Source organism: Leucopleurus acutus, assembly GCF_964270905.1.
Source record: "Leucopleurus acutus genome assembly, chromosome: 16".
NCBI classification, from domain to species: Eukaryota; Metazoa; Chordata; class Mammalia; order Artiodactyla; family Delphinidae; genus Leucopleurus; species Leucopleurus acutus.
In genome coordinates, this window is record NC_139158.1 from 64,208,571 (window position 1) to 64,271,919 (window position 63,349).

General features: G+C 48.5%; 1 protein-coding gene across 1 annotated transcript; it reads left to right on the top strand.

Annotated features, from left to right (window-relative positions):
- Positions 1-1,938: 1,938 nt before the first annotated feature.
- Positions 1,939-48,262, top strand: CEP250 (centrosomal protein 250). Its single transcript, XM_082857764.1, has 34 exons — positions 1,939-1,982; positions 8,096-8,153; positions 9,283-9,578; positions 10,041-10,097; positions 11,205-11,287; positions 11,513-11,678; positions 12,426-12,532; positions 12,794-13,048; positions 14,924-15,020; positions 17,335-17,436; positions 17,959-18,120; positions 18,661-18,839; positions 19,146-19,328; positions 21,288-21,432; positions 22,281-22,427; positions 23,127-23,357; positions 24,204-24,397; positions 24,622-24,749; positions 24,935-25,104; positions 30,908-31,075; positions 31,482-31,616; positions 32,896-33,039; positions 33,671-33,804; positions 34,729-34,867; positions 35,812-36,154; positions 37,000-37,121; positions 38,117-38,237; positions 39,275-39,396; positions 39,869-42,487; positions 44,105-44,218; positions 44,400-44,555; positions 45,000-45,101; positions 46,049-46,111; positions 47,667-48,262. The coding sequence occupies exons 3-34, from the start codon at positions 9,393-9,395 to the stop codon at positions 47,928-47,930; spliced, it is 7,338 nt and encodes a 2,445-aa protein (XP_082713890.1). The 5' UTR covers positions 1,939-1,982; positions 8,096-8,153; positions 9,283-9,392; the 3' UTR covers positions 47,931-48,262.
- The last annotated feature ends 15,087 nt before the right edge of the window (positions 48,263-63,349 follow it).

A 63,349-nucleotide genomic window follows, 5' to 3' on the forward strand; every position in this document is an offset into this window, starting at 1 on the left:
AGTTTGTTGATAGATTTTATGTCATTAACCTTTGTAACACTGAGGCTGACTCCATTCATTCATTTCATGGATGCTTATTTAGCACCTACCCTGTGTCAGGCTCTGTGTTAAATGCTAAGAATAAGTCAGAGATAGCCTCCTATTCTCATGAAGCTTAAATTTTCAAGGGGGAGAAAGATAATAGGTAAACCAAAATAAGTAAGTAAAAAGTACTACGAGGGCTTCCCTGGTGGCGCAGTGGTTGAGAGTCTGCCTGCCGATGCAGGGGACATAGGTTCGTGCCCCGGTCCGGGAAGATCCCACATGCCGCAGAGCGGCTGGGCCCGTGAGCCATGGCCTCTGAGCCTGCGCGTCCGGAGCCTGTGCTCCGCAACGGGAGAGGCCACAACAGTGAGAGGCCTGCGTACCGCAAAAAAAAAAAAAAAGTACTATGAAAAGAGTACTGCAATAGAAAATGATAGGGTATTACTTTACATAACATGATCAGGGAAGACCTAGCTGAGGAAGTACCATTTAAGTTGAGACCTGAAGGAGGGGAAGTTGTCAGGTAATCCAAGAGTTTGGGGTAAACTGGTTTAGGAGATGGCAAAGTATGCCATCTCCCTGAGGTTGCAAATGCCCTGAGGTTGGTGTAACATTCCAAACACTGTAGTGAACATTCTTGCACACAACCTGTTGGGAGAATATTTCCCTGGGGTAGACTCCCACACAACTGAGTCTTTGCATCCTTTTGTCTGTCCAATGTCTGGGATGTTTCTTCTTCCCTCTCAGCATAGTTTGCCTTTAAGAATCACTGTCCTCCCCCCACCCCTCACTTACTTTCTCTTTTTCTCAGTAACTATTAAGAACTTGTTTTGTTCTTATAGGAGAAAAATACAAAGATACTCTTATCAAAGTGTTCTTTTCTCCGGTTCCCTTTGGCTGTGAATTGCCTGTTTCACTCCTGCTATCCATTCATACATCCATCTATTCACTCAGCACTTACTTAGCTCCTATTTTGTACTAAGCCTTGTGCTGGGTGCTAGAGATACACAATCTTATACAGTGTTTCTCAAAATATGTTCCCAACGCATCGGGAATCACCCAAGGTATTTGCTTGAATGCAGAGTCCCGGGCTCCACGCCTGGTTTACTGACTCTCTAGTGGGGGAATCCGAGAGTCTGCACTTTAAGAAGTTCTCCAGTTTTGTTTTTTTTTAAATCCCAACTAAAACTTTAGACCCACTGAGTGGAGAAGGGAGGCAGGTGAATGAAAGTGCATTGATAATTTATGCACAAAACGCTATGGAAAAAACGCCTCTAGAGTCCTCTAGAGAAAATCAGGTTCACGCATAAAATTGGACAAACTGCGGTTCTCCGGACGGATGCAGGACATTCAGGCAAAGAAAACACCCTGTTCAAAGCCATGTGTGTTCAAATGACACTTAATAACTATGCTGTGAGTGTTGTGTTGCCTGAAGCCGTTTGGGGCTTCGGGGGTCTGAAGATAAAGCTGTATCCCGACGAAGCGCCCTTGTTAATTGTACTCGGGTTTGTAGGTGGAACAGTGCGCAGGCGCACCTAGAACCAGGTGACCACACACATGCGCAATGTGTAATCCCGAAGCCAAAAGAGGTATGATTGAGAGCAAGTTTTTTCCTGTTACTAAAACTTCCCTTACTCGAATCCAGCAAGCCTGTCTGTCCGCATTTCTGGCGAGGGAATCTTAATATCTCTTAATATCATCCCGTTTTTTCTTCTGGGCCACACTTTTAAGTCGGCTGCCAGTACTCAACATGGCGGAGGCCCCTAGGTGGCGCAGTCCGTCCTTAGGCTTGTTGCACGGAGGGGCGGGGGCCCTCCGAAAGGGCGGGAGTTTGAGGGGCGGGGCCTGCGCCCCAGCCCCTTGGTGGGCACCCGCCCCCGGCCGGGCCTTAGCTGCTACTTCAGGCGCTGCGGCGCTGAGGAGCACCCGAGGAATCTGCGGGAGCCGAGCGTGGTGAGGTGGGGCCTCAAGGGCAGGCGGGAGGTGCCCGGGTTAACGGTCTGAGGCCCAGAGGCCGGCCCTCTTAGAGCGCCTTAGGGAATTCCGTTCGGGCAGCGGCCGAGGCCCAGAGAGGGGCTGGGACCTGTCCTAGGCGGGTGTGTCCGCGTGCTGCTGCCGCCAACACTCTGCGCTCCAAGTCCGCGTAAAAAGGGATCTTCCCGAGCCCGGGGTTGTCCGATAAGGCGCTGCGCTCTCCTAAGCGTCCCGCTCCTGGCTCCCAGAATTTTGCGGCTCCCTCTGCCTTTGGGGCTTTGCATGTGATCTGTCCGAAAGTCCAGTCCTACTCGCCACCCTACTCTGGAACGCTCATTCTTCGGGACCCACCTTAAATAGCACTTCCTCGGAAACCTTTTCCAACCGCTTTCTGAAGGCGCAGTTAGCTCGCTGCTGGGGTTTTGCACTCATTGCACCGAGTTACTTTTCCTGCATCTCTTTTACAGCCGTGCACTTGTTGGGGCGTTATGCCTTGCCTTTTTCATCTGTATCCCAGGGTCTAGCACGTGATGATCATAATAATAGCTAATATTTATTGAACAGCCACAAAGGTGCTACGAAATGCATTACCTGTAAAGGCCCATTTAATCCTCAGAGCGATTCCATAAGGTGGGTTCTATATCTTCACATTTTATGCGTGAAGAAGCTAAGGCACTCTTAGATCAATTTGCGTAGAGTCCCACAACTAATAAGTGAGTGGAGCCGGGATACGAATTCTAGGCTATCCATCCCCAGAGCATGTAATAATTCCTGGATTGCCTTTGGGTTTGGTAAATGTCTGTTGAATTGGTGTTTACATTAGCTCCATGAGTTATGGAGGCCAAGATTGTGATGCACATGAGAAGGCTTAGAAAGGAGAATTGATGTTCCCAAATGTACAGAGTGAGTTCATGAGGAACTAGAACCTGGTGCTAGCCCTTGTTCCTTCAGTCACACTCTACCTTTCTTTGGTCCTTGTCCATCAGAGAGCCGAAGACTTAGACCTCATCATTTCACACCCTTTAGAAAGTGTCCCTCCCAGAGCTGTGATTTCATATTTCATGATTTAGGGGGCAGCATTTTGTAATGGAAGGGTGTAGAGTTTCGAAGCAGATTGGGGTTCAGTATTTGCTCTGCCGCTGACCAGTTATACCCCTTCCGTGTTTTGAGCCTTAGTTTTCTTGTCCATAAAATGAAGGCAATAATTTCTTCTCTAAGTTTTTTATGAAGATTGCAAATAATTGTGAGAGAGTAAAGTGCTGTACAAACTACATGATCTGTTTCTTTTGGGGTTTTTTGTTTGTTTTTACCTTTTAGAAGATTATAGAACTGTCAGCATTTTGTAAGACCTTCGATATGGATCATGTTGCCTAATGTTCTTATATCCATTCATTTAGTCAAATATCTAATGAGTACCTGCTATATACCAGGCACTGTTTTAGGAGCTGAGAATACGGCAGTCAACAAAACAATATTCTTGCACTTGGGAAATGTACATTGGGTTAGATATAGTACACATAATACTCAGATAGGGACAGATGAAGCATGGTAAAGTAAGTAGAAAAATACCAGGGACTTCTCTGGCAGCCCTGTAGTTAAGACTCCCCGCTTCCACTGCAGGGGACATGGGTTCAATGCCTGGTTGGGGAACTAAGAGATCCTGCGTGCCGCATGGTGCGGCCAAAAAAAAAAAGAAAGAAAGAAAAGAAAAATACCAGTTTGTGTGGAGGGGTGGTGGTATTTTATATTGGGTGGTTAAGGAACAACTTACTGAGAAGGGGACATTTGAACAGAGAGGGTGGCAAGGGAGCCAATCATGAGGATAACTAGAAGAAGAGGCCCTGGATGAGTGTGTGGCTTGGTGTGTGCCAAGCATGTACAGCAAGGAGGGCTGTGTGGCTGGAGAGATGTGAGCAAAGGGGAGAGGAGTAAGAAATGGAATTAAAACAATTGGAGGCTGGGATCAAATAATTAGGACCAGGTAAGCCAATATAGTGATTGTGGTTTCTACTCTTGATTAGCCACTGAAGGGTTCTGAGTGACTGAATCTGTCACTGTTTTAATATTTATTTATTTATTTATTGCTTTATTTACTTATTTATGCCATACCATGTGGGATGTGGGAATCTTAGTTCCCCAACCAGGGATGGAACCCATGCCCCCTACAGTGGAAGCTCGGAGTCTTAACCAATGGATGACCCAGGAAGTCCCTGTCACTGTTTTAAAAGGATCACTCTGACTATTCTGCTGAGAAAAAGCAAATTTTGAAAGCAAGGGTAGAAGCATTGCTACCACCTAGGAAGCTTTTGCAGTTATCCAGGTGTATTAGTTATCTACTGCTATGCAAGAAATTACCCCAAAACTTAGCAGCTTGAAACAGCAGTCATTTATTTTCTCATATAGTTGTGGGTCTGAAATCTGGGAGCAGCTCAGCTGGCTGTTTCTGGCTTAGGATCTCTCAGGAGATTGCAGTCAAACTGATGTCTGGTCTGCTCCCAAGATGTGGTTCCTTACCACTGGGCCTCTTCACAGGGCTGCCTGGGTGTCCTCAGGACACAGCCGAGAGAGTGGGAGGAGAGCAAGAGCTAGAGAGAGGGGAGGCCTTTTATGACCTTGTCTTGGAAGTCATTTCTACTTTATTCAGCTTCATTAACTTTATTCCAGGTCATGCTCAAGGGGAGAGAGTTTAGGCTCCACCTCTTGAAGGGAGGAGTATCAAAGAATTTGTGGGCATACCTTAAAGCCAAGAGTGGCTTTGCTCAGGATGATGGTGGGGGTGGGTCAGAAGCAATAGGAACTGGTAGAGCCAACAGGATTTGCTGATGGATTGGTTATAGGCTGTGGGAGAATGGAGTCAGTATAACTGTAAGGCCTTTGGGCTTGAGCAACCAGAAGGATGGAATTAGCACGTACTGAAATGGGGAAGATTGGAGGAACAGGAGTTCACTTTTGGATGAGTTAACTTTGAGATGCCTGTTAGACATCTATATGGAGAAGTTAAATAAATGTTTGGATTTAGTATAGGAGTGTGATGTGCCAGATGGGCTGGAGATGTAACACTGGGAGTCATGGGTGTATAGGTACAGTTTTAAGCCATGAAACTGGATGAGATTATCTAGAAAATGAATGTAGGTGGAGAAGAGGTCTGAAGCCTGAGCCCTAGGGCCTCCAACCTTGAGATGGTGGGGAGGAGCCAGCAGAGGAGACTAAAGGGAGAGAGGCCTTAGAGGTAGGAGGAGGATGGAGAGAGAGGCCCACATATGAGATTTATATAAGGAGCTGTGTGCTAATTTCTTTTTTTCTGGAATAAGAAACAAATTGTCTCTCCAGACATATATATATATATATATATATATATATATATATATAGTTTCTTTTCTCAGGAAATAAAATGTCTGTGCCCTCACGTGTTTTTTCTTTTTTGCTTTAAGTGACAAATTCTGTTTAATAATACCAGTTCTCCTCTTAGTCCTTGCAACATTTACACCTCTACTTCAAGTTTAGGTGGTGTTGCTGCTATTTTAAATTTATTTAAATACTCCTTTTGGAAGAATTTGGATGAGATGAGACAAAATATATAATTTATGTCACTCTTGTCTCACTCTTCACCCTAGGTTCAGAGGTCACTGCCCTTCCCAGTCTGGTTCCTAGCAAAAGTAGGAAGTCAGTCTTCCTCATTTCTGTATCACTGTGGCCAGTTACCTGATGCTAAGCTGGAATTCATGAGTGTTTACAGGATAAATTAACGTATAAAAGAAGTGAATCTTTTTCCTTTTCCTGTGGTAATGATAACATCTATTCAGTGGTTTACAGTTTACAGAGCACACTGACATCCATTATTCTCATTGAATGCAATTCAGTCTGTTACCATTTGCCAGCTACTGACCTTTTCCTTTCCTGAGGGCCATTGAAACCTACCTTTCTTTTGGAGCTATGCTAGTTTGTTTATTCTCTGGCTGATCTGACAGTGTGTTAATGAAAGGTGCTGAACTGTGTCTTGAGGAAGCTCAGAACTGAATCTCAATTTCAGAAAAATTCCTGGTGTAATTTTTCTCTGTTCCCTCCATCTTTTTAGTCCTGTTTTTTTTTTTTTTTTTTTTGGCGGGGGGGGGGGGGTGCGTTAATCATAAAACAATTCAAGTCATTTTTTAAATAAACTTTATTTTTTAGAACAATTTTAGATTTACAGAACTTGCATAGTACAGCAAGCTCCTATATACCCTGCACCCAGTTTCCCCTGTTAGTAACATCTTACATTAGTATGGTACATTTGCTACAATTTCGCATCATTTTTGAAGTAAATGGGGCATACCAATAAAATACGAACAAAATGAAGTTACTTCATCTCTGTAAGCCTCAATTTCCTTATCTGTAAAATGAGAGGGTTGGACTAAATTTTTAAATAGCTCTAAAATTTTTAAATTATCTGCTAAAGTAAAATAATCATATAATTCTAATATAATTCCATTTTTTTACTGAGGTGTTACTATCATTTTCTCAAATAATGTATACACATTAACAACAGCCTTATTCTAAAAGAGGATTTAGAGAATTCCCTGCCGGTCCAGTGGTTAGGACTCTTGAGCTTCCACTGCAGGGGGCGCAGATCAAACTAAGATGTTGCAAGCTGCGAGAGGCGTGGCCACAAATAAATAAAAAGAATAAAAGAGGATTTAATAGGAGAATTCCAGGAACTATGAGAGGGCTGCTTATATATTAGGTTTGTATAATATATATAAATATATGATTATAAATATATATAATATTATTATATTAGGTTGAATTACATGAAATTATCATTTTGTTAGGTTAAAAAAAGGGCAGATATCGGCAATTTCATGAGGTTTAACCGAATGCTTTTGGGGGTAGGGATTCAAAGGAGTGTTAGGGAGCCTTTAGGGCCTCTGAGACTCTGCAAAAGCCTGGCCCATCCCTCACAGTGTTCGGGGAGAAAAGGCTCTTCAAGTCCCTTGAAGCATCTCAGAGCTACTCTTGTTGTTAGTCGTGTTGTCGGTAAGAGTTACTCCCCAGCAGGTTTGTGCCTCCAACCAGAAGAGAGAGATTGAGCCAGCATTTCACAGCTGTGGTGGAAAGGAAGGGCAGAAAGGGAGGACACTGGAAGTACTAACCCAGTTGATCAGCTAGGAAGAGGCATCCTGGAGTGTAGGTGCCACTATGCCTTTACTGGTGCCACTGTACTCTTCCTACTTTATGCCCTTTCCTTACTGTCTAGTACAAGCTCAGCAAACCCGGGTATCTGCAGTTGCCCAGGAGGTGATTAGTAAGCTGAGTTTTCCTCTGTAACTCTGTTATAAGAAAAACAATAGCACAAGTGCAGTGACATGACAACTAAAATCTGCTCTCGGTGTGAGGGAGAGGCTAGGCCAGGGCAGGGGCCTGAGACTAAGGTGAACTGGAGAGCATATGCCTTATCTAAAGGGGGCAGACACTGTTTCACTGCAGCCTGTTGTCGCCTTGTGGGAATGTGGGTCAGGGGTCACTAGATATGCTGATTACCCAAATGAGCCAGAAATATGAATTTTTATATGTATTTTGCCAATGGTAAATGTTGGCACCTAACTTAAGTTCTTAAAAACCATCGTATAGGCCACACAATGATTGAAAAGAACCCTCAGGCTACATTTGTAACCTCTGGCCAAGGGTTTAGATCTGCCAGGAGTGAGGCCCACATGCATTTCTTCATTATGCATTGTTGACAAGCTACTAATGACCAAAATGAATTAGCTCCTGCCTTTGAGGAACTCACAAATTAGTGGATAAGATAGACAAATAGTAATGATAAGATGTAACATAGACATTCTCTCTATACATTAAATATAAATTTATATATATTGTATATATGGCTATAAAACTGATAAATTATTCCTGGATACATCTGGGAGGACCTGATAGGAAGTGGCATTTGAGCCAGGATGTAGAAGATCAACAGTTTGGTGCATTAAAGGGACAGGGGGCCCCTGAAACTCCCACTGTATGTGCAAATGTTACATTGGCATTTGCTGTATATGCCATTTTCTTCAGATTATGAGACTGATGCTGCCAAGAAGGCAGCTCTAATAGACCATTTTCTTGATAGGTAGCTGGAAATACAGATACTCCTCAAACCTGCTGATGGGTGTCTCAGGGCTGATAAGGTGAGAGAACTCTACCCCCCTCCTCTGCCCCCAGGTTATCGTGTGTTTTAGAGGCCTAAGAAACTCAGAGGTCATGGAGCTGGGCACCCTCATTTTTGGATGAGGAGCCTGAGGAAGTGGCGTGCTCGAGGTCCTAGAGCCCATTAGAGACAGAACTTGGACTAGCACCCCAAACTCTTGATCATCTTGCCTCCCCGTCTCCTGGGTGTCTCTGAAGTCACTGGTTAGGCTGGCCTCCCTCACCTGCCCCCATTGCCCTGTGCTGGCCCATCTCCTGGTGAATGGGGAGGGTTTGCCATCCTGCTGAAGCTGGCTCCTTCTTCCCTCTGTTTTCTGGTTCCCCTGCCTGAAATGCCTGCTACTCTCTGTCACAGAGAGTCAGATTGCTTGTATTCAAATCCCTAGTCAACCAAATGCCAACTGTATGAACTAGGACAAATTGTTTAACCTTTCTGATTTCTCAGCTAAGGCTTAGCCTTTGTAAGCCTCAGTTTCCTCATCCATGTGTAAAGTTAAAATAGTACCAATGCTGAAGTATGATAGGAAAGCATTGGAAGGTTTCAAGATTCTTGTGATGCCAAAATGACATGGTATGTGTAAAGCACTTCAAGTGACTGACCCATAGAAACACTTAACAAGTATTAATTATGATGATGATGATTCGCACTGTTCACAGCCCCACAGCTTGGGTTAAATGTCCTTCTTTTGTCTTCCCATACTATCCTGTGATGTCTCTGTTATTACTGCACAGACCACATTGTATTGTAATTGTGTCCATCTCCCCTGCTAGCCTAAAATCACCTTCAGTGATTCATTCAGCAGATGTTTATTAGGCACTGTGCCAGGCACTAGGGATGCAATGGTAAACTAGGAGCTCTTGGTCGAGTGCAGAGTTACGAAAGTCATGCCAGGAAACACTAGTCCTGTGAGCTTGTGTCATGGTCCAATAAATTTGGGAAATGATGCTCATCACGTCCCCCCCCCTTTAGAGATTAGGTCCATCTTAGTATTTGAAAAGCTTTGAGGAGTACTGTACTTTGTCCAACCCAATTTTACAGAACTTAATGAGTATTTGCTGAATAAATTTGAGTCATCTAGGGAGTTCTTTCAACTCCACTGTGTGCTTTAGTCCCCAGCTCAAGAGGAGGTCCAAGGGACACAGCAATGATTAGAGAGCCTGCTGGGAGCGAACAGCCTCTGGCTGCATAGGGACCTGTGGACTTACTGTCTGGTGCCCCCATGGAGACAGGGGGCCCTGGGTTGAACAATATGAAGCCCCGGTCACTGCAGCTGGTGCTGGAGGAGCAAGTGCTGGCGCTACAGCAGCAGATGGCAGAGAACCAAGCAGCTTCCTGGCGGAAGCTGAAGAGCTCCCAGGAGGCTCAGCAAAGGCAAGCAACCCTCGTGAGGAAGCTGCAGGCCAAGGTGAGGCAGCTGCCCTTTCAGGAAGGGGAAGGAGGAGAACACTTGGGGCTGGGGACTGAAGCGGGATGAGGTTTGCAGAAGATGGAGCCACGTGGTGGGAATGTCCTAAACAGCTCTCCTTTGATGTCTACAACTTCTCCACCAGCCATCTACGATGTCCCTTTCAAAGGTGACCTTCATGAGGGGTCAGTTAGTTGTCTAGGTTTGCTCTCCTAGTCTAGAGCTAGGACCTGATCCTAGGTTTTCCGGTTCCAAAGCCCATGAACTTCCTTCTCCAATACAAGAGCTGTAGAGAACATATGATTAAATGACCAAATGGAAACTAAGATGTTATGGCCTCACTTCACTGTCATCACCCAGTCCCTCATTCACAGCGCATTTGCCCACGACCCTTGGGGACCTTTGCTTTGGGCTGTTGGTACCAGCCGTGCCCATTGCTGTGTCCTGCTCTGTTTGCCCCAGGTGTTGCAGTACCGGAGTTGGTGCCAAGAGCTGGAGAAGCGGCTGGAAGCCACTGGAGTGAGTGAGGCTCTTCTGTGCTCCTCCTGAGCCCTCAGGGAGTATAGTTAGGCCTCATTTGCCGACTGAGGGAGGCTGGGGTGTGATAAGGCGGTGTTTGGAAGAAGCCTCTCTTTCGTCAGCCCCTGAGAGCTTCATCAGATACCTTCACAGGACCTAGCTATTCCTGCCCCATCAGACTCCAACCCCAGGCTCTCTAAGGACAAAATGAGCTTTAGGAGACTTAATATTACCAGATTGGAAGGGGTGTGGAATCCGAGAGAAGAGATGCATTTTTCCTCCAGGAGGTGTCAGTGTTTATCTGTCTTGGAGAGATGTGTGCCTTTGCAGGCCTGAAAAAACCATATTTGTGACAGAGAGATTTCTTTGTGCTGTGCGCTGGGTAGAACTGGCTTTCAAAAACCTATCTGCCTTTCTTCCAGCTCCCTCTCAGCATCTTCTCACATTACCCTCGGAAGAGTTCTCTCAGAGGAAGGAAAGGACGAGACTTAACTATGTACCGTTCTATGTAGGCCAGACACCCGTAGGCATTGTCATAGAATTACGTCACTTAACCTGCAAAGCAACTTTTCAGGGGAATGATATCACCTTCATTTTGGAGCTGAAGACTTTGTGGCTTAGAGAAGTTATAACTTCCCAAGGTCCAAAAATTAGTGTAGTAGAAGCCAAGACCATTAGTGAAAGCTGTATTTTATGCTTCTTAGGTCAAAAGTTCTTTTCACTACCAAATGCCATCTTTCACAAGAAGTCACTGGTTTACGTTTGGAGAGAGGGATGCAGTGGGTTTACTTGAGGAATGCAGTGATTGAGAAAAGAGACATATTGCTAACAAAGGGGAGAAAGAATAAAAAAAAAAAGCTGGGGAATTCCCTGGCAGTCCAGTGGTTAGGACTCTGCGCTTTCACTGCTGGGGGGTGGTGGTGGGGTTATCCCTGGTTGGGGGCACTAAGATCCCACAAGCTGCTCGGTGTGGCCAAAAATAAAAATAAAATAAACGGATGAACTTTAAAAACAATAAGCAGGCTGCAGTAGAAGGGGGCATCAGGGAATTGGTCTGCGGGATGTTCTCGTTGGAGGTAAATGAAAGCTTGCTTTTGTCTGGCTAAGGGACCGGTCCCTCAGAGGTGGGAAGGTGTGGAGGAGCCAAACCTGGAACAGCTGCTAACCCGATTGGAGGAGGAGCAACAGAGGTGATGGGCCCCAACTTTCTGGCCTGGGTGGTTGGCAGGCGGGTAGAGAAGGTTGATGGAAAACCTCTGTCTCGAGGGCTAACATGGATTAGAATCAAGGACTTCAGCCTTAGCCCTCCAGTTCCTGGCAGTGGAAAGTTCCAGTGGTTGTCATCTTACTCCAAGAGGTCCAAGGGTTGGCTCAGACCTTTGTTTAGTACTTGCTCCTACCCCTCCCCAGTGCAGGTGTGAGAGTCTAGCGGAGGTGAACACCCAGCTTCGGCTGCACATGGAAAAAGCTGACGTGGTGAATAAAGCGCTTCGGGAAGATGTGGAAAAATTGACAGTAGACTGGAGCCGGGCCCGGGATGAGCTAATGAGGAAGGAGAGCCAGTGGCAGATGGAGCAGGAGGTAAGAGAAACAGTGGGCGGGAATGGTGAGAGGAGGACTTGCAGTCTGGGCGCTGCCTGGTCAGTGCTGGAAGGGGTTAACTTCAGGACCTGGATGGAAACTGAGCTGTTTGTTAAAGTCTCTGGCCGTCCTTACTGCTCATGCTGGCAGCTCTGCCCTGCTTGGGCTGTCACCTTAGTTCTGTTCTTACCTGCCCAGTCGAGGTTTTGCTGGCAGGTAGCATGACACTCAAAGCAACTCTGTTCCTGCATAGGTTTTAGATGGATCTTAAAGTTTACTGACCCCCCTCATCTGGAAGTCTGCAATCTAGATGCTAAGGAGGTAGCTGTTGAAATTGAATGGGGAAGAAATTTTCAGATCCCAGTTAAAGGAAACTAATGTTTCCTGGGCTGTTGCTCTGTGTTAGGCATTATGTTAGATGATTTACATATGTTATATCATTTAATCATCATTATAAGTCTGTGGTGATGATGGTAATAGCTCCCATTTGTTGAGCAGCTACTGTTTATCCTTTTCTAATCTAGCTCAAAGAAGGCCATATACCATCCTAGGCCCTTTGACCTCTTGAATCCCACTGCTAACTTTATTAAACACTTCAGCATCGCCTGAACATAGACACCCATTCATAAGCTATCTCCTTTAAGGCCCTCCACTTCCCCCCCCAATAGTCAGGAGGAATCCAAGACTCCCGTGTTGGCAAAAGATGTCCTCTGCCCTTTGATATGACCTGGGTTTCTGAACACACAGTTCTTCAAGGGCTACCTGAAAGGGGAGCATGGTCGCCTTCTCAGTCTGTGGCGGGAGGTGGTGACCTTCCGTCGCCACTTCCTGGAAATGAAGTCAGCCACTGACAGGTCAGTGTGGAGGTATGACGGGAGGAGGTTTGCCCCTACCAACTCTATTCGCATGACAGTGGGCTGCTATAGAAGGGAATCAGGTTGTGGGGGAAAGGCAGAGGTGGAAGGGTTGGTGGGGAGGGATGGAATTGTTGGATTGTTGGATTGAGATGACTTTTCCCAGACCTGCTCCTCAGTCTTCCCTGGGCGTGACCTCCACGCTCCCTTTCCTGTTCCTGGTCCCTGTTGGAGTCTGCTGTTTTCTTTGCTTGTACTCAGAGACCTGACGGAGCTCAAGGCTGAGCATGTGAGGCTTTCAGGTTCCCTGTTGACCTGTTGTCTGCGCCTGACTGTGGGAGCACCACAGTCCCGGGAATCTGATGGATCTGGGAGACTGAATGGGAGTGAGCCATCCCAGTTGATGCTGCTACTAACCAGGACCCAGGAGCTGGAGAAGGAAGCCCATGAAAGGAGTCAGGAGTTAACACAGCTGAAGAGTCAAGGGCATCTGGAGAAGGCTGAGCTTCAGGATCGGTGAGATGGCCTGGGTCCTAGGAGGGGTTCGCTAAGAGAAACTTGACTCCTTTAGGGAGTCAAGATAGGTGGGGGAGATGTGAAGAGCATTCCTCCCACAAAAGGGGAAGGAGATGTGCCAGAGGGAGTCTAGTTTGAAACCCAGTGCCACAGCTGGGGCTGTGTCACTGCCCTCTGCCCTCAGACTATCTTGCAGCTCAGTTTCTGTCCTTTTGACTTACAGAGCTGGCTGTGACTCTCCTCTATCAACACCAAACTATTTGCCATTCCCAGAACAGCCAAGTTCTTCCATATTCCCTGCCTTTGTAGATGCTGGCCTTAGCCTGGAATGCCTCTCTCCCTTCTCTCTCTGCCTTATCCTTTAAGGCATAGTTAAATGTCACCTCTTCTATGACCTTGATAGCCTGTTACATTACTGTGCCCCCATATGGTCTTTTTTTTGTTGTTATATACATTTTTTAAAAAATAAATTTATTTATTTATTTTTGGCTGCGTTGGGTCTTCATTGCTGCACGCGGGCTTTCTCTAGTTGCGGTGAGCAGGGGCTACTCTTTGTTGCGGTGCACGGGCTTCTCATTGCGGTGGCTTCTCTTGCTGAAGAGCATGGGCTCTAGGCGTGCGGGCTTCAGTAGTTGTGGCATGTGGGCTCAGTTGTTGTGGCTCGTGGGCTCAGTAGCTGTGGCTCGCGGGTTCAGTGGTTGTGGCCCATGGGCTCCAGAACGCAGGCTCAGTAGTTGCACACAGGCTTAGTTGCTCCACGGCATGTGTGATCTTCCTGGACCTGGGCTCGAACCTGTGTCCCCTGCATTGGCAGGCAGATTCTTAACCACTGCGCCACCAGGGAAGTCCCCCCTATGGTCTTTTGACGTGCTTGTTACATTGATCTCGTTGATTATTTAGTTTTGTTTTGGGTTTTTTTGGTTAGGTTCTTTTAATTTTTGGATTATAATAAAATAGATTTTTAAAAAATGATAAGAAGGGCAGGGACATAAACAAAGAGCTCCGTTTGAATCTTGGGGCAAAGTTCAGTTTATACCCCATGGCTAGGGTTGTGTCACCACCTATTGGTGGTGTGTGTAAATTGCAGTTTGTTTTGTTTGGGTTGTGAAGGCACTGGGGAAGCACAAGGACAGAGACCATGTCTTAGTAAGTTTTGTGTTCTAGTGCTTTGCACTTCACCTGCGATATAGTAGACACTTAGTAAATGTTTGTTGAATCATACAATAACTAAATGAATGACCATACAGTGAGTTAAAGCTCTTAAAGATGATACAGAATAAAATTATGAAGACTTTGAAATAAAAAATTAAGCTCCTTGATAACTTCATTCAAGAAATATTTATTTAGCTACTTATATAACACCAGGTACTGAGCTCCAGGATATGGTGTTAGGTGGTAAAGATGCCTGGTGATTTCCCTGAACTTTGAGGTTAGTATCAGGGAGGTTAACCATAATCTTTCCCAATTCGCCCCTCCTTTTTCTCTATCAGAGTTAGAACCTTGGGCTTGAGGGACCTTGGGACTATCCCATGTGGCAATTCTGATGTTCTTGTTGGCTTCAGGGCGCTTGACTTCAAGATCAAGCGGGGTCTGGAAGGGCCTGGTCCAGGGCTTTCCTTCAGCTCTTGGGCCCCCAAACACGTGTTCCAGTCTTGAGATGTGGTAAATCCCTGCATGCGTCTGAGTGGCTTTTGGCTCCCCCTCCCCAAGTTCAAGGCTACAGCATCATGTATTCAGGGAGTGCAGGGGCTGGGGGCACCCAAGGGACTCTGGGGGGGGTGGCAGTGGGGGTGTCTGGCTTGGGTTAGGGTGTGCTGCATAGCTCTGTCCACATTAGTGGGTTCCCAGGTAACTGTGCTATGCTCTTCTCTTCAGGGTGACCGAGCTCTCTGCTCTACTGACGCAGTCTCAGAAGCAAAATGAAGATTATGAAAAGATGGTAAAGGCTCTGAGAGAGACGATGGAGATCCTGGTACGTGATCCTTTGTTCTGGGAGAGTTGGGAGTGGGCCTGTAGATTCCTGTCCTTTATGGACAGAGAGTGCAGGATACCAGTTAAATGTTCCTTGATGAAATCCCCTAAAGCTAAAAAATTAATTTTGGTTGAATCTGAAAATTATTTAACTCATTCATTTATCCATTTAATAAACATTAGCTGTCTACTGTCCCTACTATATTCCTAGGGAAACTACAGCAGTGCATGCATGCAGTGTGTCCTCCTCTGAGAGAGTGAGACACACATGAAGAGGCACACTAGCCAAGTAGGAGGGGGGGATGTTTGGAGAGATTCAAAACCTAGTCATACGGGAAACACCTGAGGAGCATGAATGTGGTTAGCCTGGAGAAGGAGGGCTTGAGGAAGACATGATGGCTGCCTTCACATAACTGAAGGACTGACACCAGGGAAGAGAGTTGGCTTGTTTAATGTTTGCCAGGGGGGCACAATCACTGCCAGTGACTGGAAGTTACAGGGTGGTAGAGCAGCTGGAGCTGCTCGGTAGTTGAACAGCCTGTCTAATGAAGGAGTGAGGTTTGTGTCACTGGCTTAACATCTGCCAGGGTTGTTATCAAAGGGATTCTCTAAGGTTGGAAGTTAGAACCTCTGGCTTGATTGCACGTTTCCTTTCATCTCTGGGAATTTTCAGATCTCTGATTTTAGGCAAATCCTGCACCCCTATCCACATACATATCCCTAGTCTTCTCATCCAAGCTAGGATCAGCTGGGAGCTAGACATGCTTATGCCTTTTTGGTTTCTTTTTTTTTTTTTTTTTTTTTTTTTTTGCCGTACACGGGCCTCTCACTGTTGTGGCCTCTCCCGTTGTGGAGCACAGGCTCTGGACGTGCAGGCTCAGCGGCCATGGCTCATGGGCGCAGCCGCTCCGCGGCACGTGGGATCTTCCCGGACCAGGGCACGAACCCGTGTCCCCTGCATCAGCAGGCGGACTCTCAACCACTGCGCCACCAGGGAAGCCCTTGGTTTCTTTTTGTTCAGGAATTTGCAAATTCAGATGTCTGCAGGGCCCAGGTAATATAAATGAATGAAGTGGGTTCAGCTATAAGAATTCTGATTTTCCAGTGCTGTCATATTTAGTTTTCAGTATAACAGGGAACCCTTGATCTCAATAGTAAGGAAACAGTGAGGAGTAGTGAGGACTGCAGGACCCTGAAGAATATATGTCCCATCTGGAGGAGGCATCCTCTATTCAACTTCAGTAAATTATTGCCATGTGGGGATGGGGGCTGGTGTGGCCCATATGTTAACTTTTTGAGAGAAGCCAGAAATTCAGATTTTTATGAATTTTTATGAATTTCTCAGCTCAGAAAAATCTCTCAATTTACAAATGTTGGTTCAAATTTTATATAGGCCAAAAAAAAAACATAGCTGCAAATCTGCGTCTTTAAGCCTTCACTAGCACAATAAGGTAAGAAGGAGGAGGGGACATTTTGAGAGTTCAAATTTATTGCTGACCTTGGGGCTAGAGGTTCCTCTGGCTTTAAGTCTCAAGTGCCAATTTGCTGTTCAGAGACAGCAACCATCCTTCATCCAATGATAGCTCACATTTAATGAACATTTGCTTTCTGACAGACACTGTGTTGAGTAATTTACATGCAGTTTTTTCATTCAAGCCTCAAAACAAATCTATGAAGTAGTTGCTGTTAATTATTCCTATTTTATTTTATTTTTTAAGTTTTTCCATTTTTAAAAACTTTTTGGCTGCGTTGGGTCTTCGTTGCTGTGCAGGGGCTTTCTCTAGTTGCAGCAAGTGGGGGCTACTCTTCGTTGTGGTGCACGGGCTTCTCATTGCGGTGGCTTCTCTTGTTGCGGAGCACAGGGTCTAGGTGCGTGGGCTTCAGTAGTTGTGGCGCATGGGCTTAGTTGCTCCGCGGCATGTGGGATCTTTCCAGACCGGGGCTCAAACCCTTGTCCCCTGCATTGGCAGGCGGATTCTTAACCACTGCACCACCGGGGAAGTCCCTTAGTCCTATTTTAAAGAGAAGGAAGCTCAAAGAAGGAGTTGCCTAAGGTTACCAAGCTAGTAAGTGATAGAGCAAGAAATCTTATCTAGACAGTCTAATTTGGAGCTCTTAATCCCTTAATCTGAATTCTTAATCACCACATCACATTGTCTTCAGAATCCTGGGACAGTGTTAGCATTCACGTGTGGTCAGGGGAAAAGTGGGATTAACAGAATAGACAGAATGAGACTCTGGTTAATTTGGGGCCTGGAATGATAAATTCTCTTCTGAGAGTTTGGCTTATAGGCTCTATTTGGTTCCCTGTCCAGGAGGCAAATCACGCAGAATTAATGGAACACGAGGCATCTCTAAGTAGGAATGCCCAAGAGGAGAAGCTGTCTTTACAGCAAATGATCAAGGACATAACCCAGGTACTGGTAAGCCTCCGGTTCACAGTAACCGGTCCAGCCTCACCCTCCCCAGACCTCCCTGTCCTCTCAGGTGCGCCTAGAGGAGTCTGGACTTAGGGTCTTGTGGGGAGGAATTGTCTGAGTACATTTGAAGACTGGAACCCTGAGGAGTAGCTAAGCTTTCATGTGCTGGCACAGCCTGCTGAAACGCCCTCTCTCTTACTGCTAGCTGCAGTTCTCCGGCAGTGGCTGGATCCTGGCCTTTGCTACCTCAGCAACCTCTTCTTCCTTCATTTATTCCTTGGGTGTTCAAGGGGTGCTAGTCTTGTTGCTCATTCTAGGTTTGGGTGACCGAAGGGGAAGAGTTGGTTTGAGGAGTTGAAGGAACCAACCTTTTTGGCTCTTAAGATACCCTCCTCCCACCCCCCAGGGAGAGGACCTGAGAGAGAAAACATCAGGTTTGTCCAGGCTGGCATGTTAGTCCTCTACATGGATTCTAGGCCTTGGTCAGTAGGATGGTGACCCTGCTGTGTTGGATTTCAGGCCATGGTAGAAGAGGAGGACAATATGGCCCAGGCCTCTGGTCATGAGAGCTCCTTGGAGTTGGACCCTAGTGGCTTCTCCTCCCAGTTTGATTCCCAGCAGCCAGACAAGGTTCTTTCTCTGGTGCGTTCAGTGCTGACTCAGAGACGCCAGGCTGTACAGGTGAGAACCCCAGCACTCCTCCTCAGCCACAGGGATGGGTGTCTAAACTGACTTGGGCCCCAGGTACCCTCCTAGCCCAGACTGCCCCTTTTGCTACGTTGACCAGTCACAAGGTGTTTTGTCAACACCCCGAAGTGCCCATTAGAATCTCTGTGTCTGCCCAGTTGTGCTCGTGGGGAGCAGGCACACTCTCCGTGCCACTGGCACGCTCCACTTTGATGCAGTCTTTACACAGCACTGTGCAAAGTGGAGCCCCAGGGGAGTGTGGGTAAGCGTTCCCCAATTCTAAGGGTCCCAGCCACACTTACCACCCCCACCATTTTACATTTGAAGATGATGGACTCTGACACTCTGGAAGCCACAGAACCCAGTCATCTCTGATGCTCTGTCTCCTCGACTGGTCTCATCTCTTTTCGTAGCTTCCCCTTTGTTGCACCAGCCCCCAACCCCCTTGCCCAGCCCTACTTTCAGGCTTATGACATCCCTCCTCTGCCCTGCGCTCTTGTTCACCACCTCACTTCTGATGCTCTCCCTCCGCAGGACCTAAGGCAGCAGCTGTCAGGCTGCCAGGAAGCTGTGAGCTCCTTGCAGCAGCAGCATCATCAGTGGGAGGAAGAGGGTGAGGCCCTGAGACAGCGGCTACAGCAGCTCACTGGGGAGCGGGACACCCTGGCAGGGCAGACTGTGGACCTGCAGGGGGAGGTGGACTCTCTCAGCAGGTGAGCGGGAGCTGTTCATCCCCCCCTCCCTCCCAGGCTCAGTCCCCGCCCAGCCCATGTGTTTGGTTGGCTGACCCTGTTCTTCCCTAGACCCACAGCTGCTCAGGGCCTCCTTGCTTTGTGTTCTGCTGGTTCCTGCTCACTCAGTTTTGGGTCTTTGTGATAAAAAAAAAACAGTTTCCTGCTCAAAAGGGAAGATGAGATATTTAAAGGAAACGTAAACCTCTCTCCTTTGACCCTGTGCTATCTGCTTCCAGGAGGGCTTTTAGGTTCCAGGGTTTCTGTTCATGTCTGGTCTCCTTCCAGGGAGCGAGAGCTCCTGCAGAAGACCAGAGAGGAGCTGCAGCAGCAGCTGGAGGTGCTGGAGCAGGAGGCGTGGCGACTGCGGAGGACAAACATGGAGCTTCAGCTGCAGGGCGACTGTGCTCAGGGCGAGAAGGAGGAGCAGCGGGAGGAGCTGCACCTGGCCATCCGTGAACGGGAGCGCCTGTGCGTGCGTGTGACAGCCCCTCCCCGCTCTTAGAAAGTGGAGTAAATTGAAGCCTGGTGTTCGGTGGGTTCAGATTAGCTTACTGCTCCGTCCTTTGCAGGAGGATGAAAACAGAAAGTTCATCCAAGCATTGCTGAACACCCAGGAGGGCCGAGGCCCCGTGGCGGGTACAGAAATAAATAAGACACAGGCTCTGATCTCAAGCAGTTTGCAGTGTAATGGGGAAGTCAGACAAGTAAACCGTGGCCAGATGAAGTATGAGCTAAAAAAGAGCTTCAAGCTAGGTCCTCTGGGAGAATAGGAGTAACAGTTAATTATTGAAAGCTTCATGGAGGAGAGGGTAGCCGTTGAGCTGGGCCTTGACATATTTTGATTGGTAGAGAGTGGGACAAGGGCTAAAGGAACAGATTAGCAAAGAAAAGGAGTCAGGAACGTTCATGGCATGTTCAGAGGAGGCCAGGCTGGCCAAACGGTAGGACTGATCCTGGGAAGTAATGGGAAATGAGCTGGTCAAGGAAGGGAATTCCAGAGTACAGGGACCCAGCTCATTTGTAAATTCCCCGATACCATGTCATAGAAAAAGCAAGGACTTTAGAGCTGGGCAGAAGCTTGGTTTAAATTATGGCTCTGCCACTTGGACAGATTATTTGTAAAACGGGGCTGATAATGTTTCCGTTGAAGAGTCTTTGGGGAGATTAAAGCAGTGTTCTGCAAAATGCCAGCACAGAGCCTGACATATGGTAAGTCTTCAGTACCTGGTAGCAGGGGCTATATCTTTTTTTTTTTTTTTTTTCAATTTTGGCTGCATCGTGTCTTAGTTGCAGCATGCGGGATCTTCATTGCAGCATGCAGGATCTTTTGTTGTGGCGCCCAGGCTTCTCTCTAGTTGTGGTGTGCGGGTTTTCTCCCTCCAGTTGTGGCGCACAGGCTCCAGAGCACGTGGGCTCTATAGTTTGTGGCACGTGGGCTCTCTAGTTGAGGCACGCAGGCTCAGTAGTTGTGGCGCACGGGTTTAGTTGCCCCACGGCATGTGGGATCTTAGTTCCCTGACCAGGGGTCGAACCCGCGTCCCCTGCATTGGAAGGTGGATTCTTTACCACTGGACCACCAGGAAAGTCCCTGTATCTTCTTCATCTTTTTTTTTATTTTATTTATTTTCTTTTATTTTTTTTTTTTGCGGTACGCGGGCCTGTCACTGTTGTGGCCTCTCCCGTTGCGGAGCACAGGCTCCAGACGTGCAGGCTCAGCGGCCATGGCTCATGGGCCTAGCCGTTCTGCGGCATGTGGGATCTTCCCGGACCGGGGCACGAATCCGTGTCCCCTGCATCGGCAGGCGGACTCTCAACCACTGCGCCACCAGGGAAGCCCTCTTCTTCATCTTTGATGCATCCCCTCCTCACCTGTTCCCTAGCTCCTTCTGCCTAATAGGCATGAATAATGGAATCTTGAATGACTGCTCTAAGGATCATGACTTGCACAAGGAGTGGTCTCCCCTCTACTAAGGAAAAGGAGAGACAATCCACAAAGATAGTTTTATGTTTTTAAATTTAATTTGTGTGACTCGATAATACACTTATTTATATGATTCAAAAGTCAAAACTATTTTAAAAGGTATGCAAATAGAAAGTACTACTTCCCTCGGCTTCATTCATCCCATATTCCTTCCTTCTGTTTGTAACCATTTAAATTAATTTCTTATTAATATGTCTAGTGCTGCTTTATGTAATATATGCATATATCCTTATTTCCCCCAATTTCTTGCATAAAAGATAGTGCACCATGTATACTGTTCTGCGCCTTGCTTTTTTCATGTTATGTGTCTTGGAGACCTCTCCTTACCAGTTTTTGGAGACCACCTTCATTCTTTTGCATCGCAAAAGCAATTACATTCCTGTTATCTTTTGGGGTGTGGCCACTCCCTGAGATTTCCTCTAGCCCCCTTCTGTTTTCCATCTTAGTCAGGAGACGCTGGCGATCCTAGAAGCCAAACAGTCAGAGTCGCTCAGTGAAGTCATCACCCTTCGGGAAGCCCTGGAGTCCAGTCGCCTGGAAGGGGAGTTGCTGAGACAAGAGCAAACAGAAGTGACCGCCGCACTGGCCAGGGTGCGTGGTCCTCCCCTTCGCTGGCTGGGTGGGGTGGGCGGCTTGGAAAGTTGTGTCTCCAGGAAAAAGGCGTGCAGCCTGCCTCATTCTTCATCCTGCAAGTCATGGCCCTTCCTGTTTCTTGCCTCAATGCCTAGTTACTGCTTTGGGGTTCTGTCCCTCCAAACAGACTCTCTGTATTGCAATTAGAATGGTTTTCTAAAGTGTCAGTCTGGTCATGTCAGTCTCTTTCCTAAAACCATTCACTGGCTTCCCAGCTCCTTGGTACCACATGCAAAGCCCTCTGCCACCTGCCCCAAACTGTTTCTAGCCTCCTCTTCACTCCAGCTCGCTGTCCTAACGCCTCATATACCTTCGTTCCTGCCACATAGCATTAATTGCATTCTCAGTTTTACCCGTTCTTTCGTGATTTTAATACTTTGTATGTACCTTTCCCTTTACCTGGACTGCTTCTTTCTCCCCTTTTAACCGCAAACTGTTCCTCATCTGTCAGTACCCAACTTAACTGTCGACTCTTCTACCAAACATTTTTGATTCTCTCAAATTGAATTAATGCTTTCTTTGAGTTCCCAGAGCACTTTGTGCTTACATTGGCTATGGTGTCATCACAGTTGTAGTTGTTTATACATCCTGATGTCTGTGCCTCTGTAATGTGAGTTCCTCTCTTACTCTTCAATGAATGAATGGGTAAGTGAATGAAGAAATGAAGGGAAAAGTTGTTCAGAATGTAAGGGAAGGAATGAAGTGTTAACTGATCTCTGTACAAGGAAAGCAGCAGATGTTGGGGATGTGAGCTGTTCACTGTTGCAGGAAAACTGGAAAATGAAACTCTAACTCTCTGCTTTTAGGCAGAACAGTCTATTGTGGAGCTGTCAAGTTCTGAGAACAGCCTGAAGGCTGAGGTAGCTGATCTTCGGGCTGCAGCTGTCAAACTCAGTGCCTTAAATGAGGCTTTGGCCTTAGATAAAGTTGGGCTGAACCAGCAGCTTCTCCAGGTGAGCAAAGATTTCTCTGATCCACAGGGTAGGGCTGGGCCCCGACCGAGGGCAAGGGAGAGACAGACAAAGCTGATGCCTGTAACAAGGAACAGTTCTTAAATGGATCAGCCCAAGACAGATCAGCTCCCAAATGTAGTCCTGGAATGAGCAAAAGGAACATTTAGAGTGCAAAGGAGAGCAAAGATTACAAGGCCTGGGCTCAGCCATTAAAAATAGACCCCTCCCACATCTGCAGCAGAACTAACTACCTTTGGGCTTTAGGGTAAAATCATCAGGGCTAGGCCCATGTCCTCTGGAAGGAAGACTGGGTTTTAATCCTGTTGTGTGAGATAACAGCAATCACAGAAAAGGATCTGTTGAAGAGCCCAAGTCTCAGAATTTTCTCTAGAGGTTACAAATTTAACACGTCTCTTCACTACCCCATTCCCTTGAGCCCCAGAAATGTTGTATGTTCCCTTATTCTGAATTCTTTAAGAGCAGGATTTTGCCTTTTTTCTCTCTGTCCCCAGCATCAACCCATCTAGTACCTGGAGTAAAGACCCCAGACCAAATGTGTGCATAGTCCTCCTCTCTCGTAAGCACTCCTGTGTTCATCTGTGGAGAACAGATTCATATCTCTCTTGGATTTCTGTCTCAGCACTTCATCTCTAAACCGTAACCCTTTGTCTTTGATGTCCTTCCCTTTTTGGCCAGTAGTTAGAACAGGAGAACCAGTCTGTGTGCAGGAGGATGGAAGCAGCAGAGCAGGCGAGAAACACTTTGCAGGTGGGCCTGACAGAGGCCGAGAGGAACAAGGAAGCCCTGTGGGAAAAGAACACCCACCTGGAGGCTCAGCTGCAGAAAGCGGAGGAGACCAGGGCTGAGCTGCAGGCAGATCTCAGGGGCATACAAGATGAGAAGGAAGAAATTCAAGAGAAACTAAGCGAGGTGAGAAGACAAAACTGCTACCATCCCATTAAGGATGCTTGCTGTACATGCTCGTTGTACATACATGCTCACTGTAAAAAATGAAAGCACTACAGAAATGATTCAGGAAGGGAAAATCTCACTTCCTAGAAATGACCAGTGTTACTAGTTTGGGGTATGTCTTCCAGTTTTTTTAAAAGAATTCCTAGTGGAATCCTTCACTGATTCTTCATTGCTTCACATCCATCAGTTTGAATTAGATGCCTCTCCTGTGTTTTCTGATAATACATTGTATTTATTCAACCACCACTCCCTTCGTACTATATTATAATTATCTGTGTTTATGTGTCTCCACCATTAGACCAAAAGCTCCTTGAAGGCAAGACTATGTCTTACTTGTTTTTATAACTCCAGCTTTTAGTCCAGTGTGTAACACATAGCAAGGGGCTCTGAGTTTTTTCTGAACCAGTGCCCCAACTCAAAGGTCATCTTTCTTGTCTACCAAGCATTCTCATTGCCCTAGTAATTATACATAATCTCCCTTCTCAGAGCCTTTTTCTCAGGGCACTGATCACTTTCTTCCTGGTATTATGTGTGTGTCTTACCTCTCCTTAAGACTAAAAGCTCCTTAGAGGTAGATCTCTTGCAGCCGTAGCACAGGGTATTGCTCAAAGGAGAGCCTGTTTCCTGGGCTGGGGACTCTGTAGGTTGATCAGGGGAATAGATAAATGGTACTTGGTGTGAGTGGGCAGTGCTCAAGGCTCACAGAGCTGGGTCCGAATCTGAGGAGCCCATGGCCCTAATCTGGTGATAGCAGCCCTGGGGGGATCCTGCCTCCCTCTGTATCCCATCAGTTCTTCCTCTCAGGCACATCACCAGCAGGAGGCAGCCTTAGCTCGGGTGGAGCAGCTGCATCAGGAGGCAAAGCGACAGGAAGAGGCGCTTGCCCGGGAAGTCCAGGAGAAGGAGGCTCTAGCGCGGGAAAAGGCGGCTCTCGAGGTGCGGCTGCAGGCTGTGGAGCGGGACCGGCAGGACCTCTCTGAACAACTGCGGGGACTCAGGTAGGGTCTGGACCTGGTTCTGCCAAGGGCAGAGAGAGCTTTACAAGGCAAGGGGGAGCCAACCTAAGTTCCTTGCCCAAAGTATATGGGGCCTAAATGAGTTATGAATTTGTAATTGCCTCCCCGCCCCCAAATTCTCTCTTGGTGACCAGTAGTTAGAACCCAGTTCCTCTTAAGGAAGGGGCTTGATGGGTAAGAACTCTCCCGATTCCTGAACCTGACAGCTCAGCCAAGGAGCTACTGGAGAGCAGTCTGTTTGAGGCCCAGCAACAAAATTCTCTGATAGAGGTCACCAAGGGGCAGCTGGAGGTCCAGATTCAAACCGTCACTCAAGCCAAGGAAGTAATCCAAGGTAAGAACCCAACTTGGATGGGCGCACTTCATTCCACAGGGATGTTGAAAGCTAGGAAGACAGTGGGAAGCTATTAGAGCCAGGCCCAGGGCCTCTGAGATGGGAGTTCCTCATGAGGTCTGGGGAGAGGGGTGAAAGATGGAGGACAGAGGCTCAGAGACAAGATCCTGTCCCTGGCATCTTAGGGGAAGTAAAGTGCCTGCAGCTGGAACTGGACACTGAACGGAGCCGGGCAGAGCAGGCACGGGATGCGGCAGCCAGACAGCTGGCCCAGGCTGAGCAAGAGGAACAGGCTGCCCTGCAGCAGCTGAAGTCAGCCCATGAGGAGGAGGTGAACCGGCTCCAGGAGAAATGGGTAGGTGGTGGTTGTGGCTAGGGGATGGGAGAGACAGACAGCAGCAGATATTCCTGCTTCTAAAAGTGAAATCTGAACAGGACTAGTCTGGTTGGTCACCATGGTGCAAAATCCAGCTTCTAGCTAGTAAATGAGTTAATGTATGGAAAACACTAATAATAGTTCCTGGTATACAGTAAGCTCTATATTTGTGTTAGGTATTATTGTTGTTGTTGTTTCTGTATGTATAGAGACTTAAGAGTGGATCCTGGGATTTAGGATCGATAAACTGGCCCCAGGGTGTAAAGGGAGCAGAGGAATGCCTTGGACCTATTATTGCCCAATTCAGAACTGTGTTTCTTTTGTCTTTTAATTATTTGATTTAGTCCATTTGCTTTTATTGTGATTATAGGCATATTTGGATTTATTTCCACCATCTTATGCTATTTCTCTTGCCTTTTTTTTTTTTTTTTTTTTTTTTGGTGTGGTACGCGGGCCTCTCACTGTTGTGGCCTCTCCCGTTGCGGAGCACAGGCTCCGGACACGCAGGCTCAGCGGCCATGGCTCACAGGCCCAGCCGCTCCGCGGCATGTGGGATCTTCCCGGACCGGGGCACGAACCCATGTTCCCTGCATCGGCAGGCGGACTCTCAACCACTGCGCCACCAGGGAAGCCCTCTCTTGCCTTTTTACACCTTTTGGGGAGGGGAATTCACCTTTCTTAACTTCTTTTAGAGGGTTATATCGGATTATTAAATTGTATTCTTTTCTCACTTCTTTTTTTCTCTCTACTACTCTGGATGATATGTACTCTATTTTTTATTCTTTTAGTTGTTCTTTAATATTTTAAAATACATACTTAATAAAATCTCAAGTTAATCAGTATATTTACCCTTTTCCTGAATGACACAAGGACCAGAGAACATTTTACCTGCATTCACTCCTCCCAACCTATCAACTGTATTAGTCATTGTGTTTAGTTATTACTAGTTGTTAACACCATACATTATGTGTTTTGATTATTTTATACAGTCAATAATTGTTTAGATACACTGAAAATTTTACCAGGTCTTTTTTTGCTCACCATTCCTCCTTGCGTGTCAGGTTTTCTATTTGGATTTGTTTTCCTTGAAGTAGAATTTCCTTTGGTGAGGGTATGTTGGTAGTTAATTGTCTGAAAATGTCTATTTTACTTTTATCATTTTTTATAGCTTTTTCCTTTTTTAATTTTATTTTTTATTGAAGTATAGTTGATTTACAATGTTGTGTTAGTTTCAGGTATACAGCAAAGTGATTCAGTTATATATATATATTATGTCTTTTATTTTGTAGATTCTTTTCCCTTATAGGTTATTACAAAGTATTGAGTATAGTTCCCTGTGCTATATAATAGGTCTTTGTTATCTATTTTATATATAGTAGGTATATATGTTAATCCGAATCTCCTAATTTATCCCTCCCACTTGTATTCTTGAAAGATAGTTTCACTGGGTATAAAATTCAGGTACAAATTCTAAGGTAACCGTTATTTTCTGTCAGCATACTGATTGTTCCGTTGTTGGTATTGAGAAGCCTCTAATTAGTTGTATGTTAGAACTTGGTGTAACCTTCAGGTATCTTAACTTTCTGTCTTAGATTTTTCATGTGTACTTTTTCTACACTGTATCCTGGGTGATATTTTTTCAGATCCCTCTTCTATTCACTAATTTCCCTTTTCACCTGTGTCTAATCTGCTTTATAGTCTATTCACCAAGTTTTAAATTTTATTTATTAAATATTTTATTTCTCAACATTTTGTTTGGTTATTTTTTCAAATCTTCTTGGTCATTTTTTAGTGTCTTCTCCCTAATTTATATTTGCAGTCCCCTCTTTTATTCTTTAAACACATGAAACATACTTTTATGCTGTCTAATAATTCCAACACCTAAAATCTTTTTGGATCTCTGTTATATGTTGTTTCCCTTGGCTCTCACTGATGACCTTGGCCCCTATGTGTTTTGTGATTCCTGACTCTGAACTCATGTTCTCTGGAAATTTTTCTGTGGGAATCCTTTTAGGCCTGAGGCAAAGGAGATTTTCCTCAGAGATTTGCTTTTGCTTCTCTGAGGAAGGTGAAGGACTAGCATCCCAGGACCACCTTAAAGTACAATTTCTGTTTAAAGTTTTTGGGCCACATTCAGGCCCTGAACCCACATGAACACCAGCCTATGGTTATGAATTCTCAAGTGATATATATATATAGCCCTTTGTGAAAGTTAAGACAAATTTTCTTGCTATTCCCTTCTGTACAGTGTTTTGTTTTCTCTCTCCCCCACTTTTTCTCTCTCCCTTTTTCTTCCCCTTTTCTCCCTCTCTCAGGTTTATCCATTTACTGAGGACTGTAGTCCAGGGATGGGTGGGTGTTTTTCTGAAGAGCCACATTGGGCCTTGCAGACCATACAGTCTCTGTCACACTCACTCTTCTCTGCTGCTCTAGTGCAAAAGCAGCTGTAAACGACATGTATGTAAATGAGCATGGCTGTGTTCCAATAAAACTCTATGTATGGACATTGAAACTGAATTTCATATAATTTTCACATGTCACAAAGTCTTATTCTTCTTTTGACTTCTTATCAACCATTAAAAACATAAAAACCACTCTTAGCTCACAGGGCCAGGTTTGGCCCATATGCCATAGTTTCCTGACCCCAGATAGCCCTTTGGAGGTCCAGCCTTATGTCTCCTGTCAGGCTCCCCACCCTTTGTTTTCTGTTTTCTTTGCCCACATTGCCAGAAAATGAATTTCAAGGTTGTTAGGTAAAGTAAATACCTCCAGTGGAAAGCCTCTTCTGTGCTCATTTACCTCTTTAGATCACAAGTATTGCATGGATTTTGGCTCCAGTGAAATTTTCATTATTTTCCTGCTGGCTCAGTGATACATTAAAATATATACTTAATAGTTAAATTGGCATTTTTTTTGTTTTGTTAGTTTGTTTTGCCCTTTTACAGGTGGAGGGTTCAGAGAGCTTGTTTGTCAGATTTCTGGAAATGGAAGTTGACTTGTGCTTTGTGTGTATTTGTGATTTGATAGTTATTACAAGGTAGACTTGCTGGCAAGATGGTAGCCAGAAGTTTGCCTCTTTTTAGAATTATGTGCCTAGATTATAGTAGGTACTTCAAAATATTTATTGAATGACCAGTGTCCGGAGGCAGTTCAGTTTCCCAGCAAGAATCAGTCATACCACCCGCTGAAAACCCTACAAGTAAAAGAAGCTATAAAACTTCTGAATGATGTGTTACTGCCTGATGTAGACTTGGTATCCATGGAAGGACTGACCATCTCATGGCCACACCTGAATCATGGGAAAGTCTCTTCCGTCTTTTCCTTTCTTCTCAGTCAGATAATCCCCCTGACTTCTGATTGTCTGACTTTATGATCTCCCTACTGATTGAAAGGGTTGAAAGCCCGCGTAACTCTCGAGAGTCTGTTAGTTTTTTGTTTTTTGGCCACGCCACACAGCATGCAGGATCCTAGTTCCCTGACCAGGGATTGAACCCAGGCCCTTGGCAGAGTCCTAACCACTGGACCGCCAGGGAATTCCCAGAGAGTCTGTTAGTTTTAACAGTGCCTGCCTTGTCCTGGAATCCTACCAATTAGAAAAACTCTTAGGGGTTATATTCTCCATTCTTCCATCTAGTGTCTGAATCCCCTTTAATAGCAGTGATAGTGGATACTTACTTACTGAGCACTTTCCCATGCAGGTACCATGCTGAATGCTAGTCACATTATTTCAGATAGCCTACACAACCACCTAGTGAGGAAACTGAGACTTAGAGAAGTCACTCAGGGTTACCTGGCTAAGAAGTGGTAGAGCAGGGATTAACCATTTCGTAGCATTTATGCTATGTCCACTTCTACAATATCCCTTCCAAGGATTGCTTAGCTTCTGTTGTATTCCATCCATTGGAATGCCCATTTATTTTTAGATAGATCTAGTTATTAGAAAATTATTCCTTAAGCTGAGCCAAAATCTATTACCTGAAACAAATCAGCCTTAGATTTGCTTGGAATACCTCACCAACATGGTTGCTTTGCAGAGTATTCTGATCCACAAACTAGGCAGCAACGCTTGACTGTTACTTCTGGACATCACAGAATTAGCCCTTCTGGTAGCCATAACACACTTCTAACTCATATTGAGCAAATAGGTCAGTTTTGTTTTGTTTTTTTTGACTCGTAACTACTATTAAATTCATCTTTCCCATATTCTTACAGTTGGCTTTTTGAACCAGAGTGTATGATTTGATATTCATAGCTGGTCTATTAACTGTGGTATTATAGATCACTGTTCTTAAGCATCTTAATAGTCCAGTAGCTGAAATGTGATTCATTCAAGCAATGCTGAGTTCTTACTGTCTGCCAGGCATGATGCTGGGCATTGAGGATACAGCAGAGAGCAAAGTAGACATGGTTCTCCTGATGGAGCTTCAAGTCTTGGGGGAAGATAGGTATTAAATAAATTAATACATAAATGAGTAACTGATGACGGAAGTTCTATGAAGAAAAAGAACTGGGTGATAGAAGAAGAACAAAGGGGGACCATTTTGAGCGTATGGTCTGGGAAGGCATCTATGAGGAAGTGTCATTTAAGCCATGAGTGACGGGGGGGTGGGAAGAGCAGTCCAAGTAGAAGGAAAGCATGAGTCAAGGCCTTAAGGAATGGAGGTGCGTGGTGTCCTCCAGGACCTGAAAGGAGGCCAGTGCAGCCAGAGTGTAGCAAGTGAAGGGAGCGTGCACAAGACGATGTTGGAAAGGGGTGAAACACTAGAGGCCTTCCCACTAAATGTGGATAACTACGACTTACAAACATTTTAAAGGAAAGGTGATGAAGATGATGATAGCTATTGGCTACTGAATGCTTTCTGGGTGCTCAGCACCATTTAAAGTGCTTTACACGACTTACTTCACTCGTGAGAACAACCCTAGGAGGACCCTGTTGTTATCCTCATTTAAAAAAAAATTTTTTTTAATTTTATTATTTTTTTACACAGGATTTATTTATTTATTTAGGCCATGCTGTGCAGCTTGCAGGGTCTTAGTTCCCGGACCAGGGACCAAACCTGCGCCCTCAGCAGTGAAAACGCAGAGTTCTAACCACTGGACCGCCAGGGAATTCCCTGTCCCCGTTTTTATAGATGAGGAAACTGAGGCACAGAGATGCGATAGAAATGAACTGAGGTCACACTAGTAGTACTGGGGTAAAGACTGTAACCTAGGCAGCCTGGCTCCAGTGCCCTTCACCACCATCCTGAGATCCTAATAGAGGGGCTGGATTCGTCTAGGAGATGAGGGAGGGTGTCGGTCACTGATGGACCTCTGGGAGGACCGGATGCCCCATCCTAACGCTCTTGTATCGTATAGGAGACAGGCTCGGCCTGGCTTTTTGGGAGGCTAATCCTGTCACCCTGAGCAGGGGAGTGGGGACAGCAGAGAGCGAGTCCGCCCCCTCAGTTCGCTGTTACAACCACCAACCATGATGTGCTTGCTTTAAAATAGCAGATATTTGTAGCTTATATGAGGGACAGTTGCGCTTTAGAAAACACTTTTCCATGTATTATATCATTTGATTTTTTTTTAACGAATCTCATTTGATCCTCATAAAATTTGGCGAGATGGGCAAGGCAGGGTGATTAGCCTCACCTCGCAGATGAGGAAGCAGGCTTGTCACGTGAGGCACCAAGGTCACATAGCTGGTGAGCAGTAGGCTTCTTGCCCTAATCCGGTTCTCCTTCTGCCTCCTCTCCTCACCCCCTCGGCTCTAACGGTGCTTCCTTCGTACGACCAGGAGAGAGAGCGCTCCTGCCACCAGCAGGAACTGGATAAGGCTCTGGAGAGCCTGGAGAGGGAGAAAATGGAGCTGGAAACGAGGCTGAGGGAACAGCAGGCAGAAACGGAGGCCATGCGGACACAGAGGGCAGAAGAACAGGCCGAGGCCGAGAGCGCCCTGTGCCAGGTGGGCAGCTGGGGGGACTGGGCTGCACGTCCACCCTGTGATCCCCCTACCTTGGGCCATTTCCTTTCCCACTCCCGAGGGTGGTGCTGCAGGGGCTTCCAGAAGAGAATGTAGCTTCCCACTCTGTTCCCCATGAGCAGGTGATCAGTACCGTTAGCTGCACGGCTGGCGGCATGTCCTACTTCCTGAGGGAGGCCTGTCGTTTACCACATCCTGTCAGCTTGCAAACCAGCAGCAATCTTCGTACTTCCTGGCTCTCAGTCAGTGGGTCCAGACCTTCCTTCGCCCTCAGCCCCCACCCCATTTGCTAGAAGAGCCCTAGAGCAGCTGGCGTGTGCTTGTGGCCTAGTGGGTGAGCATGGTGACCCCTAACCCAACAAGCCCTCGCCCTCCTGCCCCTCCACAGATGCAGCTTGAAACAGAGAAGGAGAGGGTGTCCCTCCTGGAGACACTGCTGCAGACCCAGAAGGAGCTGGCAGATGCCAGCCAACAACTGGAGCGGCTGAGGCAGGACATGAAGGTTCAGAAGTTAAAGGAGCAGGTACGGAGGGTGGTTCTGGGCAAGGAAGAAGAGGCAGCGTTGATTTATTCATTCACATTGACCTGCTCTTTGGCACTTCTTTGCACCGGGCCCTGCCTAGGTGCTGACATTTGACCAACAGAAAGGTGTGGCACAACGGTGAACATGACAGTCATGGAGTTCTAGTGGCAGAGCAGACACAAAATAAGTGAGATAATTACCGGTTGTGATAAGGGCTGTAAAGGAAATAAATAGGACGATGTAATTGAGAGTGATTCAAAGGAGGCCTCTTTGGACAAGGTGGTCATGGAGGGCCTCACTGAGAAAATGACATTTGAGCTGAACCATTAAGGTTGAAGACCAGACCCGTAGAACAATAAGGATGAACCTTGAAAGCATTATGCTAAGTGAAAGAGGCCAGTTACAAGAAGGCACACAGTGTATGATTCCATTTGTGGGAAATATCCAAAACAGGCAAATCTACACAGACAGAAAGTAGACGAGTAGTTGGGAGTGAGGATGGGGGATGGGGAGGGTACAGGATTTCTTTCTGGAGATGATGAAAATGGTAAAAAAATGATCATGGTGACAGTTGCACAACTCTGTGAATATGCTAAAACCATTGAATTGTATGCTTTAAATGAGTAAATTGTAGGGTATGTGAACTGAATCTCAATAAAATCATTAAAAGGAAAAGAAAAGAAGCCAGCCATTTGAAGAACAGTTTAGGCAGAGGAAATAGCTGTCATAAGGGCCTGGGACAGGCAGAAAGGGCCTGGGACAGTTCAGGACAGACAGGAGGCAGCATGATAAGCTTGGGGGCAGGAGCCCTTTGTCAGCCATGGTAGGACCTTGGACTTTGTTCTAAGGGCAGTGGGAACATGTTGGATGGTATTTAAAAAGCAGAGTGGGACGTGAGTTATTACATACATATTTTAAAATACTTCAGCTGCTGAGGGGAGAATTTTGTGTGTGTTTGTGTTTGCCTGCTTGCACGTGGGCATGGTGGCATGAAGTGGAAGCAGGGACACCCGGCAGGAGGCTGCTGCAGTGGTCTGGGTGAGGGACCCTGGCCGAGAAAGCCTGGGTGAGCAGTGCACTTGGTGAGGGAGGAGAGGGAATAGGAGGTGAGGACTTGAGGTGACAGGGTATCATGGAAACAACGTGGATAGCTGGGCCCTGCCTCAGCTTTTGGCAACCCAACCAAAACACCAGTATTTATACAACACGGATTTCTGTAACATGGATTTCAAGACCAAGGAAGCTTTCTTCTGCTCCCTGCTGTCTTCTCCCTTCGCAGGAGACCACTGGGATGCTGCAGACCCAGCTCCAGGAGGCTCAGCGGGCACTGGAGCAGGCAGCCCAGCAGCACAAAGACAGCCTCGCTGCCCTCCAGGAAGAGGGCGGCACCCTGCTGCGGGATAAGATAGACCTGCAGAAGCAGGTCCCTGCTCCTCTCTCCCAGCCCAGCACCCTTCCCCAGCACAGCCAGGCTCTCCCACTCCCTCTGGCAGGACGGGGGAACCTTGGCTGCCTGAGCCTGGGAGGGGGAGGGGAAGCCCCAGTACTGAGTGGAAAAGTGAAGGGTGCTCAGAGCTGTGCATGTGCCTCCCAGATCCCTGGGGTAGTTAGTAACCTCTCTCAGTGGGGACCACAGACCTCATATTTTCTTGGCAGCCCCATAGATCCAGCCTCCCCATAGATCCAGTATTTTTATACCAGATTGCTTTTCCTTCTCAAAATCCTATATCAGATGATGGTCGGGTTGTTTATTTTTAAAAAAATACAATCACTTGCCCATCACTTGGCCTTTGGACAGAGTTACATTCAACCAAGGTTTTTATTTGTGCCTGCTGCTATACAGCATATGTGAGGCTGGGGAGACAGGGGACTAGGCTGGATGGTACTGGCAGAGGGAGGTGGATAAGAACAGCATGTAAGGGTTGCCAGGACCTCCAGAGCTTTGAAAATGGGCTGGTGACTCTGGTAAACCTTGAAGGACCCTAAAGCCCTAGGTGGGAAGCATCCTCCCACCAACCTTCCTGCCCTTGGTCCTCATGCCCTTGACTTTCCAGGTGGAGGACTTGAAGTCTCAGCTGGTTTCCAAGGAAGACTCCCAGAGGCTGGTGGACCAGGAGGTTCAGGAGAAGCTGAGAGAGGCCCAGGAGTGTTGCCGAATTCAGAAGGAGCTGGAGAGAGAGAAAGCCAGGTAGGCTGGACAGGCCATGGAGTTGGCTTTTGCCTGTCTGGGTCCAGGGGTCACTGTGAGGTTGACAGTTTGCTCAGGGCACCTAACCTCTCACGTCTCCAGCTCTGGGCTGTACAGGTAGCTGTGTGGAGAGGGCATGGTCCTTGTCTCCCAAGCTCATGCTTCATTCATTTAGCAGATATTTAGAGAACACATAGCACGCACCAGACACTATGCCAGGGGTTGGGGATATATTAAGACAATAGAGTCTCTGCCTCAGTAGAATTTATCGTTTTGTGGGGAAGAAGTTAATCAAATAACCCCCAAAGGAAAGTATTGCAGGTTATGTTACCTGGAGTCTGAGGAGGGAGAAATCCTTTTGTTGATGAAACTAGAGGCAGGAAGACAAGGTAGGAGACTGGTACAATTGTCCAATAAGAGAACCAAAGCTGAACCGAGGTAGGGTCGTAGGGAAGGGGAGGAGGGAAGGGGTTTAAGGGGTGTTAGGGGAGTTGGAATCAGTTATTTGTAGTCTTAAAGTGGACCCAGGTGGGATGAGGGGAGGATGCTGTGATGTGGTCAAGACTTCTAAGGGTGAATGGAGGTGCCATTCAGTGAGCTGGGGAACATAGTAGGGGTGACTGGTGGGAGGGGAGGTGCAGAGGGGTTGGGAAGAATTGGACATGTTGAATTTGAGGTATTGTATAGATATTTCTGGAATTTTTCTAGAGAAGAATAAACTGTGAAGTTGAAATGAAATATATGCATGAAGGACCTAGGAGCACTCAGTAGGTGCTCAGTGTATGGAGGCTTTTATTGTTATACTGGAATCATTATCATCACTGTTTCTATTAATTATTAATGCTGTGTTAGAGCAGTCAGATGAGAAGGTAGTTCTTCATTCCCTGAGAGAATGACCCAGCCCTCTGAACCCTCTCTTTTTAGCCTGACTCTGTCGCTGGCGGAAAAGGAACAGAGACTCCTTGTTTTACAAGAGGCTGACTCTGTTCGACAGCAAGAGCTGAGCTCCTTGCGCCAGGACATGCAGGAGGCCCAGGCAGGGCAGAAAGAGCTCAGCGCCCAGGTATTTCCCACCCCACTAAGAGCCCTCTTCCTTGGTGGAAACCTTCTGGAGTCGGCAGGTGATTTCTCAGTCACGCTGAGACCTCAGCAGCCCTGGCAGTAGGGGGAAGCCAGGACCGGGCTGGGTGGGGCTTGGGAACCTGACCCAGAGTTGAGAACAGACCCTGTGGGGAACCTGATGGCCCAGAACACAGTGCCCAGAGGGGCAGAGCTCACACAGGCCTGGTTCAAGCCCAGCCGCTGCCAAGTGTGCCTGGTCTGCCTGGCAAGACACAGAAGGGGGAACAAGTATTACTCCAGACGGGGTCAGCGGCAGCCTCTTGCTTCCAGGGACCCAGTCTGCTCACAGCAGGACCCCAGACCTTGTGCACAGAGGAAAGATGGAACTGGGAGGAGAATAATGAGGAAGTGAGAGCTAGACGTAGACTGTGGCAGATGAGGACCTAGGTCTGCCTGTTAGACGATCCTGGGTGTGACTCCCAGCTCTACTGCTTCCTGGTTGTGCGAACATCACTTTATTCAACCATAAAACAAGGATGATAATTCTTAATCATTATAGGAATATATAAAGTGTCAGGAACACAGTAAGCATTCAATAAATGGTAGCCATTATTATCGTGACTGGTCTTTTTAGGCTCAGTGTCAGTGTTTCAAGCAGATTTCTAATCATAGCAGGGAGCTGGCATAGTTGCCAGGGGGACCAGGGCCAAAGCCCATTTGCATAGCCCAGGCCCATGTGTCAGGAGTCCGTAGGTGGGCATGTAGGTTAAACCTAGGGTTACACTCATTCCGGAGCCCTCCCTTCCTGCTGGAGAGCTGAGCCTACTGAAATCCTCCCAGCCCCAGTCAAGGTTTGCACAGGGATTGAGTGGGGTCAGGCCCGGGAGGGTCTGGGGAGAGGGTATCCATTCCCTGCCCAGAGTGACCATACTTCCTCTTTGGCAGGTGGAATTACTGAAGCAGGAGGTGAAGGAAAAGGAGGCTGACTTTCTGGCCCAGGAAGCACAGCTGCTGGAGGAGCTAGAGGCAGCTCGAGTAACAGAACAGCAGCTACAAGCTTCCTTGTGGGCCCAGGAAACCAAGGCAGCCCAACTACAGCTGCGACTGCGCAGCACGGAGAGCCACCTGGATGCCCTGGCAGCGGGACAGCAGCCTGGGCACCAGGCCCAGGTCCAGCTGGCCAGCCTCTGTTCTGTTTTGCAGCAGGCCCTGGGGTCTCCTTATGAGAGGGGGCTTGAGCTGAGTGGTGGGGGAGACTCGGCTTCCTCCCTCTGGGGCCCTGAGCCAGGTGAGGCAGCCACCCAGGAACTCAGTTCTTTGGTCAAAGCCAGGCCTAGCTCCCAGGGGAGAAGGGAAGGGAATGCAGTTCCTTAGGCAATACTCATCAAGGCCAAGGCCACAGACTCTGGGATTAATTCAATCAGAGTTTGAACCCCAGCTCGGCCATTTGCTAGATGTGTGTCCTTGGGCAAGTCACCTCTTCTCTTTGAATTTGATTTTCTCAACTATAAAATGAGGGTGTTAAAAGTACTTACCGGGACTTCCCTGGTGGCGCAGTGGTTGAGAATCCGCCTGCCAATGCAGGGGACACGGGTTCGATCCCTGGTCCAGGAAGATCCCACATGCCATGGAGCAACTAAGCCCGTGCACCACACTTACTGAGCCCATGTGCCACAACTACTGAAGCCCATGAGCCTAGAGCCCGTGCTCCGCAACAAGAGAAGCCACCGCAATGAGAAGCCTGCACACTGCAACGAAGAGCAGCCCCCTCCATCCGCAACTAGAGAAAGCCCAAGCACAGCAACGAGGACCCAATGCAGCCAAAAATAAATAATTTTTTTTTAAGAAGTACTTACCTCTTGGGAGTTTTTTAAGGAGTTAATGAGATGACAAATAAAATCGTTCACACAGTTCCTGGCACTTATTAAATGCCTAACAAATGATAGCATTTTCTAAGGCACATCACAGTGCCTGGCACGTAGGTATGCAGACAGGGCATGATGAACAAACTGCTGAGAAGGGGTTCTTTGAGGAGAAGAGGGATGGGTGGGAAGGCCAAGGCCAGGTCTGGGAGGTATGGCTGTTTCTTTTCATAGTGCAGCCAGGTCAGGAGGTGTTTCCTCATTTTTTCAGACCAGAATGGAGCTAGGATCCTCTTTAAGCGATGGCCCCTGCAGACGGCTCTCTCAGCTGAGGCGGTAGCGTCTGCCCTCCAGAAGCTTCACCAAGACCTGTGGAAGACGCAGCGGGCCCGGGTATGTGTCTCTGTTCTCCTTCCTCAGGCTCTTCACCTACGCCGAAAAAGACTTGTGAAGCACTTTGACCTGTTTTATTTCTGACGTAAAGTTGGGATGAGTTCCACCTCTATCACTTACTACCCGGCAACTGTGAATAAAGCATTTGGCGTCCTGGGCCTTGGTTTCGCTAGTAAAGTAGGGCAAATCGTGCCTGCCTCAAAGGGCTGTGAGGAATAAATGAGTGAGGGACTCGAGTGAGCCCTGTAAAACGTGATACTCTGTATAGACCTGTGATACCGTTTTGCATCATTTTCCTCTTAGCCATGAATTGTCCTTGGTGTCAAGACCTCCAAGAAAAACCTGACAAATCGGGTATCGCTGAGATTTGAGGTTGCCATTTATAGGAACATTCTAGGCCTAAGACTGAACTAAATGTCCCCCAAATTCCACCTCACAGTGAACCCATCAGTCAGTAAAAATTGAGTGTCACCTATATATATGCCAGCCGCTCTGAGCTAGGGATACAAAAAGGAGAAAGACCTGCTCTCTGCCCTCAAGAAGACTTGTGACAGGGCTGAGCAGCCAGACTGCATCCTAAGATAAAGCAGAACTGATAGAAATAATTGGATCAATAACAGATGTACATGATAATAATAGGAGGAAGGGACAATTGGGAGGGTCAGAAGGAGGGAAGCAGTGACCTTTGAGCTAAGCTTTGAAGTAGGAGTTTGGGGAGAGGAGAGATGATCCCGGGCTAAGACTTCAGCAGGAGTTCTGTTTCAAAGACAGACGAGTCAGAAGGGGAACCCTAGGCTCCAGCCATTTGGAGCAGAGCCTGTCATCCCTTCCAGGAGCCAAATGCACATGAGTTCAGAGGTAAATAACCCAGCAATCTGAGAGTAGGTCCGTGATGGCAGACCCTGACAGGCTGAGGGAAGAGAGGGATCGGGCCCTGAACTGGGGCGGCTTTTTGGAAGATGAGGAACTTGAGTTCCACACCCTTTCTTTCCCAGGATGATCTGAGGGATCAGGCCAGGAAGCTGGAACAGCGTCTCACTGATACAGAGGCAGAGAAGAACCAGATCCACACAGAGTTGCAGGCTCTGCAGAGACAGCTCTCCCAGAACCAGGAAGGTGAGAAGCTTAAGGCAGGGGTGGGTTTGGGGCAGAAGAAAGGAAAGGCAGGAAGCCCAGTGGGGCGGGATCAGGCCTGGGAGCCACTCCTTACTGCTTACCCACAACTGTGAGATTTACCTAAAGGCGTCTCCAAAGGGGCGATGACCCCCGTGAACTATTTTTTGTACTTTGCTTGGCCTTTGAGAGCCGTCCTGGAAGAAGGGATTAGGAGGAACAGATTTGGTGAACTGAGGGAAGTTGCTAGCTAGGCTTCTGTTTTTTCTGTGAAGATTTAAAAACTGGCACCCTAAGGTCAGGTCTGTAAGAACTCTGTAAAATTCTGTCTTTCATCATTTATCGGTGTTACTTATTTTGTTATCTCCAACTATGTTCTCAAATGATTAACCTTTGACAGCAGAAGGATTATGGGCTTGTTTGGGAGATAGGAAGAGGGGGAAATCTGGGGAGAAGCTATCTGTGCCACAGCCAAGGGCTAGGAAGGGTGGTGACTACTAGGAAAGGAAAGGAGAGGGGAGGGTCTTGCGACTCAAGGCTCAACTGTAGAAGGGAAGAAGACAACGTGGGGAGTGGGTCTGGGTCTTAAAATTATCCCAAACGGCTCCCTGAGAGCCACACACATACAGTTGGGTTCTGGTGCATTTTACAGAAATGGAGGGTACCCAGCAGAGCAACCCTGGTCTCTAGGAACCTCTGCAAAATCATAGACTTAGGGACTGGAAAGGACCTCCAACATCATCTAGCTCAACCCTGTCTGGAATCCAAGGTTGAGAATCTGTGATCGGGATGGGAAGTGTTGGGATGATTGTCAGGCACTGCTGAAGCTGGGCAGCAGATGCAGACACGAGTCTGGAAGCAGCAGGGAGCCTAGGCAGACAGGAGCAGCTGGCAGATGGGTGATGCCTCTATGAAACTGGGTGTAATTCTCTCCTTCTTGGCCTTTTCCTCCTTTGATTCTATTCCCCATCTTCCATCTGCCTCTACGTCCCTCCTTTCCTCCAATCATGGTTCTTCCTCCACTACCTGTCTTCCCAAAGAGAAATCCAAGTGGGAAGGAAAACAGAACTCCCTAGAATCTGAGCTGAGGGAGCTGCGTGAAACTGTGACATCCTTCCAGAGTCGCCTACGGCAAGCAGAGCTCCAGGGAATAGAAGCCCAGGTAAGGTGTTTCTGGTTTGGGGGAGGGGTTGCTTCAGGAGTAGTCCCTCAGGGCCCAGGATCGAGCCCATCCTGGCCCATGGTCATACCCCATCCATATGTAGTGCCCAGCTTCCTTCAGCAGTGTCTCTGTTTCTCTGGCTCTCCCCACATCCCTGAGGGCCATTATTAAGGCCCTAGTGAATCCTCCTTTAATTACTTTTTCTGAATTGAGGTTGAGATTTTTGTCCCTTTCCCTGAAGGACTAGAGTCTGGGATGACTCATTTGCAACAGTTTTTCCCCTCTGAGCACAGCAGAGCCCGGGGTAGGGTAGGGATATTCTTTTACAGTAACAGCCTAAGTGGAACACGCAGTTCCTTTTGCCCAAATCCTTGACAATGCTGGTGCCGCAGAGGAAGGAAAGGAAGGGCCTGTGTTAGAGTGACAGTTTCAGGGAAGTATAGTTTAAGGTGGTTTTGCATCTTGTTTTCAGAATGAGCGAGAGTTACTGCAGGCAGCCAAGGAGAACCTGACTGTCCAGGTGGAACATCTCCAAGCATCTGTGGCAGAAGCCAGGGCTCAGGCAAGCGCTGCTGGGGTCCTGGAGGAAGACCTGAGAACTGTGCGCTCAGCACTGAAACTGAAAAACGAGGAGGTGGAGAGTGAGCGCGAGCGAGCCCAGGCCCTGCAGGAGCAGGGCAAGCTGAAGGTGGCCCAGGGGAGGGCTTTGCAGGAGAATCTGGCTCGCCTGGCCCAGACCCTGTCTGAAAGAGAAGAGGAGGTGGAGACTCTGCAGGGAAAAATCCAGGTGCTGGAGAAGCAATGGGAAATGCAAAAGGCTGCTTTGGAAGTGCTGTCCCTGGACCTGAAGAAGAGGACCCAAGAGGTGGACCTGCAGCGAGAACAGATCCGGGAGCTGGAGGAGTGTAGGTCTGTTCTAGAGCATCTCCCCGTGGCCGTCCAGGAGCAAGAGCAGAAGCTGACTCTGCAGCGGGAGCAGATCAAGGAGCTTGAGAAGGACCAGGAGGCGCAGAGGAACATCTTGGAGCATCAGCTTCTGGAACTTGAGAAGAAGGCCCAAGTGATTGAGTCCCAGAAAGGACAGATTGAGGACCTGAAGAAGCAGCTGGTTACCATGGAACGCCTGGCCCTGGACCTAGAGGAAAACCACCACAAAGTGGAATGCCAGCAAAAGGCGATCGAGGAGCTGGAGGGCCAGAGGGAAATGCAGAGGGTGGCTCTGACCCACCTTACACTGGACCTGGAGGAGAGGAGCCAGGAGCTGCAGGTGCAGGGCAGCCAGATCCAGGAGCTGGAGAGCCAGAGCACCCTCCTGGCAAGAGAACTCCAGGAGAAGGACCAGGAGGTGACGTCCCAGCAAGACCAGATCAAGGAGCTGCAGAGGCAGAAAGAGCATCTGACTCAGGACCTGGAGAGGAGGGAGCAGGACATGGTGCTGCTGAAGGAAAGGATTCAGGTCCTGGAAGATCAGAGGACCCTGCAGACCAAGATCCTGGAGGAGGACCTGGAGCAGATCAAGCTGTCCTTGAGAGAACGGGGCCGGGAGCTGGCCTCTCAGAGGCAGCTGATGCAGGAGCGGGCAGAGGAAGGGAAGGGCCAGAGTAAAGCTCAGCGAGGGAGCCTGGAGCACATGAAGCTGATCCTGCGCGATAAGGAGAAGGAGTTGGAATGCCAGCAGGAGCGTATCCAGGAGCTTCAGGAGCACAAGGACCAGCTGGAGCAGCAGCTCCAGGGCCTACACAGGAAGGTGGGGGAGACCAGCCTACTCCTGACCCAGCAGGAGCAGGAGATAGTGGTCCTGCAGCGGCACCTGCAGGAAGCCAGGGAGCAGGGGGAGCTGAAAGAGCAGGCACTTCAGGGTCGGCTGGACGAGGCCCAGAGGGCCCTGGCCCAGGGTGCCCGGGAGCTCGAGGCCCTGCAGCACCAGCAGCAGCAGCAGGCCCAGGGCCAGGAGGAGAGCGTGAAGGAACAGGCGGGCTCGCTGCAGCAAGCTCTGGAGCAGGCCCACGCCACACTGCAGGAGTGCCAGGCTGAGCTGGAGGGCCACAAGGAACACGCGCAGAGGCTCCAGGAAGAGCTGGCAGTGGAGAGACAGCGGGTCCAGGCCCTGGAGGAGGTGCTGGGTGACCTAAGGGCTGAGTCTCGGGAGCAGGAGAAGGCTCTGCTGGCCCTCCAGCAACAGTGCGCCGCACAGGCCCAGGAGCATGAGGCGGAGGCCAGGACCCTGCGGGACAGCTGGCTGCAGGCAGAGGTGATGCTCCAGGAACGGGACCGGGAGCGGGAGGCCCTCCGGGCAGATGGCCAGTCCTCCCAGTGTCGGGAGGAGGCTGCCAGGGTCCAGGCTGAGGCTCTGCAGAAGGCCCTCAGCAAGGCTCAGGCCACCCTGCAGGAGAAAGAGCAGCATCTCCTTGGGCAGGCGGAGCTGAGCCGCAGCCTGGAGGCCAGCACGGCCACCTTACAGGCTGCCCTGGACTCCTGCCAGGCACAATCCCGGCAGCTGGAGGAGGCCCTGAGGAAGCGGGAAGGTGAGATCGAGGACCAGGACCTCCGACACCAGGAGGCCGTGCGGCAGCTCCAGGAGGCACTTGCCCAGAGGGATGAAGAGCTGAGACACCAGAGGAGGCAGGGACAGCTGCTGGAGAAGGCTCTGGCCCAGCGGGGCCTAGAGGATGCGACCCAAGAGAAGCAGGAGCCAAGGCACGAGAGAGAAGAGGAAGAGATAAGGGGCCTTCGTGAGAGCCTAAGGCAGCTACGGTGGACTCTAGCCCAAAAGGAAGAGGAGATCCTGGAGCTGAGGGAGGCCCGGCCAAGGAAGGGTCTGGAGGACTCGCCCCCCAGCCACAGAGCCTCCCCAGGAGAGGAGCCGTCTTCCACACTTGATTCCTCAGGTCCCAGGCTGCAGCGGGAGCTGGAGCGACTACAGGTGGCCCTGAGGCAGACAGAGGCCAGGGAGATCGAGTGGAGAGAGAAGGCCCAGGACCTGGCACTGTCCCTGGCCCAGAGCAAGGCCAGCGTCAGCAGTCTGCAGGAGGTAGCCCTGTTCCTGCAAGCCTCTGTCCGGGAGCGGGACTTGGAACAGCAGAGGCTGCAGGTGAGTCACCCCGTGGGTGGGAAGGGCTGGGGCAGAGCCCGGTCTGCCTGGGCTCCGGGGCTGCCTGCACCTCAGGGTGTGAGAAAGCTGAGGTCACGAGCACCTCAACAGAGTGGAATCCAGGTTACTGTGCTAGTGTGGTGGGGGAAGATGTGGCATCCACAGTCCCTGCCCTCCTAGAGCTGATGGTCTAGTGGAAAAGCAGTTATAACGCAGTGCCTAATTAGGGTTGGTGCCTGACACGTGAAGTTTCGTGTGCTCTGAGCATACCGGAGGGACCACCCCACCTTTCCTGGTAGAAGTGGTGTTTAAGATTAGATCTGAAGGGACCAGTAAGGAAAGAGCCAAGCACAGGTTGGGGGAGGGAGAGGAAGAAGGAGGAAAGAGAGCGTGGAGTATCTGTGAGGGAGTTCAGGCTGCCAGGGACAGAGAAGAGGCTCTGGCAAGAGAAGAGAGGACAGCAGGGGGCCATCATTTAGGGCTTGTCAGCATGTTAAGGACCTGGGTGACCAGTGCGAAGTGGATGAAGGGTTTGGGGCAGGGGAGTGACACGATCAGGTATATAGTTCAGAAAGATGGCTCAGGCTGCCGGGGGAGCAACTGTAGACCTGGGGAGACTGACCAGGAGAGAAGTAGGAATGGTTATTATCTTCATTTTATAGTTGAGGAACGGCAGTTAAGAGAGGTTAAGTAACCTGTCCAAGGTCATCCAGCTAGTAAAGGGCAGAACTAGGGTTAGACCTAAGCAGGCTGGCCTCATACTACTAAGCTCCTTCTCTCTCCCAGACAGCCTCCACCCACACGTGTACCTTCCGTTCCTCTACTCTGTCTGTCCTCTTGACCTTTACCATTTATGAACCCTAGGGTGCCTAGAAAATATCTAGCACTAGTCTTCCCATTTATCTAAAGGGGTTTAATCCCAGAGGCTTAATCTAAGCTTCACGTGGTCTTGTGTGTGTGTGTGTGTGTGTGTGTGTGTGTGTGGCCACGCCTCCCGGCATGTGGGATCTTAGTTCCCTGACCAGGGATCAAACCCACGCCCCCTGCATTGGGAGTGCAGAGTCTTAACCACTGGACCACCAGGGAAGTCCTCACTGTGGTCATTTTACAAACGAGATAATTGGGGTTTGGAAAGAGCTCATACCTTTACCCAAGTCATATAGCAAATACGTGGTGACACAATACCCGGCTCTATGTGATTCCTGAGTCCATGCTCTTTCCACAACACCTAGTGCTCCCAATTGTCACTTAGCTTAGGGGAGATCTAAAACGGGAGTTCCCTGGTGGCCTAGTGGTTAGGGTCTCACTGCCGTGGCCCTGGTTCAATCCCTGGTCGGGGAACTAAGATCCCACAAGCCACGCAGTGCGGCCAAAAAAATAAAAATAAAAATAAAATAAATAAATAAAATGAGACAGGTTTTAGTCCTAGTCCACCATGTATCCTTGGGAAGATCCCTCTCTGCTCCTTAGTTTTATCCACCTGTAAAATGAAAGTTATCCACTAGAATAGCTCAGAGATGCCAGGAAAAGTAAGACTATAACCTGATGAGAAAATTGTTGAGGACGGAGGGTGGAGTGGGTCTTGATATGAGGCCATAATGGTGTGACTCACCCCAGGATGAGTTGGAGCTCAGCAGACAAGCTCTGGAGAAGGAGCGACTCCACAACCCAGGCCTGACCAGCCGAGCAGAACGGGGGCCCAGAGGAGACCCCGGCGCCCAGCTGGGAGAGGTGAGCTGGGGGCCTGGTGGGAACAGATGGCCCAGGAGGGAGCGCCTGTCCAGGGGCTTGTCCCCTTCCCCTGGGAATTGGGTCCCTGAACCCAGACCTGCCAGGTTAGTCCTTTGCCCTCTATCTGTTCCCCACCTGTCTGAGGGGCTGCCCGGCTGAGACAGACAGGTCTCTCCTTCAGGTCTCGGGAGCGAAGACTGAGCCGAGTCCTGAGGTGGAGGAGAAGCAGCTCTGGGAGCAGAGGCTTGAACACCTGCAGCGAGCGGTGGCGCGGCTGGAGGTTGACCGAAGCCGACTGCAGCACCACAATGCCCAGCTGCGGACCACCCTGGAGCAGGTGGGGGACTCCTGTCCTCAGCTCCCTCCCCGGTCCGCTGGGCATGCATCTCCACTTCTCATGCAGCCCCCAGAGAAGGGGTTAGTAAACTATAGCCCAGGGGCCAAATTCGGCCCACTGCCCGTTTCTGAAAATAAAGCTGTTTGGAGACACTGCAGTAGTTGTGACACAGATCGAATGGCCCACAGCGCCTAAAATACTACAGAGAAGGTTTGCTGGCCCTGCTTCAAAGGCTGAGGAGGCCGGCCCCACCTCCTCTGCCGCAGCAGCACTTTGCACTCAGGGCTGCCCCAGCAAGTGCTCTCCTCAGCCCAGTTCAGCTTCCCACGGCTGCTGGCCCCTTATACTTGCCCCACCCTCACACCGGCCTCCTCTCAGAAAAGGCGGCTCTGCTCCAGACCCAGAGCCAAGCCCAGCCCTGACGTCTCACTCGCATCTCGGCAGGTGGAGCGAGAGCGGAGGAAACTGAAGAGGGATTCCCTGCGAGCATCGCGGGCGGGCGTCCTGGAGAGCGGTGAAGCCACGGCACCGTCACCCACCCAGCAGGTTTGTCTGTTTCATCGACTGCAGCCTCAGGAGAGCCCAAGCCCAGCCACTAGAAACAGCCCTCTGCAGTGCGTATCCCAGGCTCCCCTTGCAAGGGGAGGACCACTCCAGCCAGTTCGTAGGGCCCCTCCTGACCGGGCTCTGCCCCACCCAGCACTGTCCCTGACCCGGAAGGGAGGCCCAACATCAGTGGGCGGGGCTGGAGTCAGCCCTGCTTTCTGAGGCACTCAGCCTTCACTGATACACAGTCCACCTGCCCCCCAGACCAGTGCTTCAGGCCCCCAGGAGCAGGCCTCATGGGGCTTCTGGTCTCTCCCTGCATGTAGGTGTTGGGTGGTGCTTGCCAGACCTGGATGTTCCTAGGAGCTTGATAGCAGCTTCGTGGACCTCTTCGACTTCCTTGCCCTTTGCAATACTGAATTTACAAGATATGGGTCCAGGGTATTTCCTGGGGCCAGAAGGATCTGGGGGAAGACACCACAAACCGGCACTCTTTTAGTTGAGTTATGCCTGTCAGTAGACAGCCTTGGGGCCTGGCAGGTAGGGACTGTTTCTGGTGTCTGAGCACCTCCTAACCCTCCATCCCCCTTCCTTCAAGGAAAGCTTCCCAAGGGACAGGCCCCTTGTCTTACTTCCCCTCTGCATCCTTAGCTCACGGACCAGGGCTAGCACGAAGCAGGTGTGTGCTGAACTTTAAATGAAGCGGTACCTCAAAGAAGCCAGTCCCATACAAGCCTTTGGGACATTTGGCCTCAGGTCTCCATTGCGTTGGTTTGGGCCCTCTGGGGCTTCTCCTTGCCCCAGGGCCATGGTGCCCCAGAGAGTTCAATCTGAGTTCAGGCACTTCTGGCCCATAGCCCTTGCCCTGGTCCCCAGGATTGTGAGGAGGCCTGCACAAACTCCGGTGGAAGGCCTGTTCCAACAGGAATGGCATTTGTCTTCCACAGGATGGAAGAGGAGGACAGAAGGGCTCCTCAGATACCAGGCACATGGCTGAACTGCAGAAAGAGGTACGTTCTGGAAGGATCCGTTTTCTAAGCCCCTTTTCCCTCCCTTGCACTCAGGCAGCAAGGCTTTGGTGTCTGCTATGTGCTTGGCCCTTTGTGCACCTCCAGCAGGGAGAGGGGAAATAGTTCCTGCCTAGAGAACTTCAGTCCTTGTGGGAGGCAAGCAGAGCCCCGTCTCAACTCCACCTCCCACACTGAGTGGACTTAACCTCCCACGTGCTTAGGGTGGGACTGGGGAAGAAAGCACACTCCAGGCCCCAGACCTCCTACTTAGGAAAGAAAAGGGAAAGGCAGAGGAGCAGATGAAGATTTTAAGAGGACAGACTAAAGCAAGCAGAAGCATCCTGGCCTCCTCTGCCCTCGCGTGCACCCAGCACACCAGGCAAAGTTGCCTGGCACCAGCGCCAGGATCCATACCCTAGAGCTCAGGTCAAGCTCAGGGGAACTGTATAAAGTGCCTTCTTGCCTCTTAGGCCTCCCCTAAAGGTTCACCCTGTCTTTCAAGGCCCAGGAGTAATTAGAACTGTGGAGTTTTGATTTCTGAGCCTGTTTCAGAAATCAGTAGTCACTACTGGCAGGCCCTGACTATACAGCTAGACCTAAGCTATTACTTTTTTTTTTTTTTTTTTTTTTTTTTTGCGGTACGCGGGCCTCTCACTGTTGTGGCCTCTCCCGTTGGGGAGCACAGGTTCCGGACGCACAGGCTCAGCGGCCATGGCTCACGGGCCCAGCCGCTCCGTGGCACGTGGGATCTTCCCGGACCGGGGCACGAACCCGTGTCCCCTGCATCGGCAGGCGGACTCTCAACCACTGCGCCACCAGGGAAACCCTAAGCTATTACTTTGAATTCTCTTAAACTCACACAAAGCAATCACTGAGACAGGGCCCGGACTAGGGGGAGGCAAGACAGGCCTCACTGTTGACCTGGAGCTCCTCCTTAAATTTTGCACCCTAGGAGCATCTGTTGCCCCACCCTAGTCCTGGATGTGCCCTGACCTCCCAAAAACTTCACCTCCTGGGGCCCTCAGTATACTCATCTTGAGAAATGGATCAATCAGTGATTCTCAACCCTGGCTGCACGTTAGAACCACCTGGGGAGCTTTGAAAAAAATACTGATGCTCAGGCCTCACACCTGTCTAATTAGGTCAGAAAATTTCTTAAAACCTTCCAAAGGGGCACGGTGGAGCTTCCTGCAGGGATGAAAGCATTCTGTATCTTGATTGAGATAGTGGTTATATATGGGTGTGTATGTTATGAAATTGGTCAAAATGTACTTACAATCTGGGCATTTTATTACATGTAAACATGTGCATAGTCTGGTTGGTTTCTTTAAGCTCTCTCTCTGAGTCTCCTGTGCAGCCAGGGTTGACAATCACTGGATTCTCCGATTGCCAGCAGCCCTTCCCCCAAATGCTGTAAAGCCTCATCCTGAGATTCGTGGGTGAGGTGTTCATTCAAACGCTGGTCCGACAGGAGCCACAGGAGCCGAGCAGGAAGGGTCGGGGCAGCTTCGAGGCCCTTCATTGCTCTCACCCTCTTGGTTTTCCTGCCCCCCAGGTGGCCCTGCTGCGAGCCCAGCTGGCCCTGGAGCGGAAGCAGAAGCAGGACTACATCGCCCGCTCAGTGCAGACGAGCCGTGAGCTGGCGGGCCTGCACCACAGCCTCTCTCACTCCCTCCTCGCCGTGGCCCAGGCCCCAGAGGCCACTGTCCTGGAGGCCGAGACCCGAAAGCTGGATGAGTCCCTGACTCAAAGCCTGACATCCCCTGGGCCGGTCCTGCTGTGCCCCAGCCCCAGCACTGCTCAAGGCGCCTCCAGGTAGCAGCTGCAGCAAGGGCAGGACACGGGCCAGCCTGGGAGCACACAGACAGACAGAAGGCCGTAGAGCGGGTCGTGGCCCCTCCACACAGCTGCTGTTTGCCAAAGAAAATTCTGACTCTGTTACCCAGCCTGGGAGCCCCAGGTCAGCTGGCATTCCCCGGAAGAGGGAGGGAAAGCTGCAAGGCTGGGGGAAGGCCCTGACTCACATGGGAATGAGGCACATCACACTTGCTGCCGGCCTGCAGTCACCCAGAGAGCGCCTTTCCCTGGCCAAGGGGCGTCTGCTGCCTCTCGCCTAGAACTCATCATCCAGCACTTCACCCGCTCGGACACCTCCCCCTCCAGCAATAAACCCTGGGTCTTTGCATTTGTTCTCTGCTGCTGTCTCTACTGTGTAGCTGGGCAACAGCCGTACATCAAGGGCATCTATTAAGGAAGAATTCACTGAAGATTCCTGTCAGGTGGCATGCATTTGTCATCTACCCGCATTCTGATAGAGAAGGGCTACAGAAGATACACAAGACAAAGCCCCTGCCCACAGGAAGCTTGAGCCCAATTGACAATAACAGGCAGATGAGTCAGAGACAGTTGTGTGTGCTGCCTAGAAGTGCTGTAGAAATTCCAGGGGCTGAGGCAGGAAGGTATGAACTGGCCCCTGGTGGCTGGAGAGGAGTTGGGAGGGTTGCTAAGCATACTGGTGAGAAGACTGGTCGGCCTTAGCAGGGTGTGTTTGCGCTGAGGGATGAGTCACGAGGGAGAGGAAGGAGGGCCTTGGGATCTAGATTTGAACTCATGGATAATGATGAACATCATATGTTCTTGACTTAAAACATGTTCTGGGGACTTCAAAAACACTGAGCTGGCTTTTGGCTAAAGTCAGCCTCTTGAGTTCAGAAGTTCTATCTGGCTTCATTCCCCTTCTGCACTGGGTGAAAGGCCTCAGGGTGTCCCTTTCTGGGCATATCAGCTGCAACCGACTGTGGCCCCCTGTAGTCCAGCCATAGGTCAAGCCAGGAAGGAGGATGGAGTGTGGCAGGACTTGTCACTTATGGCCTGGCCCTGGTTTAGGCAGTGTACAGGCTTAAGACCTATTGTTGGAAACTTCCTCAAAGCCTAAGAGAGAACAATTTTCTTTAAAGAAGCAGGCATGGGACTTCCCTGGAGGTCCAGTGGGTAAGACTCTGCAGTCCCAATGCTGGGGGCCCAGGTTCGATCCCTGGTCGGGGAACTAGATCCCACATGCATGCCACAACTAAGAAGTCTGCTGCAACTATGAGCCCACATGCTGCAACTAAAAAAAATAAAATCCCGCATGCCGCAACTAACACCCGGGGCAGCCTAAATTAATTAATTAATTAAAAAATATATATATAGGGCTTCCCTGGTGGCGCAGTGCATAAGAATCTGCCTACCAATGCAGGGGACACGGGTTCCATCCCTGGTCAGGGAAGATCCCACATGCCGTGGAGCAGCTAAGCCCGTGTGCCACAACTACTGAGCCTGTGCCCTAGAGCCCGTGAGCCACAACTACCGAAGCCCGCGAGCCACAACTACTGAAGCCTGCGTGCCTAGAGCCTGTGCTCTGCAACAAGAGAAGCCACCACAATGAGAAGCCCGCGTGCAACAACGAAGACCCAACACAGCCAAAAAATAAATAAAAAATAATGATAATAAAAATGTTTTAAATAAAGAAGCAGGCATGACCTTCTTCCAGCCCTCCAAACGTAATCTGTGATTCCTCTTACCTAGGCATGGGGATGGAGCTAAGTTCGGCTAAGAATGTGGGAGTTTAGGAGCAGCACCACGGTCCCCCAGACCTACTTACCCGGAGCTCAGGCCCCATTATACCCCGTCACACCACACAGAGTGGGTAGGGGGCTGTTCACAGCTGCTGGAGCTTGGTTCCAAAGCCCACGCACGGGACTCTGCACAGATGCTTAGTATAAAACAGTTTAAGACCCCCCAGAGCTAAATCAGGCCCCCAAGATGCCAGCTGGTCCCTGCCTCTAGTCACATCCCTGTGGCTCAGAATCCTTACCTGGCCTTTACGATGCTAGGAGTTCTCAGGGACAAACGAGATTTCTCTGGGTTCCTTACCTTTTTTGGTCCCCCAACTCTGGTTCTGTAGCTTAGAGCCTGACAGAGGGACCCTGTTGTTTACCTTGGAGTTTCTTCTCAGTTCCGTTATCTGTAGGTTGTAAGCCAAGGCCTTAAGCCCCACACACCTTCTGGGAGCAGGGAGAGAGCTTTCAGCAGATGAAAGGCGTTGTAGAGGCAGCCAAGCAAGGTCTTCATTAAGTAATAAACTATATCTGTTCCTCACTCCCCATCCAACCCTCAGTAGCCCCTCACCCTCACTCTAGACCTCAGGCTAAGGCCTCCCCTCCCCACCAGATATTGGTCAGGGTTAGTCTTCAAGTGTAGACTACATTCTTGCTCTCACATTCTTAGCTTGTGGATGATTTTCTGCTCCAACTTCCTAAAATACACTTTCTTTGACCAATAGTAGGATTAGCTGTTTGGAGGGTCCCACCAGTAACAGAGCCAACTGCTCTTCTTATCAGCTCCAAACCCAAAGAGAGAGACCTGAATTGGAGAAGCACGAAGGAAAGAATATGGGTCTTCCAGGCAGGACCCAACCTTGCCCCAAGGCATCAGGCCAGAGCTCCATTTCCTTCTCTTTGTCACATGCAACAGGCCATAACCAGAGCAGTGAATCCAGCGGATGGGCACTGTCTCTCACCATCCAGCCAGTTCTCACGGATACAGCAGAGGGTGGCGTGATTGATCTCCAGAACCTGGGGGAAAGGAGGTCAGAGCTGAGCACGCAGGTCTTCTCCATCCACAAATCCTCCCCCCTCCCTCCAGCCTTCTTTCCTGCTTTGATAGAGGCTGCTACAGGCCCCAAAGTCCTGAGAACAGAAGGGGGCGAGAGCTGAGTCAGAGTCTGGGCAACGTTCTTGTTCCCAGAGAGCGCTGGGTCTGGCGGGTATGACACCCTGCTCGCTCAAAGAGCCTCCATGCTTTGCATGTTAGAGCGACAATCACCACATTGCAACCTAATACCTTTTCTCATCTGCTTGCTGCCCGGGGACTAGCAGGGTGGTCTCTAACTCCATCAGGAGCTGCAGGGCCCATCGGGAGTGCTAGGCAAACCAGGTAGACACCCTGCTGATGCAGGCAGGCTATGTAGATGCTCTGGGGCCAGCAGCAGAACTTCCAGAAGTACCTGTGGAGGTGGGGAGACCCCACCCACAAAAGCAGCAAGGCATCCTCCAGCCCGAGACTTCACATGCAGGCCTCATCTCAGCCCATGGGACAAGTCCCTTGGGCAGTGAGTTGGTTCAGTTGTTCGATCTTAGGACAGATGATGCCTTTAGCAGTTCCCCCCGCAGTACTGCACCTCCTACCTCCTGTCCCATGAACCACCTACTCGCACTTGCTCCCGGGGCTGAGGACGGGACCAACTGAGCAATAGGAAAACGCTGAGTCCTGAAGAGCCGGGGGAGTGGTGAGCAGAGGCAGGGAGGGGCAAGGAGCGGGGACCACCAGTGTGCCCCGAGCCATGAGATCCCTCTGCGCAGTCCTGGCGTTCAGGCTTCGCTCCGCTCACCACACCGAGAAAGGAGGCAAGGGAGAAGGAAGAAAGAGAACAAGGGGTCTCAAGTCTGGGGCCCTGCAGTTTACTCCCCTGCTCTCCTGAGACCACGGTTTGCCTAGACCCTGACGGAGGCGAAGGCAAGGAGCGAGGCTTCTCCGGAGAAGAAAGGACTGTGCTCCCGGCCCTGCTGTTGCTCACCTGACTCACATCAGTAGCCTGTCACGGAGTGGACATTATGACCTCTTTCTTCTTAGTCCTTTGTCATTAATGCCCCCAGCTCTTGAAATGCCTTCATAGGGCCTGAAGCTTGGCGCAGGTGGAAGGGCTTGGAGGCAAGAAGTTGAACGGGTCAGGGGTCAGAGGAGAGACGTGAGCAAAGGCTGTGAGGTGGCCATCTGAGAGCTGGTGCTCGCTGTTCCCAGCTCATGGTCATTTGTGTGGAGGCACAAAGCGGTAAGAATTAGTATTCAAGTTTAGTCCTTCCTTAATTACTACTACTTGTTGGGTGATGGAATCAGGGAAGGCTTTTTTTCAGTGCCTGGTAACCCATACATCGCTCCTGCACCTCCTGTCTTGGTTTCCTGTCATTACCTCTCCTGTGTCTGCATATTCCAACCCTACCAAGAGGCTAAGGCTTGTTGCTGGCCAAGAGTAGGCTCACATCCCAGCTGGCTAATTCCCTTACCTTCTGCTGTTGCGTGATGCTCGGCAGGTCATGCTGGAGCCTTAAGCTGTAACTCTCTTCCCTGCATAAGGGGTCATCTCTTCAGCTTGTCCTCCCGACCGCAAATAGAGAAACCCTGTGGATGAGGTCAGATGCACTGGTTGCTGCCCCCTGCTCCTAATCCAGCTTTTCATTCATCTGACAAATACTCATCAAATCTATGTGTCACAAAGCTCCATGACACGCACTGAAAGGAGGAGCTCGTCTCCAGGGGAGACAGACCCTGGACGTAAAGAAATACTCACAGCATGACCTGGGTGCTGGGAAGAGACTCACTGGCCACTCGTAATGAGGCCAGGGAAAGTGTCACAGAACATCTTGGAGGAAGAGAGGGCTTGAGGGCCCTTTCAAAGTGCTTGTCGAGCCAATTGGTTACACTGGGTGCATGGCGTCAAGGGCTGCACCTGCAGGTCCCGGGAGCAATGGCAGCTCTTGGAGTTGTACCAGCTAGCCTGGTCAGGTGAGACCGCTCTGAGAACAGAAGCATCAGTCACAGGTGAGTGTCAAGGCAGCCCACCAGCCTCAAACCCACCATTAAGCTTTCATTCCTGTCCCGTGGGACAACTCACAGGGCAAGTGGCAGGCTGACTCGGACAGCAGGCTCCGGAAAAAATAAGAAGCTGTGGTCACAGCCTCCACCAACATCCCACTGCCCTGGTGGCCTCCATCACTTCCTCAACCCTCCTCACCACATCTCCTTATAGCACTTCACCCTTCACCTCCCCAGCCACCTGCTAAGCCCTACAGCGTGCTGTGCTGGAGGATGAGGGGAGGGAGGGGAGAAGTGCCTTTTGGTGTGTCCTGTGGCCTCCCTGGAGGAGAAGGGGTTGATGCCCAATGGGGTCCTTCCCGCCAGCCCATTTGTATCAGGGACCCCACCACACAAGTCACATTGTGAGTTCCTGAATGTAGCCTTTGTAGGTAAGATCGCCTTCACCTTGGCATTCAGCCCAGGGTCCAGCTGGTGAGAGAGGGCTTAGAAACCAAGTATGATGGGGACAGGAATGAAAAGGGCAGGTCTACATGCCAAGGCTAGTGTGGTGCATCTCTGAGAGGGATGCCAGCTATTCCCGATGCAGGCTTGTTAAGCATGAGGCAGACAGGGGAAAGGAAGAGCCTTTTGGCCCCTCTTGAGAAAAGAGCCTACGAGAAAACTTTGTGATGTGCTTAAAAGCAAATTTCTATCCAACCAAACTTGGGGGGCGGGTAGGTATTTTTGTCTTGCTTTGTTTTTAGGCCATATTTAGGCTTGCAGGGATCTTAGTTCCCTGACCAGGGATCGAACCCAGGGCTCTCAGTGAAAGCGCTGAGTCCCAAACCACTAGACTGCCAGGGAATTCCCCAGATTTTCATTTATTTAAAATGAAACAATTGCATGCACATGGTTAAAAATTAAACAGAATAGAAGGCAGGAGCTTCCCTGGTGGCGCAGTGGTTGAGAGTCCGCCTGCTGATGCAGGGGACGTGGGTTCGTGCCCCAGTCCGGGAAGATCCCACATGCTACGGAGCGGCTGGACCCGTGAGCCATGGCCACTGAGCCTGTGCGTCCAGAGCCTGTGCTCCGCAACGGGAGAGGCCACAACAGTGAGAGGCCCGCCTACCACCAAAAAAAAAAAAAAATAGAATAGAAGGCAGCAGTTTCCCACCCCATATCTTTTTTTTTTTTTTTTTTTTTGGCCACGCCACGCAGCATGAGGGATCTTAGTTCCCCAACCAGGGATCGAGCCCACGCCCCCTGCAGTGGAAGCACGGAGTCTTAACCACTAGAAAGCCAAAAAAGTCCCACCACCCCATCTTTTTTAACCCCTTTCCAATTTTTTAAACTCTATTTTCGTAGAGGGTAACTTTGTTCCTCTAAATAGTGTTTATATAATGCCATATGGGCCCAGCATCTGGAACAAGATGGTGATAGGTAGTTGCATTGCCCACACCTTTGGGGATTCTTGGACTCTGGTTCTGAGCCAGACACCCGGCATCTCAGTGCCCTTAGGGAGGCGGGTAAATGTGCTCTCAGCTGTACCAGGGATATTTACATTTTGTTAGGTTATGTGTGTTTGTCGGGCAGCCAAAGTAAAAATGTAGTGGATTTGTTTTGGATACCCAGCAACTGAAAACCCTCATTAACTAAGGCTCTTTGCTTACCTTGAACTACTGTTTCTACCAAGAAGGCAAGATAAATGCTTGCCCTCTGCCCTCGTTTGATGTAATAGTCTTCTCCAACGATTGTTTTTATTTCTCTTCGAGTATCATTATGGACCCAAGGATTTTTATATATTCACTGTGATTCATTCATGACAGTTGCTTTTTTTTTTTTTTTTTTTTTGCGGTACACGGGCCTCTCACTGCTGTGGCCTCTCCCGTTGCGGAGCACAGGCTCCGGACGCGCAGGCCCAGCGGCCATGGCTCATGGGCCCAGCCGCTCCGCGGCATGTGGGATCTTCCCGGACCGGGGCACGAACCGGTGTCCCCTGCATTGGCAGGCGGACTCTCAACCACTGCACCACCAGGGAAGCCCATCAGTTGCTATTTTTGATGCTCAAATTGTCCCAAATTTGATGTCCAGGTTTTCCTTGTACTTTTCTTGTTCAGACCTGGCATCTTTTGGTGGAAAAAAATATTTAGAAAATGAAATCTGCGTTCCAGAGTTGATCATTGCCCCTGGGATGTTACGGTTTTTAGACTAGCAGAAAATGTGTTTTGAAAATTGTGAGTTCAAGATGGTGATGGTTGCACAACAATGTGAGTATACTTAATGCCACTGAACTGTACACCTTCAAATGGCAAATTTTATGTATAATATACCACAATAAAAATAACATAAAAATTGAGTTCATAATGATATTTGCAGTTTGAATTTAATGTCACAGGGTTTTTATTATACCTGTCTGATTTTGTATTTGGTTCCTAATAATATTAATATAATTACTTATTTATTTCATTCTGTGATATTTATTATATAGTTTATAATATTATAAATATTATAATAAGTTACAATATTATAATAAATCTACTGAGTGAAGTTGAAAATTTCTTTGTGGTTCTTTTTGTCCACAGAATCTATCCTACAGAGAATACACAGTATATTGAATTCTAAAGGAACTTGAACTACTTCTTTCCCTGGTGGTTATGTTATCAATCTGATATACAGTTAAGTCCATTTGATGTGTTTTCAACTTTAGGGTTTGCTTTTTCCTCTTTTTCGTTTAATTTTATTTTTTGGTCAGGTAAATATATATATGAGTAACAATGAAATGTTCTCTGTTGAGAATCTAGAAGAGGATGTAGCCGTTTAATGCCACAATGTAGGGTTTTATTCAGTAGCAGAGTGACCTTCATCCAGGGTGTGTTTGAAACCCCAGTCCCTCTCTGACACTCCAAGGTCCCCTTGACTACCTGTCAGCCTCCTGGGGCCTCCAGTGGGCTGAATAGGCTGAGGACCATCTCAGTTGTAAATAACAACCTTCCCCTCACACTGCAGCGTAAGAATGACCTGTTGCTCTTCTTTAAAACTGTGCATGTTGCTCTTGAACCAATATTCTTCATCCCAGTAATGGGACCACCTGCTGAGCCGGTCTGTCCGCAAACCAAATAAGGATACCTGGAAGATGGGGTAAGACAGGAGAGGGCTGTGGGGCAGCAGGCTGGATCCTGCCCTGCTTCCATGCCCCCCAACCATTCCTTCAGCAAACACTCACTAACATCAAGGGTGACAGGCCGCCTCCCGGAGCTGGGAGGAGAACGGAGCTCACCTTCCCCAGGGGAGACAAACTCTGAACACACAGAGGGACCCCAGACCCCAGAAAAGACAGCACCAGCTAGCTGATTCTCATATTGGAGGAAGAGAGCATTCCTCGGGGAGACAAGGGGAAGGCATTCCAGGTAGAGGGAGCATCGTGTGAAAAGGCATGAGGCAGATGGTGTGTTTGGGGAACGCTGAGAAGCCCATGGTGTGAGCCTGGGAGAGAGGAGTGGTGGGGGGAGGGGTCAGACCATGCAGAGTCTTGAAAAACAGACAGAAAGATTTAGACTTAATGTGAAGTCCCTGGGAAAATGGACATTTTTAGTGGCAGAGGGATGAAATTCTGTGAGTTGCAGACGGTGTCTTACCTGGTCACAGGCGTGCAAGGCGTACAACAGAGCTATGAACCCCAAGGATGGAAAGGGATCGTTTTTTCCCAGCCATCTCTGCTGGACATACTGGAGGAAGCTGAGGCTGATCACTGAGACCTGGGGAAACAGAGGAGGGTGGTGACCTGAGGTCTGTCCAGTGGCTGCCCAAGCCACATCATTTTACTCCTTCCCCTTTTCCCTCCTGGTCCCTCACCTTGTCTTTGCTCTCTTTACTTCCACCAGGGACCTGGACTAAAAAATGATTGGGGGTGGGGGAGTTTCAGAGTCATTTGACACAGCAGCCCCCCAAGCTTAGAGTGGTGCCCTGATATCTAGCAAGGGTCTCTCTGGAGTTCCCACTGTCACCCCTTACAATGCCACACCCCACCATGCCCAGGATTTTTTGGCTTCCTCGTGATGCCCTCTTTCTGCAGTACCTCCATAACCCATTTCAGACCAGATGAATTCAGAGGAAGCAGCAGCAGCTGGGCGCCAGGATCCTGAGGGCTGTCTATCTCGGGATATGTAATGTGCACAGTGGTCATGTTCCCCACGTCTGTCTCAAAGCCTTGGACAGGGGCCTGGAAAGGAGGGCAGGATGGACATCTGAGGGAAGAGGAGGATTTGGCCTGACTTTCCTAGTCTCCACCTCTTACCCTGCACCCAACTGAGGACCATATCATGTTGGTCAATCTTGAAGCCGAGGCCAGAGCCCCGTAGGAACTTTTGAGTTTCCAACCACTGCACAGGTCTGGCACCCCACACGGTCCAGTGGGTGTGTGAAAGGTTCTTTAATTGACTGCTGGTTTTGATTCCCAAACTCCTTCTCTGACTTGATATCCTAAAGTTCATAGGACCACAGGAAGAAATTTAGGGGGTTACCCTAGGCTCCCAACCATCTGTAGAAGAAGGTTAGAGCCTGAGGCCTTGAAAGGAGAGATGGCCGGGGCCTGGGGTTAGGCATGGGGACTGGACAGAGACCGAGATTGTGCACTGACCAACCACAATAGCAAAGCATCAGAGGACATGGGCGCTTCTGACCTCATCAGGGGCTCAATGTGCATTTCAAAGTGTTCGTCAAACCAAACAGACTCTCCCGGAATGTGGAGGCAGGTAGAGCACTCGTGGGCCCCAGATGAACAGATACACTTTCTTAGAGTTCCTGGGGCAGTGGCAGGTCCTTGAGCGGATCCTGGGCTTCTCCTGAGAGTCATTCTGGCTGGACTCCTGGTCCAGAAGGGAGGCCACCAGCCACATGTAAGCAGACAGACAGCTACCAGACCCAGCTTCAGGTATCAAACCCTCATCTCTGGCCCAGACGATGGTGCCCTAGCAGGCAGTAGATTGGCTCTGACACCAAGAGCTAGGAAGGAGGAAGGGCTGGGGTCATCAGACATCCCCAGCACCCCCTGTCCTGGTAGCTTCCGTTCCTCCCCCAACCCTTCACACCGCACCCCCTCCCAACACCTTACCTCTTGCCTCCCCAGCCACCTGCTAACCACTAGAAGGAACTCTGCCCAGGCCTGGGCTGGAGGCTGAAAGGATGGAAGAGGTGACAATTGTTGTGTCCTGTGGTCCCCCAGAGGAGACTGTTGACCAGCGAGGTCTTTCATACCAGCCCAGTTACCAGAGGCCTCATCACAAGAGAACACACTGTGACCGCCTCTGCGCAGGCGTCTTGGCAAGCCTCACCCCCACTCTGGCATCCAGCCCAGAGCCCGGCTGACAAGGGAGGTGTGGATTTAAGCCTCAAGGGGACAGGAGGGTGAGGAGGGAGTGGCTGTGTGCCAGGTCTGATGTGGATGAGCAGGAGACCCAGAGGGGAAAGAAGGGGCCACTTGGAACCTCCTGGGTCAGAGAGAATTTACCATTCCGACAAAAGTGAATATTTGGTGTAGTCAACCCTTGAAACCTCTCGGGGGTTGGATTTCTTTTCTTTTCTTTTTTTTTGAGATTGTTACCAAGGAAAATACATGAAAATTTCTTCCATAAAATATCAGAGTTCAGGGCTTCCCTGGTGGCGCCGTGGTTGAGGGTCCGCCTGCCAATGCAGGGGACACGGGTTCATGCCCCAGTCCGGGAAGATCCCCCATGCCACGGAGCGGCTGGGCCCATGAGCCATGGCCGTTGAGCCTGCGCGTCCGGAGCCTGTGCTCTGCAACGGGAGAGGCCACCACAGTGAGAGGCCCGCGTACCACAAAAAAAAAAATAATAATAATAATAATAAATAAAATAAAAAGTAGATTTACATGTCCCAGTTATAACAAGTATACTTAGAAGTTTTCTGGGACTTTCCTGGTGGTCCAGTTGTTAAGACTCTGTGATCCCAATGCAGGGGGCCCCAGGTTCAATCCCTTGTCAGGAAACTAGATCCTGCATGCCGCAACTAAAGATCCCACACATGGCAACAAAGATCCCACATGCCACAACTAAGACCCGGTGCAGCCAAATAAATCAATAAATATATTTTTTAAAGTTTTCCAAAAACTGAATTGTTTCCATCTTAAATTTTAGATTAAATTAAATTAAATTAAAATTTCAATTCCTCACTTGCACTAGATACGTTTCACTTGCTCATCCACCATATTGAATGGCAGGGGACTATAGGCTGATTCTGAAAGTCGAATATCTGTTATCAATGTTTACAATATTGCAACTACGTAAGTATTGTTTCCTATAAAATCTAGTAGTAAACTAGGACTACTTTCCTTTTATTGTTCATTAAAATTTCCTAGGAAATACTATATAGGAAATGAAATTTCTGAATCTTTTTATGTCTGGAAAAGCCATTATTCTGCCTATAGTGGGTAGAATTGTGTCCTCCTCCAAAAAACAGATTCAACTCCTGACCCCTGGTACCTGTGAATGTGACCTTATTTGGAAATAGGGTCTTTGCAGGTTAAAGTGAGCTCATACTGGATTAGGATGGGCCCTAATCTAGTGACTGTTATCCTTATAAAATAAGGGAAATTTAGGAATAGAAGATACAGGGGAGAGTGCCATGTGAAGATGGAGGCAGAGGTTAGACTGATGTGTCTACAAGCTAAAAATGGCAAGAGTTGTTAGCAACCACCAGAACTAGGACAGAGGCATGGAACATATTCTGCCTCAGAACCTCCAGAGGAAATCAACCTGAATTTTGGACTACTAACCTCCAGAACTGTGAGAGAATAAATTTCCGTTTTAAGCTACCTAGTTTGTGGTAATTTGTTACGGCAGCCCTAGGAAACTAGTACAATGCCCTTGGGCTTGATCGATAGTTTGGCTGGGTATAAAAGATTCTAGATTTAAAAAAAAAAGATCCAAAGCTTGAAGGCATGTTCCATCATCTTCTAGCTGTCGTTCCTGTTGGCAAGAGTATGATTTTTTGATCCTTGTTAACTGTAGTAGCTGGAATTCTTAGTCTCAGAAACAGAAACCAGACTGTGGTAAACTTAAGGAGAAAAACAATTCACTGGTTAAATATCATGCAGTTTACAGAATAGATGTGAAAGCTAGAGAACCAAGCTGAGGCTATAACCAATGGAGACAAGATGTAGCCAAAGACTATCCCAGGAATGGCTGTCCTGGAATGTCACCACTCTTGCTACCGAAACAGAAACCTTGACACTGTGGAACACTGTGGTAGTTTAAATATGGCCACAAATTCTTTTCAGCTCCTTCCATTAGGAAAAGGAGTCCATTTCCCCACTTATTGAATCTGGGGTCATTTTATGACTTGATCTGACCAATGGAATGCTGCAGAAATGACACTATGTGACTTCATAACCTCAGCCTTAAGAGGCTTTGCAGCTTCCCCTCTTACTTGTAATGCTTCCACCAACATATGAAGAAGTCTGGGATGAAAGGTTACATGGAGAGAGAGGCCTAGTCTCCTAGCAACTCCAGCCATCCCAGATGAGGCCCAGACAATGAGACCATTGTCTCAACTAAGCAACCAGCTATCAACAGCCACATATGTGAACTCAGGTTAGATCATTAGAAAAACTGCCCTGTTGATCCACAGAATTGCAATAAATACTAATTGTTGTTTTAAGTCACTATGTTTCAAGGGAAGTTTATTATGAAGCAATACCTAATAGATACAGACGTCCTGCCCAGTTCACACTAGCCATAGAGAAAACTTTGTGATCATGATGTGAAGTTTCAGAGTTCATGAAATAACCACCTGATTGAACCCTCATAGGTCATATGCTATGTTCTAGCCTCCATGGGGTAGGAAGGAGAACTACTGGACCCATTTTGGATTCCATCGTGGGAGGCAGAATCCTCACTCTGCCTATCTTGAATCTGTTCCCAACAGAAAGAAGTGTTTTTCTCTCTCTCTCATCACAGTGCATATTGGCTTGGCTATCTCTCTCTCTCTCTAGGTTTTTTTTTTCTCTCATCTTTTTATTGATAGTAAGCATTATGGCAGGAGTCTTTTTCTGCCATATATAGCTAGTTACAAATGGCTAGTATTTTTTCAACTAAATAGAAATGTATTTCTTATTCATATAGGTTAAAAATAGATAGGAATAGGGTAGTGTCTCTATTCTATGAAGTATTCAGGCCTCCAATAAGATAATAATTGAGTCTCTGTCATCTTCAACATAAGGATTCCAAGATTTTTATGGGTATTAATACACAACAGGGTGTAGGGGAAGAGAAAGAGAATTGTATGTGGGAGAATATTTACACCAGGAATGGAAATAGTACACAAGATATCTGTACACATACAATGAACAGAAATAAATTACATTGCCATACCCAACTACAAGACAACCTGGAGAATGCGGTTTTATGTTTCCTCAGGAATAAGAGATGGGTTTGCTTAGCATCCAGCCAGTCTATGCGGTATCACTACCTCTACTTCCACAACTGCCTTATCCTTAGTCTACTCTCAATATCAGTTCTTGTGCAAAATACAAGATCAAACTGGCTAACTGGTGATTTCTGACTATTTCTCTAAGATATATTGGATTTTAAATTCCAATTAAGTTTGTTTCATCAAATAATAAAGCTTTTGACAAAAGAGGATGTTGTTACATTTTTCTGCAAAATCAACCATTCTAATGGGCTGTTTTTTTAGTCTCTTAATACAGTTTCCTGATTTTCCCTCAAAAACATTAGGCTAGGACTTCCCTGGTGGCACAGTGCTTAAGAATCTGCCTGCCAATGCAGGTGACATGGGTTCGAGCCCTGGTCCGGGAAGATCCCACATGCCACAGAGCAACTAAGCCCATGTGCCACAACTACTGAGCCTGCACTCTAGAGCCCACAAGCCACAACTACTGAGCACATGTGCCACAACTATTGAAGCCCACGCGCCTAGAGCTCGTGCTCCACAAGAGAAGCCACAGCAATGAGAAGCCCGCGCACCGCTACGAAGGATAGGCCCCACTCACCACAGTTAGAGAAAGCCTGCGTGCAGCAACGAAGACCCAATGTAGCCAAAAATAAAATAAATAAAATAAATAAATTTATTTTAAAAAGTAGGCTACTTTAAAAAATCTCAATGCTTGTCTATTAAAAAAACTCTGTTGTATATGAATATATGCTGCTTTTCTTTTTCTTTTCTTAATGCCTTTTAAATTAATTAATTAATTAATTTATGTTGCACCATGTCTTAGTTGTGGCAGGCGGGCTCCTTAGTTGTGGCATGTGAATTCTTAGTTGTGGCATGCATGTGGGATCTAATTGCCTGACCAGGGATTGAACTTAGGCCCCCTGCGTTGGGAGCACAGTCTTACTCACTGAGCTACCAGGGAAATCCCTGCTTTTCTTTTTCTCAATGACATTTTTTCCAGTTTTACTGAATTATATAGTCATATGACATTGTAGTCACTTAATAAGTAGGTACAGGGAATTTCCTGGTAGTCCAGTAGTTAGGACACTGCACCTTCACTGTGGTGGCATGGGAGTAATCCCTGATCAGGGAACTAAGATCCACAAGCCACACAGCGTGGCCAAAAAAAAAAAAAAATCAGTAGGTACAACAAAATAATTTGACAGGGCTTCCCTGGTGGCGCAGTGGTTGAGAGTCTGCCTGCCGATGCAGGGGACACGGGTTCGTGCCCCGGTCTGGGAAGATCCCACAGGCCGCGGAGCGGCTGGGCCCGTGAGCCATGGCCGCTGAGCCTACGCGTCTGGAGCCTGTGCTCCGCAACGGGAGAGGCCACAACAGTGAGAGGCCCGCGTACTGCAAAAAAAAAAAAAAAAAAAAGATTTGACATATGTCTATATTATGAAATGATTACCACAATAAGTTTACTTAACATTCATCAGCTCACAAAGTCACAAATTATTTTTTCTTAAAGTGGTGACAACTTTCAAGATCTACTCACAATACCATCCTGTATTGTATTCAAATATACAATACAGGATTGCAGTGATGGATGAACAATTCTAAATACAGTTTTAAAAAACCTTGAGTTGAGTACTTTAAGTGGATGAATTTTATGGTATGTGAATTATATCTCAATACTACTATAGCTAGAAAGCTATTACCCTAGCATGCAACTTTCTTTGGTGAGTTCATGCATATCTTAACTCATCAGCAGTTCTTCCACATGTCTAAAATTAAAATTCTAATTACTATAATGTTTTAATTGTAGTAAAAATCTACCATCCAAATCGTTTTTAAGTGTGTCGTTCAGTTAGTGTTAAGTATATCGGCATTGTTGTGAAACATCTTCAGAACTTTTTCATCTTGTAAAACTGAAACTCTATACCCATTAAACAATAACTCCCCCTTCGTCCTCCCTCAGCCCCTGGAAACCATCACTATATTTTCTGATCCTATGGAATTGACTACTCTAAAGAGGAATTATACAATATTTATCTTTTTGTGTCTGGTTTATTTCATTTCGCAAAATATCATCAAGTTTCATCCATGTTGCAGCATATGATAGGACTTCCTTCCTTGTTATGTCTTTAAATTTTGTTAAATATTAACTACATATAAAAGAACTATACCAAGAAAACAAACACCCATGTACCTATC

Excerpts from the sequence above, each read along its gene's own strand:
- CEP250 (XM_082857764.1), top strand. The coding sequence starts at position 9,393 with ATGGAGACAGGGGGCCCTGGGTTGAACAATATGAAGCCCCGGTCACTG. Across the intron at positions 13,049-14,923 it reads AAGGCTGAGCTTCAGGATCG|GGTGACCGAGCTCTCTGCTC; the intron begins GTGAGATGGCCT and ends TCTTCTCTTCAG. Across the intron at positions 31,617-32,895 it reads TTCAGAAGTTAAAGGAGCAG|GAGACCACTGGGATGCTGCA; the intron begins GTACGGAGGGTG and ends CTCCCTTCGCAG.